The sequence below is a fragment of the Tamandua tetradactyla genome, chromosome 5 (genome assembly GCF_023851605.1).
Source record: "Tamandua tetradactyla isolate mTamTet1 chromosome 5, mTamTet1.pri, whole genome shotgun sequence".
NCBI lineage: Eukaryota > Metazoa > Chordata > Mammalia > Pilosa > Myrmecophagidae > Tamandua > Tamandua tetradactyla.
Window position 1 is genome coordinate 112,334,718 of NC_135331.1, and position 68,379 is coordinate 112,403,096.

The following is a 68,379-nucleotide window of genomic DNA, read 5'->3' on the forward strand; positions in this document are numbered from 1 at the left end:
ACCACTGGGCAACTGGACACCATGTATAGCTGGATTGAGAAGAATTAAGTGACAGATGTGTATTTTAAAATTACTATTGCTCTGGAAAATGCAAAATCAGAAGAGTTTAGAGAATTCTGAGGGTAGAGGGACAGGGACACCAGGGAGGGAGTGGTGAGGAGGACATTCTGAATATTAGGTGGGAGTTTACTGGGACCAGATTTATGCAAACACTTAAGATTTACAGAATACAGCATGCTCTTGACCTGTAAATACAATGAATTGAGAAAAGGCTGAGAGTGTTCTTTGAATTTGTTCTTCAGAAGCGAAAAACACAATAGGGTAGCTAAACACAAAGCTAACCACCCAAAAACAGGCAAGAAGAGAGCACTGTTGTGCTGTGAACATATCCCGTAGAGTCTGGTTGAAGGGCGGTAGTTGGACTGGAAATCTCCTTCTCCCATCAATAACCAGGTAGGAAGAGGAAAGCAGTGGTTTTTAGAACATAGTCATTGTGCAGAGACATTTTCTCTTTTGATTGTTCATGGTGGACATACCCCCAAGATGGAAGGAGACATAACTCCTATGTGTAGAGACAACAGGGAAATCCTAACTGTGAGCCCAAAGCAAAAGGAACTAGATAAAAAGACATAAATCCTCCAGTCATATTACCGGAAGCTTCCCTCCTTTGGGTACATGTCACAACTGTGGGGATAGGAACAAGGAGGAGAGAAGTGTTTGTTACTACATTCGAGGTCTTGCTTCTTCCTTTTTTGATATATCATCTCTTCTGGGTTAAATAATAATAACAGAAAAAGTCTTTCCATTTTGAAAATTGCAATCACTTCTGCAACTATGCTTGAAAAGGCAGAGTCTTTTGGTAGTTACTCCAGGATGAGTCAAACTGAATTTATAAGGTGCTTCCCTAAAAGGGATTAGGAAAAGAGCTGTCTGTATTAGAGCGGTAGGCTAATCAGAGGCTATTGTGTCAGTCTAAAGGTTCAGGTCAAGTGCCTTTCCTTCCTTGCAGTTCTCTAAGGAGCAAATCTAGACTGAAGTTGGGTGGGGGTTTGGTGTTGGTATAAGGAGGAATGTAGCTCATACCTAGGTTCATAAATCTGTGAATGTGGCTAGGAAATAAAACAAAGGGGCTGAGTTGGGTGTTTTTAGGTGCTACAGGTTGGATGTCTTCTCTCCTTCAAGGTCTGTTCCCTTTCCTGAAATGGACTTTCTAATGCACTGCCATACCACCCTGATGAGAGAAAAGCCTAGAATGGGGCTGAATATAGTCTCTAGTCTTTCAGTCGAATCTGCCAAATGTAGTATATGCGAAATGGTTACTCCACTGATACATATTTGTTTAACTTACATGAAGGTGACGTCATTAAATGATTTCATGTGTTATGAATTGGGAAAGTGGATTGATTGTGTGAATGTAGGAGGGAGTGCAAGCCTGTAGGGAAGCTAGGAGTTATGTGGGAATTCAAAGAAAACTCAAAGACTCCCTGGAGCACCTGGCTGGGATGCACAGGACTAAAAATGTGACCTAAGGTGGTTTCTGTTTTGGTGTTGGGCATCTTTACATGTTACTGGGCTTGGAGACGTTGAAGAAAAAAGCATTGCTGCCATTTAGAATGTTCTAGACATAACTAAGATGGCCTGATCTGAACGTTGATATTTGTCTATTAAATCATATCAAAGGTTACACATCTTATGTTGCTTAAATTTTTAATTTCATTTACTTATTTGGAATGATGAAGGGAAAGGCTATGACGATTTGTTTTTACAGCAAAACAATTTCATTTCCAACAAAGATGTTTCATTACAAAGGATGATGCACCTGAATCTTTGCCATGTTCTCTGTGATCAGTGATAACGAGACCAGGAAACCACCCTTAATCTGGACTTGTAAGTGGTTGGGGCTGAAATAGAGCAAAGCTGGGACTTTGCTGAAGTTACTAAGCAAGTTACTGTTGATACTTTATACCTTTAGCTTTCATTAGTCTTCTTCAAGCTATTGGAACAAGCTTCTCAATTATTTGTCATTTCTTTTTTTGTTGTTGCGATTGTTGCTTAGGTCAATCATCAGGGAAATTAAATAGAGAAAAAAAAGACAAACCCCAATCATCATAGAAAGGACACTTCAAAATTGCCCACATGTGATCATTGAGTAAGAGCGTGTTATGCAGCTTTATTGATAATGATAAGGATGCAAAATAACACTACTGTACTTTTTAGTTTGTTGTTCCTTACATAGTACCAGAATATTTTAAGCAAATAAAGAAATTTTTTTTGCCAAAATTTGCTAAATAAAAAAAAAAAATTCTTTAGGAGTATCCCAAAACAGTATTTTATTTCAAACTTATTAGGAGGGAAATTTAAATGGTCTTTACCTTCTGAATGTGTTGGAGGTTAAATCATTAATATTTTAGAGTTTTTAGTTTTTATAATTACCGTGGAAGAGTGTTTGGGAAAATATGCTATAGTTTTCATAGGTATGAAAAGAAATACTGAAAAGTAATTCCTTTTGATGCTGTTTTGTGCTAGAGAGGATATTTATCAGTGGCTGGAATGAGAATCTGGTTCATTCAAAGAGAAAATTACATAAATTCACCCACTTGTAACCAGGGGAATATAAATTAAATGAAGCAATTTGAATTTCTTCTACTTAGTAACTTGAATGAATTATGAAGATACGTGGCCAAGATAACCTTTTAACACAACATATTTCCAGGTAAACTTCTATTTACATGCATGTTTACAAAGTACACCTACTATAATTGCTGCTCTGTTTTAAATCTCAGAACCATTCAGTACATTCTCACTTTCTTATTACCTCAATTATACCTCCTCATTCTTAACACTCCATTGCCATCTAGACATTGTTTGAAATTATACCATGACTGACCTTCTACTCATAACCATTCTTATAACATAGGAAGTAAAAATAAGACTCATTCAATGTGATTGTTTATAGAAAAACAACTAATGCATCGGGAATGACAATCTGGCACCAAGAGCCTAACTAAAAATGGAGGGACTGCATTAAATCCTGGCTTCCTGGGGATTTTCTCATCAGGACTCTGGCCCATTCAGAAAATAGAGCTTGTGTTTTATTATTTCAGCTGCTGGGTAACATGCTAATGCTCTGACACATTGTACAAATGCTTTTATTTAATCATAGGACTCGTACATTCCAAAAATAAGTCCCTTTCTTTCAGAAAAATAAAAGAAAGTACATGGTTGGCTTTGAAAACTTGGGAGTGTAATTGAATGTAAGCTTAAAAAACAATCAAAATGACGTCAATTTCCCAGTTGGGAAACCTGGAGAATCTGCTAAACACTTTAGGAGCAGTTGCTTCAATAGTTAGGTTAAAGAGCATGTTTTACTGACCATCTGAAAGTGATGCACATTATTTTGATTTGTAGACTTTTGTATCTCTCAACTGGCAATGCAGGATGTTTCAGGATATAAAGATTTCAAGAACCCTTAGAATCCTTATGTTTTGTTCTTCCAACCAGTGTGTTGTGTCAGAGATTCCTGATTTCCAAATTCATATTTGTCTTTATTTGCCAACCTAATTGTTGAAGCAGAAGATAGAATAGGAGTGCATCCAGGAACTTGGTAAGTTCGGTTATATGTATTTTCTGAGTTTTCACATAACCAATGAGGGGAATTAGTTAAAGGTAATTTCAAATGATTTATTTGGCTCTAACATGTTTCCAGTTTCACTTCCAGAAAGCCACTTCCAAGTTTTTGCACAGCCCAGTAACTTACCATGCTCTGATAGATGAAAAATCCTCTAGTTTCAGCAGTTTTTCTCATTCTTCCATGATAAAATGTTACAACTGATGGATCCTTATTTCATTCCAAATCCTAAGTCCTCCTTTTTACATACTCCTTTCAGTATCTCAATGGGAGACTATCAATTAGTGTGTATCCAGGAATTGTGTCTATTTACCACTCATTTCAGTGATCCATAACCACTTTATTTCTCTCAAAATTGATAATGTATTTTAGGCTTCTCAATTGCATGAGAATATACATGTATTCACAACATATTTCTTTTCTTAGATTCACCAAAGGAAAAGGTATCCTAATCACCCTTATATATAGGCCTTACAAGTGGGGCCCAAATAATTGATTAAAAATGAAAAGTTTATTTTACCAATGCTGCTGCAAGAACAAAAGACTATATAAAGGCTGTATCTTTGATAAGTTTAGAGCTAAGTGATTTAACTTGCTCTAAAAACTAGTTTCTCACACAGCTTTCTTTGCCAGTCAGATCAGATGAGCCATCAAAGGAACCAGAGTCTTTAAAAGCTCTGTACCTGGTGAAGCGTCATACTCTGTGTGGGGTAAGGAAACCACCCAGTGTTTCTACGTTAATAATGTCCTGTTCTTAACTTACAATGTTTATAGCCTTCACCCAAGTGTTAACAATTAATACCCAGAGAATGAACTCTTCATACGGGGCACATAAAATTGTTCCACAAAATGTACTATATGAACCACTTTTCACAGTTCTAATAATGTTTTAGATGTAACTATCATAATCTAGCAATAACCTATCAATGTGGAAAAGGATGGGATAAATGAAAATCCAGGTATATTTCCATATACCCCATGTTTAATTCTTTAAATAATTTGTTTTATTCTTTAAAACCCAATTGCACATAATCCATAATTGATAGGCCACTCCTCTCCAAACCAAATAAATTATCAAAGAATAAAGTGATAAATTATAAGAAAGGAAAATATGTATCATTTACTACAATATTCCTGCCCTTCCCAAAGATGGCAAATATATTTGAAAAAATAATTTATATCAAGTAGATACACTTTAATTTGCAAAGTTAATTTGGAGCAGATGTGATTAATAAAAATATATCAGAATAGGCATGTATTACCTTACTATTACTATGTGAAATGAATGTGTTAGATTTTTTAATTGTGAAATCAGGAGGATAGATATGAAATGAGAAACAATGGCATTCACCAACAGGAGAACCCATTCATCCAGTTATTACAAACCTAGTAATTCCAACAGTTTCCTTCATTCTCTCATATAAGAGAGTGGAGAAAATTAAATTAGTGGTTGTATAAGTTTCAGGCTATATAAGCTTTAAGTTAACTCTCCTTAAGGACATAGTTTTATTTAGTGTTCTTTATATAAAGATCAAGGCTGCCTTTAACCATGTTGGTGCAGCTTCTAGGTGAGGTTCCCATGATATTTGAAATTCCTTTACTAGAGGACAAAGGTTAAAGTGCAAATACTTCTAGGAGAAACAACAAACTGATTTAAATTTCCCTACGAATTAAGGGATTGATATCAGTTCTTTTTGAGAGCAGGATTTTATGGTGGAAAATACGGTGGAGTCCGGAGCATGGAAGAAGAAAGGGGCAGACCTAAATCACACCTAACCACTCGACACCTCCTGGGGAATCTCTGTCCCTTCCAGTCAGACTTTAAGTTTATGGCTTTGTCATGGGATGCCTTTCAAAATCCTATACTCATTCACATGAGGAAAAGAAATTGCATTGAAATACAGAATTAAATCTTCCCAAGTTTATGGATATAGACAGACTTCCTATTTTAAAATAAATAAAACCTATAAATGAGTATTTTCAACTTTCTAAAGAATAAAAAAAGAGGCAGAGAGAAGATAAACTTTCGTACCTAAAATAGCTTGTTCACATAAACGTTATGCGTACTAAATTGTAGAAGAAAAATCTCAAATTTGATTGTAACCACTACACATTTAGGAAACATGGCACTTTGGAAGAGTGCCTACATCGAATTCCGTCTGCCACCCAGTGGCCGCTAAAATAAATTGTTTCTCTCTTTTGTTGGTTGTGGCTCAGTATTTTGCTAAAAAAAAAAAAAAAGTTGACCAAGAGGTAGATTATGCCATACCAGGAATTTAAAAACTGTCAGGACATATGCATCGATATATTTAAAAATAAGACCATTGTAGTAAGTGTTATATATTTTCCTTTTCGCTAACTTAAAACGTTTATCATGTGGCTATATGAATAAATACTTGTTCCTCCTGTGTCCTCGCATCTACCTGGGCTCAGATACTGACTGGAACGGAGGACACGGAGCTGGCCCGGGATTCCCGGGTCACGTTGTTGGGCATCGAGAGGGTACAGCAGGACACGCCCACAGTGGCCTCGGGCAGCTCGTCTTCCTCCGTCCACTCATTGAGCTCGGGGTTGAAGCACTGAATGCACTTCTTGTACTTCTTCTCGCCCTCGTTCCAGCCCCCCACGAGGTAGGCGCGGCCGTGCAGCGCAGAGGCACCCGCGGTGCTCACGCCCACCTGCAGCGGGGCCGCGTAGCTCCACTGGCCCGATGCCGGGCTGTAGCACTCTACGGTCAGCACGTCCACGCGCTCCCCGCGCGGCCCCACCTGGCTGCCCCCCATCACGTACACTCTGTCGCCCAGCGTGATGGCGCAATGCCAGCCCCGCGGTGTGCTCATGCCCGGCAGCTCCTGCCACGCGTCGCTGGCCGGGTCATAAGCGCACACAGAGCGCGAGTACGCGTTGCCGATGTAGCCGCCGGTCACCAACACGCGGCCATCGGTGACCGAGCTGGCGTGGCAGCAGCGCGCCACCTCCAGGGGCGCCTTCTGCTGCCACTGATTGGTGGAGGGCACGTAGCACTCCAGCGAGGCCAGACTACCTTCCGCGTTGCGGCCGCCCACGGCGTACAGAAGCCCGTTGAACACGCTCAGGCTGAAGTGTGTGCGCTTCTGATTCATGCTAGCCAGGTGTATCCAGGTGTTGAAGCGGGGGTCGTATCTGGAAATGGCAGAGGAAGTGTGACAACCTTGTCAGTGGTGACCATGTTACTGTGCAAACCATAATGTGGGAATCCTGACGTTAGAGATACCTGACAGGAGGCTATGGACTGAGCTGGAGGCTATGCTGACCTAGAGCCTGGCTGTTTCTCAGCGAGTAAAAATGCGTGACACTTGGAATGGGCAAGGGAGGCATTTGGTGAGCTCCACTTCCATCCCCCACTTTCCTGGAGACCACTTAGTTAATCCCGGCCACTTGGAGAAGAGCCCACAGAGTTTGGCTTTCCAATCTCCTTCTCTGCACATTCAAATATCCATTGCCCCATTATGTCCAAGAGTGTCAACAAAAAGCTTAACTTTTGATGGATTCTCTATTCTCCAGAGCTTAATAAGTAAGATTTTTCCTTTAGGAATTTATTTTTACTGCTCAGTATTCCAGTTATTATAAACACTGAAATCAGTACTACAAGAACAGTGATTTGAATACTAACAAGTGAGTTATCAGCAGGAGGAGCAAGTTACACTATATCCATGCTTTCCTGTTTTCATAGTTCAGAAGTATTGTAAAGACAGAACTCACTCCTTCAGTTTGTTGTTTATCTTTGTCCTGTTTAACCTCCAAATAAAAACCAAGAGTTAACTCCTGGGATTCTTTGAAATAACACAAATATATTATGAAATAAAACAAAATATTTTGTCATGATACATTGTATAAGTTCTCACATCTTGTTTAATTAGTTACGTTTGACTTTATGCTATACCATGATACAAGCATGACTTTTTGAGTGTTTCACTTATATGGAAGTTTAATTTTTATCACAAATATAGAAAAATGATATAGCTTTTGAGTTCCATTTTTTGAAGGATTCTTTCTATATGCATAAAAAAATCAACAGTTTCTAAGCTCTTCAGTCATCAAATAAAGTTAATTAGCTGCCACATTTTTTATTATCTCATCCTATATACCAATTATCAATCTGACCATAGTGAATGGCAGCCACATATAAGAAATTTGGCATTATTTTTATCTTTACCACTTAGCGTTAAAAATTAAATTTCAGAAAGGCAGTATTGCGAAGAGCCCCTGACTAGAAATGAGAAAACATGAATTGCCAGTTATTAGTGGTACAACTTCTCTGAGTGTCTGGTTTCTCATAAGTAAAATCAGAACAATCCGATCTTTCCAGCCTACCTCACAGGCTTGTCTCAGAAATCTAGAGTACATATGTCAATTCATTTTATTTATGGTAAAATGCTATACACATGTAAGATGGCATTATTATTTATTTAGAGTCCATTAGCTGAAATAATAGGACTCCTATGACAGATTATTTCCCCATAATATGGAACCATTTCAGTTCCTAATAAAGAATCAAGTACCTGCAGAAATTGCTGACTGCATGCTTAGCTTGATTTCGTGCATCATTCTGGTCTTCACCACCAGCTACATAAAGAAATCCATCCATCACAGCTACACACTGATTAAAACTTTTGGCTGGCATCTCTGTAAGCTTGCTCCATCCATTTTCAGGGTCTCTGTACAAGATATCCCTACTAAGGGACTTCTCAGTTAGTCCTGGGCGTCCCCCTACAGTGACTAGGACTCGGCAGCCCCCTCGGATTCTCGTGCGCCTAGACTGTAACGTGTTTTGATGATATGGAAGTAAGTGATAGTTCATAGCATCTACGAGAAGTTTGTGACACTCTGCATCCTGCATCATTCTTGGTACAGACTGAACATAATTAACCAGGTCTTGTGCAGAAATGGTACCAAAGCGAATATTGCTCAAAAGATCTGCAGCGTATTTCACTCTCTTTTGGTCAAATTCTAGCCATTTCATTGCAAACTGGAATGCTACTATTTCAGAAGGCAACTGTAAATCATCATCTATGAGAAGTTCATTGATCTGCTCAAATGTAAGTTTCATAAACTGATCTGATTCTGCAAATTCAAGGAAGTTGTCCCGGATAAATTTCTGAGTGGCTGCTTTCGCGTTTTTCAGGGAGTATGTTTCAGCAATGTTAGCAACATACATGCAGTTCTCAACACTCATCTCCCGAATCAGAAAGTCACTGCACATCTTTACAAGAGTATGGATCTGAAGATAAACAGCAGCAGAAATAATGCTTCCTATTGTATACAAGGAGAGAGTTAGCTTTCCAGTGTAGGCATATGCAATCACAGTGGCCAGGCCAGGTGGTGAGATATCATTGAGATCAACCCTTTGAATAGATGGGTCCTTTTTTAGGATGTTGTAAAAATACTCACTGCATGAAGCCATCACTGACTTGTGAACATCAAAGGATTTGGTTTTGGTGCCAATGACTAAATCACAAAGGAAGTTCTCTTGCCGCATTTTACTTAAACCTTCCAAGAGGTTAGGGCCATAAGAAGCATCTGTTAATTCAGAAGAAATGCAGCTAATGCCATTGCCTCCCTCTAGGAGTCCATTCAAAGCATTTAGTTTGTTTAGAGGGCTGTCTTCTACAATTATAGTCATCTCATTTATATCTCCTTTGTTCTTTTTGACAGTCTTCTTTTTGGGTGCCATGATGGCAAACTCACTGTCACAGGCAAGAGCTTGCTGGAAAAAGAAAAGGCATAGTTTTATTTTAGTTGTGCTTTGGGCTTTCAAATCCTACATTGAAAAACTTTCTTTTTTTTATAAGATAAAGTTTTTTTAGTGGCATAAAGTGGACTAGCCCTCAAAAATAGATTTAAAGACTTGTATTAAACTAAACACATTTTTCACAGTTTAGCATTCAGCATTGAAGACAATTCTAGAAAGATTTACATTGTTAAATAAGATTTCTCATTGGTTGTATTGCCAAGTAATTGTTATGCTGTGGAAATGCTCAAATTTTCTCTGATTCACCTGTGTCGTAATTAGAAAGTAGTACTTAAACATCGTTTGAAAGACTTGGTTTAATCTCGTGAAAAAGTGAATTACAACCACTCAATAAAATACTAAAATTCAGAAGTCCATGTAAAATGTAGAAAATATTAGAGAAGGTGACTTTATTCTCATTAGCAATAAAAGCTATTATATCTTAACTTATTTAACTAGAATTTAGACAGACTCATATGATTAGCACTATAGGGTTTTGCCAGAGGATTTAAAAGAAAAGATTCTATATTCTGTATGGAGAGACTGATATTAGTCCAGTGAAATTCTAGTTACTATCTTCATAAGAATTTTTTTCTATTTGGAACCTAAGATGATTTCACTGTTCAATTGAAGGAATAACTATGAAAAACTTCACAATTTTATTTAAAATAAAAGGACAGCAAAGAAAGGACTTGTCTTATCAAATTAAAACAAAGCACAGAAATAAAAAAAGTGTGATATTGGACCAAGAATAGAAAAAAAATCACTGTGTTAAAATAAATGATAGAAACCCATATAAGTATATATACAGGATAAATGTGACACTTAAAAATCAATGGGTGAGGATTTTTAAAGATCACATTGGTTCAATTGGTTTTCTACTTTGCATATTCACTAATATAACCTCCAAATGAACTAATTATCTTAAGGAGACACACACCACACACACAAACTCATAGAAAAATTAGAACGAACTAGAATTTTCTTTTTAATAATCTTCCTGTAGAAAAGGCAATCTTAAGGACCTCCAAAATGCAGGAGCTGTTAAGGAAAAAATTAAAAGATCTGAATATAGAAAATAATAAAAACCTGAACAAAATATCAATGATTTAAAAGATAGTTTAATAGTCTATTGTGAAATCAAATATTTCACATACACACATATACACATATAACAGGAAAAAGATTAATTGCCATGATCTTTAAAGAGCTCCTACAATTCAGTAAGAAAAAGACAATCCATTTAAGAAACAGAAAGATCAAATTCTTGCCTGCCATACAGGAGACCCGGGTTTGATTCCTGCAATCTGCCCATGCCAAAAACAACCCAAAAAACCCACAAAAAACCCAAACAAACAAACCTAGAAAGATCAGGTCACAAAAGATAAAATACTAAATAGCCACTAAATATATATATATATATTTAAAACCTAAGCTTAATAATCAGGAAACTGTCAACTGAAACCAGAGATCCTTTTTTTCTCTCAGTTTTGTTCATCAGATGGTTACAATTTTTTTTAAAATTCATATTAAATGTTGGTGAGGTACTTTCCAAACATTATTGGTGGATTATAATTGATACAGACTTTTAGATGATCATTTGGAAGAGCCTATCAAAAATAAAAATTATTGGGTGGTGCAATGGTGGCTCAGTGGCACAATTCTCGCCTGCCATGTCAGAAACCCAGGTTTAATTCCTGGAGCCTGCCCATGCCAAAAAAAAAATATTATTTACCCTTTGATGCTGAAATTCTAATCTAGAAATATGTCTTTTAGAAACACTCTTATGTCCATATTTTATATAAGGATGCCCTCATATTAAGGACAGTAACAACTTTCCCATTATCAATGCTGTAAATATTTGAAGATATTTGAAATCTATATGAAGTATGGGTTTCACTCCATAATGTAGCTTTGAGTGGCTCTAAAATGAAACATAGACTTGAAATATATTTACATTTACTAAATATACACATAGCCCTTAAATATCGTGTAGACTGGATTCTCTTATAGCCTCAAAAAAATTGAGCATAAGCATGAGAAGATGCTATATCATTAGATCTTTATTATGATTTGTGGTAGTAAGGTTCAGGCGTCACCTTGGCCAGGTGAAGGTGCCTAGTGTTGTTGCTGTGGACATGAGCCAATGGCATGTGAAGCTCATCTCTTGCTGATTACATCTGCAGTCAGCTAGGAGGTGTGCCTACTGCAATGAATGATGTTTGATTTAATTGGCTGGAAGTTTAAATGAGACAGCTCAACCTAGCACAGCCAGGCAGTTCAACTTACCTCATCTTAGTACTTGCAGCTCAGCCCAGGCCTTTGGAGATGCAAAAAGGAATTTTACCCCGGGGAAAGTTGTTGGAACTCAGAGGCCTGGAAGAAGGCCAGCAGAGATCGCCCTGTGCCTTCCATGTAAGAAAGAACCTCAGTTGTAAGTTAGCTGCCTTTCCTCTGAAGAACTGTACATTTTTAACTAAATAAATCCCCTTTTATTAAAAGCCAATCCATCTCTGGTGTGTTGCATTCTGGCAGCTAGCAAACTAGAACATTATTATTATTACTATTATGTGGGTTTACAGAGCAATCATATATAAAATGCAGGATTCTAACACACCACGCCACCACCAACATCCTACATTTCTAACAACTGATGATTATAACACATCTTTACAACTGTACTATTAATTAAAGTTCTTAGTTTAAATTAGCGCTCACTGTATAGTGTAGTTCCATGAATTTAAAATTTCTTTATGCTATTAGCATATATATAATCTAACATTTCCCCTTTTAATCATTTTCAGATATATATTTCAGTGCCGTTAATCGCATTCACAGTGTTGTGCTATCTTCACCATCATTCATGGGATAATATTTGTCTTTTTCTTTCTGGCATTTCATTCAACAGACTGTCATCAGGATTCATTCACCTAGTTGCAAACCTTACAACTGCATTCCTTCTTGCAGTCCATTGTATGTATATACCACAATTCAGCCTTCCATTCCTCAGTGGTTTCCTTAGGCCATCTCCGTCTGTTGCACTGCCACCATAAACAGCAGTGTGCAAATGTATATTCAAGTCCCCACTCTCAGTTCCTCCAGGTATATACCTAGCAACAGTGAATAGGTGGATCTCTTTCTCCACATTTTCTCCAGTACTTATTTGTCTCTGTTCATTTTTGAACAGTTTTATTCACACATCATACAATCTAAGTAAAAAATTAGTGGTTCCTGGTACAATTATATAGCCATGACTTTGCCACCAGTCTATGTGAAGACATTTCCTTTTCTTCTGCAAAGAATCCCATAGCCCTCCCTCATACCCACCACTTGTTGACATTTAGTTTTGCCATAATGCCTTTGTTACATTCAGTGCAAGCATATTACAATGTCACTGTTGACAATAGACCCTAGCTTATATTGATTGTGTTTTTTTCCTGTATACCATCCCATTTTCAACACCTTGCAATATTGACATTCATTTGTTCTCTCTCATGCAAAAAACATTCTTATAGTTGTACTTTTAATCACCATCATTGTCCACTCTAAGCATTCTAAGCTAAACCATCTCAGTCTTTATCCTCTGTCTTTACTTCTGGTGTCATATGGGCCCCCAGCCCTTCTCTCATAATCATATTCACATTCAGCTTTATTCAGTGTACTTATGTTATTGTGCTACCATCAGATTTTATTGTGCTATCCATTTCTGAATTTTTACAATCAGGTTTATTGCATATTTTGTAGTCCTTCAACACAAAATGCCCAACCTCTACTCTCTTTCTATCTCCTGATAACCTATGTTCTTAACTTTAACTCTCAAAGTTCACTCATTAATGTTAGTTCATACTAGTGAGACCATACAGTTTTTCCTTTTGTTTATGACTAATTTTATTCAGCATAATGTCCTGAAGGTTCATCCATTTTTTACATGCCTCGTGACTTTATTCTGTCTTACAGCTGCGTAATATTCCATTGTATGTATATACCACAGCTTGTTAAGTCACTCATCCATTGATATACATTTGTTTCCATCTTTTGGCAATGGTAAATAATGCTGCTATAAAGACCAGTGTGCAAATGTCCATTTGTGTCCTTGCCTTCAGTTCCTCTGAATACATGCCTCGTAATGGGATTGCTGGATCACATGGCAATTCTATACTTAGTTTCCTGAGAACTGCCAAACTGCCTTCATTTTATATTCCCATCAACAGCTGGTAATTGTGCCTCTTTCTCCACATCTTCTTCAACACTTGTTTTCTATTTTCTTTGATAATGGACATTTTAGTGTGTGAGGTGAAATATCTATTGTGGTTTTGATTTGGATTTCCCTAATAGCCTGTGAAATTGAGCATCTTTTCATATGCCTTTTAGCCATTTGTATTTTTCTCTTCTGTTCATGTCTTTTGCCCATTTTTAAATTGGGTCATTTGTCTTTTTGTTGAGTTGTAGAATCTCTTTATATATTCTTGATATTAAACCCTTATTTGATATGTGGTTTCCAAATATTGTCTCCAATTGCATTTAGGCTGCCTTTTTACTTTCTTGGCAAAGTTATTTGATGCACAAAGGTGTTTAATTTAGAGGAGATCACATTTATCTATTTCTTTTTTCACTAGAACACCACCTCTTATCACAAGATTTATGAGATGTTTCCCTACATTTTTTCTAAAATTTTCATGGTCTTAACTCTAATGTTTATGTCTTTGATCAATTTTGAGTTAATTTTGTATAGGGTGTGAGATATGGATCCTCTTTCACTCTTTTGCTATGGATATCCAGTTTTCCAAACATCTTTTATTGAAGAGGATGTTCTTTTCTATTTGGGTTGGCTTGACCATCTTATCAAAGATCAATTGTCCATAGATGAGGGGGTCTGCTTCAGAACACTTAATTATATTCCATTGGTCAATTTATCCCTTTTTATACTAGTACCATGCTGTTTTGACCACTGTAGTTTTGTATTTATGCTTTAAAGTCAGGTAGTGTGAGAACTCCAACTTTATTTTTCTTTCTCAAGATATTTTTAGCTTTGGGGGCACAGCACCCTTCCAAATAAATTTATTTGTTTTTATATTTCTGCAAAGTAAGGTGGTATTTTAATTGGTATTGCATTAAATCTATAAATCAATTTGGGTAGAACTAACATCTTAACTATATTTAGTCTTCTGATCCATGAACACAGTATGCCCTTCCATTTATTTAGGTCTTCATGATTTCTTTTAGTAATTTCTTATAGTTTTCTGTGTATAGGTCTTTTGTATCCTTAGTTAAATTTACTTCTAAATATTTTATTCTTTTGTTTGCTATTGTAAATGGAATTTTGTTCTTGATTTTCTCCTCAGATTTCTCATCACTAGTGTATAGAAACACTACAGTTTTTTGGTATTGATCTTGTACCCTGCCACTTTGCTATACTCATTTATTAGCTCTAGTAGCTTTGCTATAGATTTTTTTGGATTTTTGACATTTAGTATCACCTCATCTGCAAACAGTGAGATTTTTACTTCTTTCTTTCCAATTTGGATGCCTTTTATTTCTTTTTCTTGTCTAATTCCTCTGGCAGGAACTTCCAGCATAATGTTAAATAACAATAGTGACAGTGGGCATCCTGTCTTGTTCCTGATCTTAGAGGGAAAGCTTTCATTCTTTCCCCATTGAGGATGATGTGAGCTGTGGGTTTTCATATATTCCCTTTATTATGTTGAGGAAATTCCCTTCTATTCCTATCTTTTGAAGTGTTTTCATCAAGAAAGAACGTTGAATTTTGTCAAATGCCTTTTCTGCATCAATCAAGATGATCATATGGTTTTTCTGCTTTGACTTATTAATATGGTGAATTACATTAATTGATTTCCTTGTGTTGAACCAGTCCTGCATGCCTGGAATAAATCCCACTTAATCATGGTGTATAATTCCTTTAATGTACTGCTAGATTTGATTTGCAAGCATTTTGCTAAGAATTTTTGCATCTATATTCATTAAAGAGATTGGTTTGTAATTTTTTTCATCTAGTATCTTTGTCTGGCTTTGGTATTAGGGTAATATTGGCATCATAGAATGAGTTAGGTAGCTTTCCCTCCTCTTCAAATTTTTTGAAAAGTTTGAGCAGATTGTTACTAATTCTTTCTTGAATACTTTGTAGAATTCATATATGAAGCCACCTGGTCCTGGACTTTTCTCTTTGGGGAGCTTCTTTTTCTAAAATATTTTTATTGACAAGTCTTCACACACATACATTCTATACATTGTTTATAGCCAATGGCTTACAATATCATCACATAATTGTTCATTCATCACCATGATCATTTTTTAGAACATTTGCATCACTCCAGAAAAATAAACAGGAAGAAAAAAGAGAAAACCCATATATACCATACCCTTTACCCCTCCCTCTCTTTGACTACTTGTGTTTCCATCTAGCCAATTCATTTTTTTCATTATCTTCCTATTATTTGCTGTTTTTCTTTTTTTCCCTCGTGGGCAGGCACCAGAAACTGAACCTGGGTCTCTGACGTGGCAGGCGAGAATTCTGCCAGTGAGCCACCATCACACCTATCTATTTATTTTTTATCCATATTTTTTTACTCATCAGTCCATACACTGGATAAAAGGAGCATCAGACATAAAGTTTTCTCAATCCTACAGTCACATTGTAAAAACTATATCTTTATACACAATTGCATTCAAGAATCAAGGCTACTGGAACATAGCTCAATAGTGTAAGGTACTTCTTTTGGGAGCTTCTTGATGACTGATTCAATCTCTTTACTTGTGACTGGTTTGTCAAGGTCATCTATTTCCCCTTGAGTCAATGCTGATTATTCATGCCTTTCTTAAGAAATTGTTGATTTTATCTGTTTTGTCTAGTTTATTAGAATATAGTTGCTCATAGTATTTTCTCATTATCTCCTTTATTTCTGCAAGGTCAGTGGGTTTGTCCCCTCTTCCATTTCTGATTTTATTTATTTGCATCCTCTATCCCTTTTTTTTTTCTCAGTATAGCTAAGGATCCATCGATTTTACTGATTTTCTCAAAGAACCAACTTCTGGTTTTGTTAATTTTCTCTATTGTTTTCATACTCTCAAATTCATTATTTCTGCTCTAATCTTCATTTATTTCTTTCCTTTTGTTTGCTTTAGGGTTAGTTGCCTGTTCTTTCTCTAGTTCTCCCAGGTAAACAGTTAATTCCTCAAGTTTTTGCTCTTTCTGCTTTTTTTAGTATAGGCTTTTAGGGCAATAAATTTCCCTCTCAGCACCACCTGTGCTGCATCCCATAAATTTTGATATGTTGTGTTTTTATTTTCATTTCCCTTGAGATATTTATTGATTTATCTTGTACCTTCATCCTTGTCCTACTGGTTGTTTAAGACTGTGTTGCTGAGCTTCCATATATTTGTGAATTTGTTTGCCCTCTCCCTGGTATTGATTTCTAACATCACTCCATTATGAGTTGAGAAAGTGTTTTCTATAATTTCAATCTTTAAAAATTTATTGAGACTTGCTTTATGACCCAGCATATAGTCTAATCCTTGATAATCAGCCATGAGCACTTGAGAAAAATGTGTATCCTGCTGTTGTGGGGTGTAATGTTCTGTAAATGTCTTTTAAATCTAATTCATTTATTGTATTATTCAAATTCTCTGTTTCCTTATTGATCCTCTGTCTAGATGTTCTATCCATAGATGAGAGTGGGGAATTAAGGTTTCCAACTTCTATTGTAGATGTGTCTACTTCTCCCTTCAGTGTTTGCCTCATGTATGTTGGGGCGCTCTAGCTTGGTGTATAAAAAATATTTGTGATTGTTATGTCTTCTTGCAGCATTGTTCCTTTTAGTAATATATAGTGTCCTTCTTTGTTTCTTTTATTTGTTTTACATTTGAAGTCTAATTTGTTGGATATCATTATAGCTACCCCTGCTCTTTTCTGATTGTTGTTTGCATTAAATACCTTTTTCCAACCTTTCACTTTCAATCTCTTTTTGTCCTTGGATCTAATGTGAGTCTCCTGTAGACAGCATATAGATAGGTCCTGTTTTTTAATCCATCCTGACAGTCTATGTCTTTTGATTGGGGAGTTTAATCCATTAACATTTAATATTATTACTGTAATAGCAGTACTTTCTTCTACCATTTTGTATTTTGGATTTTATATGTCATATTTTTTTATTTTTTCATTTTGCCTTTACTGACATTCTTCATTTCTACACTGTTTTCCAGACCTCTATCTTCTGTCTTTTCCTATGTGCCTGTAGTGCTCCCTTTAGTATCTCTTGTAGAGCCAGTCTCTTAGTCACACACTCTCCCAGTGACTGTCTGAAAATATTTTAAGCTCCCTGTCATTTTTGAAGGACAGTTTTGCTGGGTGTAGAATTCTTGGTTGGCAGTTTTCTCTTTCAGCATTTTAAGTATATCATACCAGTGCCTTACCTCCATGGTTTCTGCCAAAAAAGCCACATATAGTCTTACTAAGCTTCCCTTATTTGTGATGTACTGTTTACTCTTTCTGCTTTCAAAATTCTCTTTGTCTTTGACATATGAAAGTCTAATTAGTAAATGTCTTAGAGTAATTCTATTTGGATCTATTCTGTTTTGGGTATGCTGGACTTCTTGGATCTGTAATTTTATGTCTTTCTTAAAAGGAGTGAAATTTTCAGTGATTGTTTCTTCCATTATTCTTTCTGCCCCTTTTCCATTCTCTACTCCTTATGAGACATCCACAACATGTATATTTGTGAGTTTCTTGTTGTCATTCAATTCCCTGAGACCCTGCTCATGTTCTTCCATTCTTTTCCCTAACTTTTCTTTTGTGTGTAGGATTTCAGATATCTTCTCGTTCACCAATCCTTTCTTCTGCATGTTCAAATCTTCTGTTGTAGGTCTCCATTGTGCTTTTCACCTCTTCTATTGTGCCTCTTATTCCCATAATTTCTGTGATTTGTTTTTTCAAATTTTCAAGTTCTTCTTTATGTTTCCTGACTGTCTTCTTTATATCCTTCATCTCTTTTGCCATATCTTCCCTCAACTTGTTGATCTGATTTTTGATGTGATTTTGCATATCTGTTCAAACATTCTGAATTTGCTGTTTCAACTCCAGTATCATTTGAAATGTTGGTTTGTTCCTTTGACTGGCCATATCTTTGATTTTCCTGGTATGACTTGTTATTTTTTGCTGGCATCTAGGCATTTGATTTCCTTATTTAGTTTATTCTGGAGGTCATTTCCACTCCTTTACCTAGTGTGCTAGTTTGAAAGGATTTATGAACCCTAGAAAAGCCATGATTTAATCCTAAACAATCTTATGGGAGCAACTGTTTCTCATAATCCCTATTCAGCACTGTAGGTTGGAAACTTGATTGGGTTATCTCCATGAAGATGTGACTTACTCAATGTGGGTATAAAACTTGATTAGACAGAGATGTGACTCCACTCATTTGGGTGGGTCTTGATTAGTGTACTGGAATCCTATAAAAGAGGAAATATTTTAGAGAAAGGTTCAGAAGCAGAGAACAATAAGAGAGAAAACAGGGAGATTCAGAGAGTGCAGAGAAGAATGACAGAGTCACAAGAAAGCTACAGCAGAGAATGCCACAAAACCATGAAGCAGAGCATCCACCAGCCAATGGCCTTTAGAGATGAGGAGGGAGAATGCCTCCCAGGGAGCTGGAGAGGAAGCTAGAAGATGATGCTGTGTTCGCCATGTGCTCTTCTAGCTGAGAGAGAAACCCTGACTGTGTTCGCCAATTGCCCTTCCATTTGAGAGAGAAATCTTGAACTTCACAGGCCTTCTTGAATCAACGTGTCTTTCCCTAGATGCCTTACATTGGACATTTCTATAGACTTGCTGTAATTGGGACATTTCCACAGCCTAAAAACTGTTAACTTGCAACTTATTAAATTCCCCTTTTTAAAAGCCATTCCATTTCTGGTATATTGCATTCCAGCAGCTAGCAAATTAGAACACCTAGGATTTTCATGTCAGTTGGTTTTCTTCTCTATCTGTTCTTTGACATTTAATCAACTTTTTCTAGACCTCTAGCATAGGTTCTGTTTAACTGATCAGAATTTTTCGACTCTTGTTTTTCTGGTTCTTGCCCTGCCTATATAGACCCTTTTTATGAGGAGGGTCTCCTCAGATATGATTAACCCTCAGTCAGATATTCCCAGACCAGATTATGTCAGGAAGAGATGGTAGTCAGTATCAATTTATATGGGGTTGAAACTCAGCAGGTTGTCATATTTTCCTATGAAGCCTCTAGTCTCTGTACTTTTCCTATCCTGCCCGGCATATGCTGCTTGTCTGCCCACAGTTTCCCACCAGTTTAAAGTGATTCTGTGCCTTTAATTTCAGCAACCCCTCCCTGCCAGTGATGTGGTTGAGAAAGAGGCTGAGGTAGAGGGTGGGCTTAGTTTGCTTCTGTTTTTCAGCCCCTGAGGCCTGAATTCCATGAAAGAATGTTGCCACCTGAGCTGGGACCCATCCTCCTTTTCTTGGGGAAGATATACCCTTTATGGAATTGTCTCCATTCATCTATTTACTTTGTCTCTCAGACATGCCTTAATTCTGCCCTTGCCTGGGGCAGTGCTGAAGCCTGAGAGTATTGGCAGTTAGTTCTGTCTAATGAGTTGTTAAGAAGTAAAAAAAAAAAAAAAAATCAGAATTAGATCCTAGCTTCCCAGGTTTGCCAATCAAGAGCCAGAGTTGATACATGGCTCCATTTGTCCCCAGGCTCTATGTTCCCCCTTTTCTTGGGATCCAGCCCTTTTCCAATATTTTATGCTGTCCAACTCTAAAGGCCTCTATTATACTTTTTCCCATCAGCCTCATCTCCTCTCTGCCAGGGTAAAAACTCCTGGTTCCTTTAGTTCTTATTCTAGGTTTATCTGTGCATAGGGTCTATTTTCAGCAGTCCAATTTTGTTAATTAATTCTGTAATTTCAGCTTGGTTGAGCTAGCTTCCTTACTACTAGTAGATGCTCTCCTTTCCCCTCAGGGAACCAGCCTGCTGTGCCTGTTGGGGAAGGACCCTTGCCTCCATGATTTGGGAGACTTACAGTTCTGTGTGGGACCTCAGCTGTTCCACCTGTTCCAGACTAGTATATGATGTATGTCTGGTCACTGATGTCCACGCAACAGTTGTTCCATACATTCCTGGCTATTTAATAGCTGCTCTGAAGGATAAACCAAATTTCACATCTCATTATGCCACCATCTTTCCCTGTCTCCTTATCTCTTGAGCAATTTTAAGATCTTTTTTTTTTAAAGGCTTCGTTCGGTATATCCACAGTCTCATCTACTTCATTGATTTTTCTGGATTTTTATCCTCTTCCTTTGGATGGACTGTCATTTCCTGTTTCTTTGTATGTTTTGTACTCTTTGATGGACACTGTACATTTTAATGTTTTAAAACATTATTCCTGGGAATTACTCCCTAAGATGTCTTTTTTGGGGTTTTGTAGTGAGCTGATGATGATAAGAGAGAGATTTTCTTGAGCTTTGGCTCTTCTATCAGGAAGGTCTGCCAGAGATAAAGGCAGTGTGCAGGCTTTTCCCTATCTTTCTGTGCCTGTGGCTTGTCCTGGCCTTTGGGTTGTTAGTTGTTTGGAGTTCCCTTGTTTATAGAATTTTATTGTTCACTCTGTCTTCCAGGATACAGCTCTCTCTCTCTCCCAGGTGTTTGAAGCCTTTGTCCCAGCCTGTCTGCCTCTATAGCTTTGTTTGTTTACATTCCTTGTATTGTCTCATGCTGTTTTTACCTGTAGTGCAAATTCTGGGAGAAGGGACCTTTAGGAGAGGACCTTCCCAAGTTAGTCTTTCCAGTCAGTACAAAGCTGGAGACTCATGTATTGACTTCAGAGACTGACTCCAAAGTGCTCCATGGAGGGGATCATGAAGGGTTCCATAAGCTGCTCCAACTGCTTCCTGAACCTGAGCTTTCCTGGCCTGCCAAGTATGTGCAACCCTGAAGAAATGCTGTGTCTTTGAATCTCTACCACCTCCATCCTGTCAGGGAATGTTTGAAACAAAGGTTGCTGCTTCCTTTGTCCAGGGCTCTAGCTGCCCTCAGAGTTGGGACCCAGTCACACAGATTTGCTAATCAAAAGCTATGATCAGGGTGGTGTGATGGTGGCTCAGTGGCAGAATTTTCACCTGCCATGCCAGAGACCCAGGTTCGATTCTGTCCATGCCAAAAAACAACCAACCAAACAAACAAAAACTGTGATCAGTGATCAGCCACACCCACCCCTGTTCTTGGGAAAAAGGTTTTTTATATCCCTGTCACCAGTAGCTAGCCAGGGACTAGACTCCATAATGGACCCCACAGTCTTCTTCTGGCCTCTGGGATTTCCAAATAGTTGTTTCTAACAGTTCCTGTCTTTTTAATAGCTGTTTTGGTAGAAGGACCAAGTCCCATAGCTTCCCACTCTGCCATCTTCCCTTGAAATCACTGGATCTTTAAATTGATTTGATTTACAGCATGGTAGCATTGACTTTTTTTGGTGAAATTACTGCTGTTGCTAGTCCTTTTTTTAAAATTATGCAATAAATATGTGTAATTTAACATTTTACAATTTTTATGCAACATTCCAGGTAATTGTATATACTTATATAAATTTATACCTGCATGTATTTGAACAGCTGGTAAAACAACACTCTGCAGCATGTGGCGGGGTGGGGTGGGGGGGTGGAAGCACTGATTTGTAATATGCCAGTACATATGGTGCTGATTTCAATCTATCAACTGTTTAACAACTAGCTTGCTACATTCCTGAGAATTTAATGGCTCTTGTGAGCCAATATAAGACATCTTCAGCTTACCACTATGTGACTGTTTATTTGAAAACAAGTTTAGAGTATGTTATTCATAAATCTGTTCTCTACATCTAGCAGTAACTCAGGTATAGCGTTCCATATCAGTAAATGCATAAATTTACTTCATTCTCTATGACCTGGTATTGGCATAACATATGACATGGTAAACCTTAGTAAGGATGTGTAATAATTTATTCAACTATTCCCCTACAGATAGACATCTGGGTATTTAGGTGTTTTACAGTTTGTGTGGCATGTATATGCTAAATCTTGCCATGTATTTCATCCTGAGGGGTAAAACTAGGCTTTAATTCTTCTTGAAAGATCCTTAATTTAAATACCGGAATATGTATTTTAAAAATTCCATAACTCTTCTATTGTTTGTGTCCCTATTTCCTTTAATGTAGAAGAAGAGCAGCATTTAGGTAGAAAACAGAGAAATTCTGATTCTTTGCCAGGGCTTTAAACTTCCTCATTAAGCTCAAATTGTCAAATTCACATTGACAAAACTGTAGCATATTTTCCCTCCTTTATTCTTTTTTGAAAACTATGCAAAAATCTTGTGAAGTAGACTTTAAGTTAACCATGATTTTAAATTTTAAATGCATTTTATTTGTGGACTTATGTGTTGTGTCCTCTTATTGGAATTTTTGGGGAAGTTTTAGAAATTTTGTCTAATAAGCACTTATCAGACACCTATTGCTGTGTGGCCAGCCCTGCATTGGGAATGATCAAGAAGGACAATATGTAATTTATGTTAAAGAGACAAGACATAAGTACAAACTGATAACAAGGAGCTAGGTAAGTACAACAGAGTAAATTTATTTTTAATAGCAGCAATTTCTGCCATCTAGGATTGAAGCACAAGTGTATCTTTGGAGGAAATCCTGCCTATGTTCTGGGAAGAATGCCTTTGACCAATTTTTAATTCATGTAGATATAGCATTTATAGCACTCACTGCTTTGAAGGAAATCCTGTTTCAGAATGAAATATTAAATATTCCATTTATCTTTCCTTAAAAGTCTATGATGATATTTAAAATATTCAACAACTGATGAAACACAACACCTACTCACAGAATGGGTTCAGGTCAGATGGCTGGAGCTAAATTTCAGAAACTCCCCCTGGGGTAACCTTTGTAGGTTTTCAGTTCCTTGATCACACTAGCTTTTTGCCTAAGAACAAGCAGCAATTGTTGCTGCACAGGGAAGCTACAACTCCAGTAGAAAACTCACAGTATTTCTGGGTTGAATAACCAGGAGACAAATTCATGGTAATCACAACCACTAGAAAATGAGTTGGGAATTCATTAAAAGAGAGAGAGCAAGAAAGGGGAAGCACACATGTCTGACTGTTTCCTATACCATGCATATTCAGGACAGACTGAATCAACCCAGCTAAAAATAAAAGACCTGAACTTAAGTTTGAGCTGAAGCCTAAGAGAACAAAATTTGTGGTTCAGGCCAACCAAATTAATTGTCCATTAAAACAATAACATAAATTATCACTCTTCAGAGGAATAGAAATTAACCCAGAACTTTCACAACAAAGAATATTTACTATGTTCAGAATTAATCTAAAAATAGTTGACATGTAAAAAAGCGGAAAAATGTCACTTGTTATCAAGAGAAAGGTGAAAATAGAGAAATTGAAGGAAAGCTCACCCAGATCTTGGAATAGGCAGAAAAGAAATCTAAAAGTTATAATTATACTCAATTATGTAAAGGAAAATAAATTCAAAATAAGGGAACATATAGAAAAGCTCAGCAAAGAAACAAAACTGTTAAAACAATAGAAATTCTAGGACTGAAAAATATAGTATTTGAAATAAAAGTTCATTTGATCATAAGCTTAACAAAGTCAAGGTGCTAGAGGCAGAGTAACTGAATTTGATAATAGATCAATAGAGCTATCCAATCTTCAGAACACAGAGAAAAGGAAAAGTTGGATAAAATGGATAGAGCCTCAAGGACCTATGACTTAATGTGTAAAGGTATAACATATATACAATTGGTGTTCCAGAAGCATAGCAGAAAAGAAAATAAGGCAGAAAAAAATTTGAAGAAATAATGGCTGAAATTTCCCCAAATCTGGAAAATGTGGCAAAAGCCATAAATTTACAGATTTAAGAAGCTCAACAAGTTTCAAGTAGGACAAAGGCAAAGAAACCTATACTTAGGTTTATTATGATCATATTGCTGAAAACCAAGGATAAAGAGAAAAGACAGCAGACCATAATCCATAAAGTGCTGAAAGAAAACAAAAACCAACCCAGAATTTATACATGAAATATGTTTTTTAAAAATGAAGGGTCCTCTCACTTCTCACCTGTTTCTTACAAGAGTGTCCACATGTTCTCTCATATTCATTCTCAATAAATTTTCTACCTGCATACTCTTTGCTATGCCATGCCCTTGAATTCTTTCTTGCGGCATGGCCAAGAACCTATGCAGCTGAATTTGGCAACATATTTTGGTGAGCCAGCTTCTCTCTGACTTCTGGATTTGTATACCAGTCATGGCTATTGGCTAGGAGTCTTGGCCATGTGCTTTTGCTTTTTCTTCTCTCCTACTTCATTGTTTTCCTCTTCTATGCATCTCTAATAATCTGGGGACTCTGATCTGGCTCCCCAGTACATAAACTCAGTCTACCCTGAGTCTCTGGCTCCCTCCCAGAGGTTGCAGGAGTCCACCTCCACATTGTTTAGAGCCAAGGAGACTCCTGGTTGTGGGTGTTACTGCCCTTGAGACTTGACTGTCTCCTCTCTCTCTTTCTCTCTTTCCCCTTGGCTTTCTGAAACTTTCCCACCTTCTCATTTCCTCCTCTCTGAAGACCCACACTCTTCCTCCTGCAGAATCTGTTCTTTTCACCTCTTCAACAGAAGTCCTTTCCCCTGCCTCTTTCTCCTTGTTTGGCATTCAAAGCTTTTGAGACATTCCATCTTTTGTAACACAAGATTCTGGTCTAAGGATTCTTGCACCAAACAAGGTGGTGCCTTTGACATTCTGTGAAGTCATCTCTGGTTTAGGTCCTTGGGAATTGGGTTCTTTCCAGTGGGAGAGTCTCCCCTTCAAGTCTTGATTGTTTAGTGTCTACTGATGCCCACTGCAACCAAGTATAAAACTCCCCTTCCTCTGCAGCATGCTCGCTTTTTCAGCCCTCAAGAAACTACAGGACAAAGGTATTCTTGGGAGTGTTGTCTTAGACTTCTTTCAGGTGGGGCAAGTGATCCCACCATAGGAGCATATATCTGGACATCTCCTGGTGAGGAATGTTCAAGGAATGCCCAGCAACATGTCCTGGGGATGCCTGGTGACTTTACCCACCATGTTCCTGAGATTGGACCAGCAGAGAAGAAGGACTCCTCAAGACTGTTGTCCTGGAATTCTCCCAGGCAAGGCCTGGGAAACCCCCAGAAGCATAGATCCAGACATCTCTCAAGAGAGGTGACCCAGGGTTACCCAATGATCTTACTCCCTATGTTCCCAAGAGATTGGGCTGACAGAGAGGGAAACACCCACTTCTGATGCATGTTGGACACCACATAGTTACTTACACTGGCACTAGTGTCCCCTCTATTTCCTTTTCCAGAGAAAATGGGAAATGCCAACAGTCAATATAAGCCAAAATATGGAGAAGCATAGCCCTCCAGTGCGACTCTCAATTACAATATAATCCTCCAGTCTCTGAAAGACAGGAAAAGTAGTCAGAAATTTCCTATGCCCAGATATTTATAGTTCTCTATCAAGACAAGGATATGATAGGGGCTGGTCATTTGTATTGTCCATGTCTCAACTCTATTAGAAAAGAAGATCTTATTGATTTCACCTTTTTTATTGTGAAAAATAACATATATACAAAAAAGGCAGTAAGTTTCAAAGTATACCACAACAATTACTTATAGTACAGATTTCAGAGTTTAGTATGGGTTACAGTTCCACAATTCTAATTTTTTCCTTCTAGCTGATCCAAGACACTGTAGACTAAAAGAAATATCAATAAAATGATTCAGCAGTCATACTCATTTGTTACATCCTATCTTCTCTGTTAACTGATCCCTTTTAAAAAACTTGTTCACTAAAAAGCATGAGAAAATGTACCACCAGACCAGTGAATTGTAATGAGCGAAAGGAGATCACGCAGGAGAAAGAAAAAAAACCTGGTCATATTCCAGGGGAGGTTAGTAGAGGCCCTAAAAACATTTACTAATGTAAGCCTGGACTCCTGGGAGAAGGTCAAATTTTGCTGGACAACTATTTCATCAGTCAATCTGCCTCTGAATTCAGAGAAAGCTGTAAAGGCTCTCCATGGGCCTACAAACTCCCACTAATGACCTCTTAGAAACTGCCATTTCTATTTTTAACAGTTGAGACAAAGCTGAGAAGGAGGAGAAGACAAAAAGGGGAAAGCAGAAGAACAGAGAACAGGATCAACTTTTTATAGTCTCTGTTAAAAGTGCTCTGACTCTTCAAGGTCACTCAAATTGTGGCACCAAGCCTCAAGGGCCTTGCTTAAACTGTGGGTCAGAGGGCCACTGGTAAAGAGAGGGTCAGAAATCTTGAGATAACCCTTGAACTCAGGACCCACTGAGATAATGCCTCAGACCCCAGGCATTGGGCCCTGGGCCACAAACTGCACCATCTCCTAAAAGGTATGGGTGGGACAGGACCTTGAGCTCTGCTCACAGCAAGTGAAGAAGACTGAGGGTGTCTTAGCCTGTTTATGGCTCCACTGACTTCACATCTGACCATCAACCTAGAGGAGTTTTGGACTGGCAGGCAAGATTATTAATTTCTTGAGCAACTTACTCTGTTTGGAACTGCTGCTCTGTACCTATCTCTACTCAGACTTGCTAGTTATGGGAGTTGACAGCTAAACTAAAACTAAAACCTTCACTACCTATCTCCTTCATAAGTTATTCTAGTGTCCCATCAATTTCTCATTATGCCTGAAAGTTCCATTTCCCATCTAGGTGGGATCTTCTTCATTCTCTGAGGGCAACCTTAAGACTAGTAAAGCTGGTTGGTGTTTACTCCCTTGTTTTCCCCGAGGGCCCTAGTAAATTGAGGCCTCTTGGCTTCCCAAAGGAGATCCTTAAGCAATTAAACCTGCCATATGGGATGAAGAAATCCTGGGGTAAGCCTACTGAATAGTCCCTGTTTGCGTTCAAATTCTCAGTTCTAGGTCTTAAAAATGCCCTTTTTTTTTTTTTTTTTTTTTTGGTATCCTTCCTTCACCCTGGCTCTCAGTACCTATTTGCTTTTGAATGGCAGGGACTTAAAGTTTCTCTTCCCTGCTCACTTAGACAGGGCTGCCATAAGGGTTTCAAAATAGTCCACATACCTTTAAAAATGCCTTAGCAGCTAATTTTGCTGACCTCCCATTGCCTCTGAGCAGTCTTGCAAGGTATCAACTTTGAGAACTAATATACTCCTAGTATGACAGTAAATTTTGTTTGTAGTTATTGCTGACTACAAGCCCTGAATGAATATAGAGAGTTGTAAAAGGTTTGGGAAAATGACTTTTGTTATACTGCTAGTATGACAGTAAATTTTCTTTGTAGTTATTGCTGACTACAAGCCCTGAATGAATACAGAAAGGTGTAAAAGGTTTGGGAAAGTGATTTTTGTTTGTTGTAGTCATTGCTGACTATAAGTCCTGGATGGATGTGGAAAGTTATAGAGAGTTTATAAAAGTGAATTCTGCCTGTCATAGTCAGTGCTGCTCTCTGTTAAACTGCTCTTAAGAAATGTTATAAAAAGTTTTTCTTAACCATCTGAGTACTCTGTCTAGAGACAAAGATTTTATATCACATCAGAATGATATCTTTACAGATGTTTGTTTCAGAAGACAAGACTGTTCAGTTTTAGAAGAGAATGAGTGCAAAAGATTTGTTCTTTTACCTTGTAAAAGTGAAGTGCTAAAATAGTTTAACATATTACATAGAAGGTGTTTAGGAAGTATTAAATAAGTAAAAAAATTTTTTCTATCCTTCTATTAGTTAAATTTGCATGCTTGAAATGTTACAAATAAGCTCACTACCTTACTCCTATGTGGGACATAACTTCCACGGGTATAAGTCTCCCTAGCAACTTGAAACATTACTTCCAAAGATGAGCCTGGCCCTTGAAATGGAAATTTCCATGGCTAGGAAATTTCAAATAGAGATAAGTCATTCTAGGAGTTTTTCTTATGCAAATCTTAGCCAGATATTGCAAACTGCTGCTGTATGCCAAGCCCCAACCAACAGTGTTCCTAAAAACTCCAGAAAATACCTTGAACTCTATCTTGCTCCTGTTTCTGTTCAGATCATGTCTACAATTTCTCACCCAGTTTGTTTCTATCAGATTAGGAGCCCTTTTCAACAAACGCCTCCTCACCAGAGGGTGCACTCTGGTTCTCCATGCTCTACCCCAACCACCCTCAATGGCATAGTGGGAAACCTCTATGCTCACACAAGCAGGGTCTGTGACCCCACTAACAGCTTGAAGCAGCTACAGAAGACAGACCATTGACCCTAATTCCTTAAAGTTAAGGGAACTGGAAGTCTCTGGGGTGGGGGGGGAAATGAGGTAGGGTTAGAATTAGGGTGGTAGCTGGATAAGCAAAGGACAAATTCTCAGAAGTGGCCAGGCCTCAAGGAGAAAGATATCTCTGAGAAGGACAGTAATAAATAGAACCTGGGGGCCAAATGCCCCAATTGAGTGAATCATTTACAGAGAAGGGTGAAGCCAAAAGACCCACCTAAATGCATTACCCACCAACAGGCACTTCCCTGGATAGAAGGGAGGGTAGGAGAAAGAGCCCTGAACAAGGAGAGCAGGCAGTAAGTAAAGCTAATCTATAAAAGCAGATTGCCCCTACATTGCCGGGGCCTCTTCCTTCTCCTTGCTTTCTTACAAGAGTGCTCACGTGTTCTCAATAAATTTTCTACCTGTTTACTATAAAAAAGAAGGAAAAAAATGAAGGTGAAATATTAAGACATGAAAGAAAACATAGGAATTTCATTGTCAACAGAGACACAGTCAAGAAATGCTACTGTAAGTTCTTCTGGCTAAAATGAAATGATACCAGATGGAAACTTGAATCTTCAGAAAAGAATGTCAGAGATGGTAGATATCTGGGAGAATATAAAAGACTTTTTCCCTAAAGTTATTTAAAATGCATATGACTCCTCAAGGCAAAAATGATAACATTGTCTTGGGGGAATTTTTTTTGGCATGGGCAGGCACCGGGAAATGAATCTTGTGGGGATTTTAACCTATGTACATGTAGTGCATTTGACAGTTGCAGCATAAAAGATGAGGTGATGGTGACAAATGAATCTATATATTTGCAAGGTTTTTGACCTTTATGTGATGTGGTACAATATTAACTTAGTTTGTGAAAATTTACCTTTGCATATTGAAATCCCTAGAGCTGTGTTGTCTTTTTTTTTTTTCACATGGGCAGACACCGGGAATCGAACCCGGGTCTCTGGCATGGCAGGCAAGAACTCAGTCTGCTGAGCCACTGTGGCCTGCCCTGTGTTGTCTTAATAGAAATAGAACATATGCAATTTAAAGTTTTCCAGTAACCACATTAAAAAAGTAGAAAGAAACATGGGAAATTAATTTTTTTTTTTTTTTTTTTTTTTTACATGGGCAGGCACTGAGAATTGAACCCGGGTCCTCTGGCATGGCAGGCAAGCATTCTTGCCTGCTAAGCCACCGTGGCCCGCCCTGGGAAGTTAATTTTAATAATAAATTTTATTCAACCTAATGTATCCAAAATATTATCTCTTCAGTATGTAATCACTGTAAAAAATATTAGCATAGTACTTTACCTTCTTGTTTTCATACTGTCTTTAAATTCAGTGTGTATTTTACAATTACAGTATATCTTATTTTTGACTAACTATATTTCAAGTGATCAGAACTATATGTGACAGGTGGTTATTGTCTTAGACAGCAGATCCCTAGCCCAACTACTTAAAAGAATGCAAAGAAGTATAAATTTAAAAAAAAACCAGTATATAAATTTCAATGGAATTCAAAAAGAAGACAAGAAAGTTGAAATAGAGGAACAGAAACCAGAGGGGACAAGAGAAAACAATTTAATGCTAAATCTAAATCCAACTATATTAAAAATAATATTAAATGTTAATGGTCTAAACACTTCTCTGAAAAGTCACAGATTGTTAGCATGGATAAGAAAAGCAAGACCCAAATATATGCTGCTTACAAGAGCCTCACTACAAATATACACAAATAATTAGGAAGTAAATGATGGAAAAGATTTACCATGGAAACAGTACAGCACATGAAGTTTTCAGTGGCTATATTAATATCAGATAAAACTATTACCAGTGATAAAGAGGGGATTTCATAACAATAAAAGTGTCAATTAGTCATGAAGATAAAATCCTAAAATGTACATGTGTCTAATAACTGAGCTTCAAAATATGTGAAGCAACAAGTGACAGAATTAAAGTGAGGCATAGGCAATTCTAGAATCAAATTTGAAATATGAATCCCTCTCTCAGCAAGTGCTAGAACAACTGGATAGAAAATCATTAAAGACATCAATTGCCTGAATCACACTATTATTCACCCTTGTCTCAATTGATATTTATAGGACATTACACTCAACAACTGCAGAATGCCAATTCCTCTCATGTGCATGCAATACAGTAACCAAGACAGAACCTATTCTGGGCCACAAAATGTGTCTCAGTAAATTTTAAATCATAGAAGTCAGAGTATGTTCTCTGATCACAATGGAATTAAATTACAATTTAATAATAAGATATTTAGGAAAGACTCTGATATTAGAAATCCAACAATATACTTCAAATAACCCATGAATCAAAGAAGAAATGACAATGAGAATTAAGAAAATATTTCAGACTGAATGATAATGAAAATACAAAATAAATGCTGTCTCTACTACATATGATGGTGTGACCTTCAGTAGGTTACCCAACCTCTCATAGCTTCCATTGATTTACTTCTAAAGTGAAGATAATAATAGTGCCTGCCTCATAGGATTTTCACAAAAACTTAAGGAAATATCTGTATAGCACTAGCAGAGGACCTGGCAAAAAGTGAGTCTTTTTTAATTCAAAGCAATAGACTTTACTGGTTCTAACTGTGTCTTCAAGAATAAAGAAAATACTTGTCTAAGTGTTGGGGTGAAGTGGATTAGAGAAAGCTGCCACATCATGGAGAAGCAGTCGTATGTAGTAGGGGTTGATGTGGGACAAGCACAGACAGTGACTGGAAATTAGACTTGGCAGATAGGAACCAGGGGAGTTTTCTGGAGCATGTAAGTATTTCTAAGGGATCTTTGGAAATACCAGGGAGAGAAATGGAATTTGTGCAATCATATAGACTGAGGAACAGATTTTATTAATTTGAATATGAATGGTAGAAGTAACCCTAGAAGTCAAGGAAACTGGGTCATTTTAGTTATATGTTATATAAGCAAAACAACAGATTACGTGGAACAGATCTATGTGTCTGGGATTAAATGTTCAAATTAAGGGGACTATTTTGATGGGTTGGTGTTAGGATAGGAACGTTCAAAAGTAATGTGATTTTGCTGGTTCCTGGTAACTGAAGTGTTTTTAAAAGGAGTAGGTAGAGGAGGTAGAAAAGCATTACAAGTAGAGGAAATACCTCAAACTGAAACAGGAAGGCGTTACTCAGTATGGTATGTGCATATTAAGATGGCTAGCATCATGAAGAAGACAGTTGAGCTGGTAGCGTTGGGCCATGACATAAAGGAGGTTGTTTGCCAGGACAGGTTTGAAGATGATTAGTATGTAATAGAGAAGGATTAAGAAATCTTCAGGAAGGAAGAGGTTTCACTGAAATGAGACAAAGTAGTGAAATCTGTAAAAGTTCCGCCTCGACCCTCCTCTTATTCCCTGTTGACACCCCCTCTTTCCTCCTTGTGGAGTCTTCATGCTGTCCGTGGAGTAGTACAGATGTCTTTTCTGTTGAGTTGACCCTGGACTGCTCCATTCATGGAAACTTTCATGGCTCTTTCCTCTTACTAAATTCTCTTGTCCTTGTCCTGTTTCTCCAGGGCTCTACTGGGTAGTACACTAGCTAGTCTAATAAATGAATACAAGCTAGTCAGTTAGTAGGCGAATCTACTCTTCTTCCCAGGTATGCATGAATATTTTATCAGTGTCCCTCTATGACATATACGTATTTTTAAGAGAGAAGCCACTGTGGCGCATATTTTGCTTTTATTTTTTTAAATAAGAGAGGACTTTTAAAGACCTAGAATCAACTCTGTAGAGGGAATTGGCTTCTCTAACTTTCTTTAGGACAGATAGAGAAAGAGAACAGGCAGGAGACCATTTAAGAGACCACTAAAATCAGAGTCTAAAGACAACTTCCTAGGAGGCCGTATTTTTCCTAGAGCTAGTCATAAATTTACGTTTTCTCCACTAGGGCTGCTATTACATCTTCCTGGGTCTGCACATCAGATGTGAGGTTTTTCATCTACCTGCACTGGTGTCCTCAATCTGAGCCATATTCCTCTGGAAAGGACATTGCAGACTCCTTAGGGCACTCTTTCCAAGCTTGGCACAGCTTTGGTAATGTCATGAAGGCTACAGAGTTGTTCATAGCTCTTATATCCTGAGACAAGCTCTTCCTCTGGCCCTGTTCTCACCACCTCCCATCAGCCCTGCCTAAGGCTTCAGCCACTGCTTTCCTCAATTTAAAGAGGACTGCAGGCCAGTAAGAATTGATAAGAGCAGCTGCATCCTGCACTCTGGGCCCTGTTACAGAGAAAACTATTTTCCTTATTATTGGGAATGAAAACCCAGAAGCTTTGTTCTCATAGGTCAGACAGGGAAGCCTTCAACAAACTCTCCAGGTCCCTCATGCTGGGGTCTTTCTGAGGAGTGCAGATTAAGGCAAGTCATACTGGGTACACAGACACACACATACACACTCACACATACTCACCATGTCAGTTGACCAACCAGCATTTTTTCAACAATCACAATTAAATGAAGAGCAAAGGTGACCTCAAAGGAAAAAGTTATAAATGGGCAACCTAAGGAGTACGTGTTTGTAGGAAAGGAAAGTAGAACAATTTCATTAATTTCCATTTATTTATTTGGTTATGGTGCTGGGCTTTCAGACTGATTTTGTGGGTTATTTGCAGGTGATTTTAAAAGTACTGAATATTTAAAAAATTTTCTTACTGGTAACTAGGTCATATGTGAGCATGTAGTCAAAAGTATTTGTACAGGAACTCTTGCAGATTTTTCGACAATCATGCAAATGTTCACTATGCATCACATGCCTTGAGTCACGTGGCACCCATCAATATCAGGAGTCTGATTTATCTTAGGCCCTTGTACTTGATCACCGCTGATGGACAACATGACAGCATGTTCATAGGGTGCAGAGGGTTGCAGAAGGGCCTGTATACTACTGGGAGGTGCTATACTTGCATCCCATAGAGGGCACCCAGATAAATTCCCCTTCCCTGGTTATGGACACCACTGCCTCTTTCCTGCTCTAGTCCATCCACTATCACTTAGGGCAGCCTGTTGGATACCCTGGAAGAGCTGCACATTAGAAACTAGTCAGAAGGGTAACTGCTGGATTGAATCTGTTATGTCTCTAAGAAAAGACTATGTTCTTTTGATCCATTCTTGTGGGGGCAGATCTATTATGGGTAGACCTTTTGATTGGGTTGTTTCCATGGAGATGTGACCCACCAAGTCAAGGTGGGTCTTAATCCTTTATTGGAATCCTTTAAGATGAGAGAGAGAGAGAGAGAGAGAGAGAGAGAGAGAGAGAGAGAGAGAGAGAGAGAGAGAGAGAGAGAAAGAGATTAGAAAGTAAACACCCCAGGAGAAGCTAAGTGAGAAAGAGAACTCCCCAGGAGAAGCCAGAAGGAACCACGGGAACTGAAAGAGCCATATTGAAACCAGAATCCAGGAGAGGAGGAACAGCAAACATTGCCAAGTACCTTCCCATGTGACAGGGAAACTCCAGATGTCAGCAGCCTTTCCTCAGAGAAGGTCTCTCCCTCTTGATGCCTTAATTTGGATATTTTCATGGCCTTAGAACTGTAAATTTATCACCTAATAAATCCCCATTGAAAAAGCTAACCCATTTCTGGTATGTTGCATTCCAGCAGCTTTAGCAAACTGAAACAATAACCAAGAGGCAATTCCATGCTCCCTTTCCTGCTGCTCACCTCAGATCCTGGCTCTTGGGCCGTTTCTATGACCATAGTGTCATGTTTTAGACATCTGATAAATAGCTAGGCAGAGTTATGTAAATAAAATTTTTTCATCATTTTTTGTATCTACCAAGTTTGAGTTTAGTCTGTTAATAATTAATTCCTATATATAAATCACCAATCATGACTCTGCATTAAATGTAAAGTCATACCTCTATTTCTACCTAAAATAATAATAGAATAGTTAGCCTTTATTAGTTGAGGGATTGCTTTGTGCTGAGCCTTGGGCTAAGTACTTTATTTTTAAACTTAAGAAAGACAATAACTCTAAGAGGTAGGTTATATTATGTTTATTTTACAAATGAAGAAATTATGGTTCAGAGAATATAAAAAAGTGTCATAGTTTACTCAAGTATAGTGTGTGGTGGAGCAATGATTCAAACCTGGGTTTAACCAGACCCCCTATAATGCCCCACTTAAATCTATGATAGTTTAGAAATCTGTAGTAGATTATTGCAGTTAGCACTTTGCAAAATGAGAAGGTAGAGACTGAGTGAGGAACTGAAGTTTATAATATCAAAATTTGCTCATAGAGAATGTGAAATGTTTCTTTATAACTCCAAATGCTAAAATAAAGGAATCTCTTCTTTGAATGTAAAATGAATTTTGGAGGGACAAATGGACCCTGCAGATTTCTTTGTTCTATTATGAATATGAAATTCCAATAAGTTGGGTAAACCCAGATTATAAATAGGGCCAGGAAGGGTTTGCATGAATTTTTTGATCAGAGAACTCAAGCATTTCCTCGTAAGCATTAATTTGAACAAAAATTTGACATTTTTTTGTTTAGACATAATTAAGAATTATCAATTTCATATGGTTCAACTTAGAGGGCCATGCCTGGACTTTATTTATAAAGTTTACAGACTCTCCACATAAACTTAACTTTGGTCCTATTCTCCAAACCTGAGTATAAGATTAGAGACCATGTGCTCAAATTTTTAGTTCTAGGTTTGTTGAAAACTAAAGCAATAGCTCTTTATCCTTTCTAGTCTTGTGTGTGTGTGTGTGTGTGTGTGTGTGTGTAGGTGTGTGTGTGTTCAGGGGTGGAAGTAGATATGGAGTTTGCAGGTTTTAAAACTGATCTCTCTTTGGTTGTCATGGACCCCAAGCTGGGTTTTAGTATTCATTCTGCTCTAGCCATCCCAGACCTTGGGAAAAACATTTGACCCTTCAGGGTTTCATTTTAATCATCTGTCAAATAAGGAGAATCTCAGTTCTAAAACTTTACAAAGTTAAGAATACACAGTTGGTTTTTGCTGTCAGGATTTTTAGTCTGATTTTGCATCATTTCTCTTCTCAATATGACCTTCCAGAATCCTAGAATTGATTCATCATTAGATATGGAGGAACCGGCTGAGATAGGGGTTCTTACCAGGGATCCTGTGTCTAGATCTGGGTTATCAGATTTAGCAAATAAAAATAAAAGGCATCTAGTTAAATTTGAATGATTCATTTTAGTATAAGTATATCCCATGCAATATTCGAGACATACTTATACTAAAATCAGATTTATCTGAAATTCAAATGTAAAATATCTGGCAGTTCTGCTCTGGGCTGGTTTTCAGGTGGGTGTTGACCCTCTGTGAATATTATGAAACATGTTGTGCAGATGATGTGTTCATATGTGTATTTCTTAGAGTGGACGGACAGCTTTCATGAGGTTCTCAAAAGCATCTATAACCCAAAAGAGATCTAGAACCACTGCACTGAGAATAATGTTGCCAAGAAATGAATGGTAACATAATTTTACTCTCTCCTATGAGAGTAGTGCAAAACCATGAGAAAGCATTTTTCTAAATAAGATTTCTCCTGGTCTAAGACATTCCCAGAAGAAATCCCAGAACTGATTATAGAAAAGAGTTGTTACTTCAAGAACACTCTTTTATGCTTCCGCCTAACCCTAGCCTCCCGAGAGGGACTCCGCAGGGCAAGCTGAAAAGCCATGTATGCTAAAGTATCACTGACATTCTCATGCCAGAATGAGTTGGGATCTCAAAATGTCTCCTTGCCAAGGAGGCAAATCAGCGGCTAGTGCTTTGGTCCCTGCCACATTCCAATCGCTGCATCTGTCGGGGCTCATCAGCACAGCCTCCAAGAATAGAAACACTCCTGGCTTCTCTTTCTTGCCTGTTTTAAATCCAACTTAAGGGGGGGTTCACTTTACTGTTTAATTTCCAATGTGATTTGTTATATGAAACATATCAATATACTCATAACTGCACATTTAAAACAAAACCTGTTTCTAGTCAAATGAAAGAATTTCTTGGAGAGGGTTCTATTTTAAGAGGTTGCATTTCTGGAAATTCAAAGAGTTGTCAGATTTTTGTCCTACCAATTTGATTAAATGAAGATGTTATGTTTTATTTAAATGTATCAGATATCAAACATTTAAATGAGTCCTGATAGATATAAAGGCGGAATTGTAAACTTTGTGAACAAAACCTAAGAATTTCATCTTTTTCCCCCCCATTCTCTATAAAATAGTGGAAGAAAAACATACTTTAAGCTTTCGATACTTAAAATTATTGCTAGGCATTACAAATATCTTCTCTACTTTGCATTTCTATTACTGTAACATTCTCCTAATACATCACATTTCTTAGATTTCAAGAAAATGTTTTCTGGCTCTCAACTTCAGAACAGGGACATGAGCAAACTGACCCAGTTGTAGGCTCCTTTCAGTAGAATAACTACAACCACAAACCTTCCGGTACCCCACTCCCACCCACCTCCATACCCCATCTACACCCCATCTGGAAGACAGCAATTAGTGAGTATGGCCTCAGCTCCTTACCCTCCTGTGTGCAGTAGTGTTACTGAGCTGTGATGATGAAGTTTCAGCAGCAGACTTCTCTTGGGAAGCAATCTATGGAGAGAGAGTGAGAGAGAAGAAGGAAGACCCTGTGGGGAGCCACCAGCAGCCACCTGACAATCCCCACAGCAGCAATTTTTAGAGTGACCCTTTGCCTTCCCACTGGATAAGGCAGGCTGAGCCTGCGCTCTCTGCACCAAGTGTCATCTGAAGCAGAGGTTAGAGCCGTCCTCTCCCTCTTTGGCCTTCAACTCTGGGCCACCCTGGGGTAGAGGCGGGGCTCTGCTTGGTAGAGAGGGGTTGGGTTTCTTGACCTGCCCAGTTATTAAAAAAAAAAAAAATTTCAAGAGCGCAAACAACTTGTAAGAAAGTTAGTTTGGTAGGAACTTGTTGGAAGGGACTATAGGGCCCTTGGTAAAAAGAAGGGAAGGCTATGGGTAAAAATTAGCTTCTTGAAAGGTAAATAGCCTGGTCACCTCAGGTCCTTTGAGAAGATTATGGTTATAAATAGACTGTTCTTTAGAAGAGGAACACGTATTTTCCAGGACGTGGTGCTTTCTATATCCCTCACATAGGGCATCAGTATGATTAGAGCCACATTATAGATCAGTAAATTGAGGTTAACTACCAGACTTTGATTATCCAGTTACCCACAGGAAGTCCTGAGATTAGTACACATGCAGATTGGGGAATATCTTTTTTGGCAACACTTCATGTGAAAAGAAACTCAGAGGATTATAGTGGACCACAGCTTTTACAGTTGATATTAGCTGAAAGGATGAGAAGTTATTGGACCACAAGCTTCTTTTTTTTAAGGATAATTTTTATTGGCATTCTTACAGACAATCAGTTATATATAAACTGATCCTTGAACTGTACAGCCCCAACCAAGCTGTAAGTGGATACACCAGTAGAATGAAATCTATATTGTATACAAGTGCAGAAATAGGATCATCCTCAACTTCGAACAGAGGACTGAAAACCACTTTACAAAAAGTAAATAAAAATAACACTGATTTTTATATTATAAAAGATGCCAGTTTTTAAGTAACAGAGCATCAAAAATACTAAAGATATGCCCGATTAATTCTGTAATGCTTGAATGACAAATGGTTCACTCTCTGTATGGGCCAGCCTGGCCTGGTTTTCAAAGTTTAATTTAAGTATTTCATAGTTTCATCTTCCGGAGTACTTTTACGTTTTTCTTTTTCTACATAACAATTAGCTAATTTTCATCAATCTAAGTGTTAAGACCAAAGATTTTTCCTTTGTAAGGCTTAAATCCGTAAAGAATGAAGAAACCAAATACTAGAATCTTAAAAAGTTAAATGATAGTGGAGCCAGCGCCAATTTAGAAAAGCACCCATAGCCTTAGCTTAGAGTTCTACTTTGGTAAATATTAGTACTTAACCAGTTAGCAAAGTGGTTAACCAAATTAGCAAGATCAATACCATCATTTCAATGTTACTTTTTTGTGCATAGTAAATGTTGTAAGATGAACTTCATATTTGATAAAGCAGACTTGAAAAACAGTTTGCAAGAACACAGGCCTCCTTTTCAATACCAATTTAAACTCAGGGAAAAGGAACATAGACCCCTTGCAGCTTCTGATGATCTACAGTGGTGTGGAGGAGAGCAAATAGGAATGCTAAGTTGTCTGATACACAGCAAGACTTCCCTTTCTGCCAGTGAGATAAGCAATCAGGACAAGGAGAACCAGTCCTACAACGCTGCCCTCAACAGCAGTGGGAATCAGCATGCTATCTTCATCAGTCGACATTCTTCCACATATCCAAACTTGTCACCTTCAAACTAGAAAGTCTGGACCCACGCTTTGAGTATGCTGACTGAAAATGTCTTTGCGACTTGAACGTTTTCTTCTGCATTACACTAAAAGAATTTCCAGTAGTGGCTTGTAGTGCTCTCAGTGACTCACTGGACCACAAGCTTTTAATAGGTATTCCAGGAGTATGAAATGTCTGCTAAAAAAAGTTAATGTGATATTAGGCTGCAAAAATAGAGAAGTAGATCATGGGAAATAAGTTTTCTAATTATTCTTCATTAGTCAGCTGATGTGTTGAACATTGGCTTTGCTGAATTAGTACAGGGGAATTATTCTCTATCCTGAGGAAGGTGGCTGGAATGAAGAGGGCTTCAGAAACTATATCATATAAGAAATAGATGAGACTTCTGAGTGCAAGTGTTTTGGGGGCTATTGTGCAGAAAGGGGATTCAATTACATTATTCATAGCCTCAGATGATAATGACTAGGCCCCATGGTGGAAATTCCAGGCAAATAAATTTAAAATAAGGAAGAAAAATTCTGATAATAACTGGGTTCTGATAATGAAAATAGCAGCCTTGTGAAGGAGCCAGTTCCTTAAGATTGAAAGAATCAAAGTAGAAGCTATAGGAATGATATGGCGTAGAGAGATTGCCACTCTTGTAGGGGGTGGGATTGAGTTGGATCATCTCTCTTACTCATTTTGAGAGTTCCAGGAAGATGGCCAAATAGGGTAGATCAAGTTCAGCCCTGCTCCATGGAAAGTTAGAGATGGGATGGGAGGGCGACTGAGACAGCGATTCAAGAGTGCAACTGACCTAGGAGAGTCTTCTGTACCATGTAGGGCAGCCTTGGTTGCAGGGCCTGGAGAGTTGAGAAGCAGAAAACTGGGGCCTAACATGGAAGCATGGAGCCCACAGGAATACATGGACAGGGAGATGGGGACTAGAAGTAAGCCAGGCTGTGTTCACGCTACTACCTCACCAGCACAGCCCCATGACCCATGACTCACCCCACACCCCATGCACCTGAACCCCATAACCCACCCCCACTCCCTGTGCTCCAAGTGCCTTTGCCTCACCAACCCCCAGCACGCAGACCTGCTCCCCACTCCCACCCCAAGTGCAACCCAACCCACCTCTCCTGTACCCCACCAGAACACTACCTCCCCCTCCCTGCTCCCTGCAGGCTGTTGCCACTGCATAAAGGCTGCAGGCACTTATCTCCACACCCAGGCTACACATGCATCCCATCCAAAGTGTCACACAGCCTCATCCCACCCCTCCTGAGCTCTGCACATCAGTTTACAGCACTCCTAGACCCATGCTCGCGCAGGGTCTCCAATCACGTCCTTCAGCTCTGGGAACATCAGTTTATAGCACTCCTAGACCCACTCATGTGCATGGCCCTTAGTCACACATCCCAGCTCTGAGAAAGTGCTGATCTGCACAGTCAGGTTACATCCACTTCCAGCCCATGAAGGCATAAGGCCGACCCACTGCCATAGTATCTGCACATGTGCACAAAGGACCCTATACCCTAGACCACTGCATACCAGCGTTACACTCCTCAGACCTGTGTACCCACACAGCTACATCCTCCTTGGCTGCTAGGCACCCACATTCACAAGCACCAGCATAACATCCCCAACCTGCACCTATACCTGTGCTGCATGCATCACTGCACTGTTGTGCTCCGTCCCATACCCTGCATCCTGCTACACACCCACCCTGCAAACACAAGGCTTCAGACTACTGAAGGAAATAAACCCCCAAAGTAAATCAATCATGATATTCACATGAGATGAAAACAACAGAAGATCACTAAGCTTATCACAATGCAGACAGATAAAGCCCAGCCTAATGCCCGAAATTTAATACCAGAGGAGACACAAATGCTGGAACAACTAATCAAAGATGTTCAGATAACTCTACTTAATAGAATAAGTAGGATGAGATGAGGAAGACAGTAAAAGAGCATAAAGAGGAATTTGAAAGAATAAGTAGAAAAATAGCAGCTATCATAGAGTTTAAAGACTCTGTTGACCAAATAAAAAACATACTAGAGGCAGACAGCAGCAGATTTGAAAAGGCAGAAGAAAGAATAAGCAATATAGTGGACAGGATAACTGATTTCAAACACTCAAAATAGCAAATGGCGAAAAAGATGGAAAAATTTGAGATCTCAGGGAAATCATGGACAAAACAAAGCACACAAATATAAGAATCATTGGTGTCCCAGAAGGAGAAGAGAGAAGTAAAGGGCTAGGAGGAGTAGTTGGGATATAATGGGGGAAAACTTCCCAACCCTTACAAAGGACCTAAATATATAAGTCAAAGAAGCCCAACCAGCTCCAAACAGAATACTCCCAAATAGGCCTTCCCCAAGACACATACTAATCAGTCTGTCAAATATTGAAGAGACGCAGAGAATTCTGAAAGCAGAAAGAGAAAAATAATTTACCTCATACAAGGGAAACCACATAAGACTGAGCTAGCACCCTGGAGGTGAGAAGGCAGTGCTATGAGATATTTAAGATCCTGAAAGAGAAAGAATTCCAGCCAAGAATGCTGTACCCAGCCAAATTGTCCTTCAAAACTGAGGGAGAGATTAAAATTCTCACAGACAGATTTTGAAAGAATTTGTCAACAAGAGACCAGCCCTTACAAGAAATATTAAAGGGAGTTCTGCCAGTTGAAACAAAAGATAGGAGAGGGAGGACTGGAGGAGGGCACAGAATTGAAGAGTGCCAGTAAGGGTAACTGTGGTAGTTAGATTCAGTTGTCAACTTGGCCAGGTGAAGGTGCCTAATTCTGTTGCTGTGGACATGAGCCAATGGTACGTGAACCTCATCTGTTGCTTATTACAACTGCGGTCGGCTAGGAGACATGCCTGCTGCAATGAATGACATTTGACTTAATTGGCTGGTGCTTAAATGAGAGAGCATGATGTAGCACAGCCCAAGCAGCTCAGCATTCCTCATCTTAGCACTTGCAGCTCAGCCCAGGCCTTTGGAGATGCAGAAAGAAGTCACCCCAGGAAAAGTTGTTAGTACCCAGGGGCCTGGAGAGAAGACCAGCAGAGACCATCCTGTGCCTTCCCATGTAAGAAAGAACCTCAGGGAGAAGTTGGCTGCCTTTCCTCTGAAGGACAAAATAAATCCCCTTTTATTAAAAGCCAATCCATCTATGGTGTGTTTCATTCTGGCAGCTAGAAAACTAGAAGAGTAACTTAAAGGATAAAAAGAGAAAGAGGGAAAATTACATATAGATTTGACAAATAAAATTAAAAAGATAAGATGGTGGACACAAGAAACACCTTTTCAGTAACAACTCTGAATGTTAATGGACTAAACATACCGATTAAAAGATACAAATTGCCAGAATAGATTAAGAAATATAATCCAGGTATATGCTGTTTACAAGAGTCTCCTATCCCTTTTGCTCTAAGACACTGTGCTTCTAGTTCTTCTGACACCTCTCAACTCATGGCATTTTTCTCAGTAACCACTTCTGTTTGAATTCCAGCCAGCTTTTTAACAAAAACTTAAAAAAAATTCTTTACTTCCTCCTACAGCTCTCCAGTTCAAGACTTGTCAGAAGAAAATAAAATCTCTTTATTCTGTGGTTCACATAAAGCCGATAGAAAACCACTCCCAAGTGATCCAGAGTAATTTGACTCAAGAAAGTAAATGCTAGTGCATTCAACCCTATTCTTACTATGAAAAAATCAATCTTAAACCAATATTTATGTTAATGGTGATATGGTGGTGGAAAGGTCGTTCAAGAACATCTCTTATCCCGATACTATAGTCTCCAGAGATTCAAGCCTATTAATTCCAGTTCTATTAGAACAACACTGAAACATATCTTTCAATATAATATGAATTGAGGTAGAAGTATGAACACAAATAGAAGAATAAGTGGAAAATCTAAGAGCCCTTAAATTAAAAGCATTTGCAGAGTAGCTACCACATGCAAGCATTCAATTGTTGCTATGACTGATATGCTGGAAGCATAAAGGTATGGAACATAGGTGGAAAGGGAGCCTAGACAACAGGCTTTAATGTATGTTAAGAATTTGGTCTTTATCTTTAAGGCACTGGGGACCTACCCATTGAAATTTATTTAAAAAGGAGAACCATGGTGAGATTGGCATTTTAGAAAGAACATGCTGACATTTGAAGATAAAACCTTATCAGACTTTAGAGTTTTAGAAGGAGATTGGAGATAGCAGGTAAGTTATCAACAGTGGCTAGGGTGGAGTACGTGGTATTGTTGCCAGCGTTGAATAGAAAAGGGGCACATGGAGCTGGGTACAAACTCCAGCTTCTGATTGACACACTTGGGAGTCTGGGGATTGGCTCTGAAAGGGATTTTGTTTTCTTTTTTCCTTTTTAAAAACCTTTCTGGCAGCCCATTAAAGAAAGCCCTATGCATTTTCAGTTGTCAGCACTGCCCTGGCAAAGGTGGAGTTAGGACATGTCTGAGAGACAAAGTAACTACTCAGGTGAAGGAGATAATTCTATAAAGGAGATATCATCACCAAGTAAAGGGGAGAAGCAGGGCCCAGCATAAGAAGCAGCTCTCACCCAAAGAATTCAGACCCTAGGGCTGTAAAACAGAAACAGTTTAAGCCCACCTTCTACCTCAGCCTCTATCTCAACTATGCCCCTAACCTGGACAAGATCTGTTGAGAATTAAAGGCTCTGCACTACTTTACACCAGTGGGGAGCTGTGGACTGGCAAGTGCTACCTGCTGGGAAGGAAAGGAAAAGCACAGAATCAAGAGGCTTCACAGGAAAGACTGGCACCCTGCTAGGTCTCATCTTTAGGGAACCCTAATACTGATTACACCCTCCTCCTGAGACCTGGTCCTGTCCTGCCTGGGAAAATCTAATTGGGGCCAATCATATGTGGGAAGATGCTCCTCAAAAAAAGTTCCATATAAGTAGGGCAAGAACCAGGAAAATAGGAGCTGAAAAATCCTGATCAGTTAAATGGGAGCTATACTAGGGGTCTAGAATAAGTTGAACTGAATTTCAAGAACAGTTAGAGAACAAAGCCACCCAACAAGAAATCCCTAGTCAAAAGAGAGAAAACATCTCTAGAATAAACTAATCAAGAAAATCAGATGCCTAGACTTCAGAAAAACATCATGAGCCATACTAGGAAGCACAAAGATATGGCCCAATCAAAGGAACAAATGAACACTTAAAATGAGATACAAGAGTTGAAGCAACTAATTAAAGATGTTCAAACAAATATTTGAAATCAAATCAGTAAGTAGACAGAAAATAAGGCAAAAGAGATAAAGAATATAAAGAGGACACTGGGTGTCCTCTAAAGGATTAATGAACTACAGGGCAAGACATCTGAAATCCTACACACAAAAACAGAAGGGGACAAGAATGGAAGAACATTAGTAGGATCTCAGGAAATTGAATGACAGCATGAAGGACTTGAATATATGTGTTATGAGGGTCCCAGAAGGAGAATAGAAGGGAAAAAGGACAGAAAGAATAATGGAGGAAATAATCACTGAAAATTTCCCAACTCTTATGAAAGACATGAAATTACAGATCCAAGCAGCACAGCATAACCAAAACAGAATAGCTCCAAATAGACCTGTTCAAAGACACTTACTAATCAGATTGTCAATTGTCAAAGACAAAGAGAGAATTAGAAAGCAGCAAGACAAAAGCAAACCATCACCTATAAGGGAAGTTTGATAAGACTAAGTGTGAATTTCTCAGCAGAAACCATGGAGGCAAAAAATCAGCCGTATGAGATACTTAAGATAATGAAGGAGAAAAACTACCAGCCAAGAATTCTATATCCAGCAAAACTGGCCTTCAAAGATGGAGAAGAGTTTAAAATATTTTCAAACACACTGAAAGAGTTCATGAACAAGAGACTTGCTATACAGGAAATACCAATCTGTAGGCAGATAGGAAAAGAAAGGTGAGAAATGTTTTGAGAAAAGTGTTAATATGGTTAAAAAAAAGGAAGACTAGGGGCATATAATATAACAGAAGGAAAGATAGAAGATAAAAACTGGGACTGTATAACTAACGAAATCTAGAGTGGCAATGATAATGATTAAATATACAAATACAAGAAAGTTTTTACATGAGGAAGAACAAATGAATGTCACCATTGCAAAATATTGAAAATGGGATGGCATATGGAAATATCTAATCAATGCAAACCAGGGTCTTTAGTTAACAGTAACATCGTGATATTCTTCCATAAATTGTAACAAAGGCAATATATCTGAGCTAAATGTCAATAAGAGATGGATGTAAAGGAGGGGTATGGTATTCTTGTTCTTCCTGTTGTTTCTCCTTTTGATTTTTAAATCTTTATTTAGAAATATTTTCCCTCTTCTTCTTTCTTTGTAGAAGAAATAGAAATAGATTGTGGTGGTGAATGCATGACTATGTGATTATACTGGGAACCATTGATTTTTACTTAGGATTGTTGTATGATGTGTTAATAAAACTGTTAGAAAAAGGAACATAAAAGTACATGTACTGGAGAAGAAGTGGAGAGAGATATACCTGTTCACTGTTGGTAGGGAAGTAGATCAGTGCACCTCTCTGAAGGACAGTGAGGTGGTTTCACAGGAAACTTAAGTATAATGTTGCCATTTAATCCTATAACCCTGTTATTAACTATAATCTTGGAAGAATTGAAAGCAGGGACATGAATGTACATTTGCACACTGGTATTTATGGTGGCATTATTCATGATTTGCAATGGAAGGTGGTGGCCTAAGGGTACATTGACTAATGAACAGAAGGGTAAAACATACAATGGAATATTGAGTGGCTGCAAGAAGGAATTATTTGAGGCATGCAATTATTTGAGGACATTAAGTTGAGTGAAATTTGTCAGAAACAAAAGGACAAATATTGTAAGTCCTCACTAATATGGACTACCTATGATGAGCCAGCTCTGAGAACTGAATTTGAGAGCATAGGTTATCAGGGGGGAGAACGTGGGCAATTGATGATTAAAGAGTACAGAATGTTCAATAAATCTCATTGTAAAGGTTCCTAGATTATAAACTTTTACAGAAGACACACCTATTCCTGAGCTTTAACTGTTATTTATAAATTCTGAGATGCTGAGCTCTTTGTTTATGACCAGGTAGTTCCTTGGAGTCACTCCCAGAGAACCTCTTTTGTTGTTCAGATGTGGCCTCTCTTTCTAAGCCAATTCTGTAAATAAACTCACTACCCTCACCCCTACATGGGACATGACTCCTGGGATGAGCCTGGCACTGGCATCATGGGACTGAGAAAGCCTTCTTGACTGAAAGGGAGAAAAGAAATGAAACATAATAAAGTTTCAGTGGCTCAGAGATTTCAAATGGAGTCAAGAGGTCATTCTAAAGGTAATTCTTATGCATCATATAGATATTCCTTTTTAGTTTCTAGAGGATTAGAATAGCCAAAAGCTATAGCTATAGTTATAGCACTTGAAACTGTTGAACTGTAATACAGTAGCCTTGATTCTTGATGATGATTGTACAACTGTATAGCTTGTATGGTGTGACCATGTGATTGTGAAAACCTTCCTTTATCCAGTGTATGGCAGATGAGTAATAAAGACATCATAAATAAATAAATAAATAAGAAGTAAGTAAGTAAATAATGGTGGGGATAGTGATGTGGATGTTTTGGGTAAATGTAGAAGCCTATTATTCAGAGTACTTTCTTTCCTGGCAGAATATTTTACTTAATACAAATTAGAAATGGCTTATCTGGCCATTTGAGTTAAAAGTAATCTAACTTTCTTTATTAACAAGCACTTAATGATATTTCTTCTCCATCAGTTACCTTCTTCTTGTGAAACTCCTTCCTTGCCAGCCCTCCCCTCTCCCCACCCACCTCCCAGAGAGTGTTCCGTATCCTCTTCTGTGTTCCCATAATGCCATGGGTATATCTGTGTCATGTGGCACCTACCACATTATAAGCATGTGTTTTTCTTTCTACTTGGCATGCGAGATCCTTGAGGATAAAGCCCTTGTGGTATACAGTTTTGTATCTCTACACCCAGAATGGTGACTGGTACATAGTGTTCAAAAAAGTTTGTCACTATAGTGATGACCCCTTCGCTTGCATTAACGACCCTCTAATTCTGGAATTAAGATAAAAGTATACCTTGTATTAGACTCCAAAGATTACCCTCTCATTAGTCCCTAGTTGCTCTCGTCAAATCACATAAAAATGTTAATTAAAGGACTAAAAAGCCCCTTTTACTAATTGCCCCCAAATAACTGATGGTCCATTGTATTTTCCTCTGCCACACTCTCGTTTTTCACCTGCTCAGCTATAATCTGAGCGTTGATTACATTAAAATATTTCTCCTTTGCTTCATCATGATCAGAGGTTATATCATTATGGAAGATTTGTGGAAGTTGGAAAGAGAGATGTGATCCTTTATTTTGGTAAGGTTTTAGCAGTTATTTTTCATTATTGCTCTTTTTGTTTAAAAGAAGGCCAGCAATCATAAAATATTGAAACCATTGTGGCTTGTGTTTAGGCAAGTTGGGATCAATTATATGTTGTCTTTGGGGTGCACAGGTGGTTCAGTGGTAGAATGCTCGCCTTTCATGCAGCAGACCGGGTTCGATATCCGGATCATGCACCCCTCCCCCCCCCCCCAATAGCTTTAAATTGCAAAGATTTCTAAACAGAAGAATTTATTAAAATTATGTTCCATAAGCTTGACAGTGTTTCAGTTCTTTCATAACACACAGTGGTGACTCCTTAACTATCTGGAAAATAGCTGCTGGAGAGGATGCGGAGAAAGAGGCACACTTATCCACTGTTGGTGGGAATGTCAAAGGGTGCAACCACTGTGGAAGGCAGTTTGGCGGTTCCTCAAAAAGCTGAATATAGAATTGCCATACGACCCAGCAATACCATTGCTAGGTATCTACTCAAAGGACTTAAGGGCAAAGACACAAACGGACATTTGCACACCAATGTTTATAGCAGCGTTGTTTGCAATTGCAAAGAGATGGAAACAGCCAAAATCTCCATCAACAGAAGAGTGGCTAAACAAACTGTGGTATATACATACGATGGAATATTATGCAGCTTTAAGACAAGATAAACTTATGAACCATGTAATAACATGGATGGACCTAGAGAATATTATGCTGAGTGAATCCAGCCAAAAACTAAAGGACAAATACTGTATGGTCCCACTGATGTGAACGGACATTCGAGAATAAACTTGAAATATGTCATTGGTAACAGAGTTCAGCAGGAGTTAGAAACAGGGTAAGACAATGGGTAATTGAAGCTGAAGGGATACAGACTGTGCAACAGGACTAGATACAAAAACTCAAAAATGGACAGCACAATAATACCTAATTGTAAAGTAATCATGTTAAAATACTGAATGAAGCTGCATCTGAGCTATAGGGTTTTTTTTGTTTTTGTTTGCTTGTTGGTTTGTTTGTTGTTGTTGTTTTTTACTATTACTACTACTTTTATTTCTTTTCTTTATATAACATTTTATATCTTTTTCTGTTGTGTTGCTAGTTCCTCTAAACCGATGCAAATGTACTAAGAAACAATGATCATGCATCTATGTGATGATGTTAAGAATTACTGAGTGCATATGTAGAATGGTATGATTTCTAAATGTTGTGTTAATTTCTTTTTTTTTTTCCGTTAATAAAAATAAAAATAAAATAAAAAAAAAAAGAATATGATGATCAGAAAAATGCCTCTCAGTTGCTAACATAGATATTTTAATTTCCTTATTCTGAAATCCCTACTCTTTTTACATAGGTGGTTTCTTCACATCCTCACTCTTTGTTTGCACACTTCAATCCAAGCTAGTTCTTAAGTTGGTGAAATGACAGGCACAGCAATAGATGATTAGTGCCCCAGGATGGAGAAAAATGAATGAAAATGAGGCACAGGAATTCCAAATGCTCCTCAGTCATTTAGGGTAGGAGTACCCACTTCTGAACACCAGAGGACCCCAATTATTGCCCTGTGGGCCAAATTTAGCCTGCTTGAGTGTTTTATTGGCTTTTACATTGTTTTTATTTTATTGAGCTAGTGTTTAAAAATAAGGGGTTTTTCCATGGGAGTGTATCGCTTTGGCTTTTTACAATTATAAAATCTAACAATACTGGGCTTATGTAGCTATGTGGGAATAATGGGTGAACCTGAATGGTGGCTGCTCATTTTGATGGGTCAATGGTCCATGTGAGGGAGCTGGCAAGATCCCCCACCCCAGACACACACAAACTAAAAAGGTCTGTTAGAGGGACAAACTGGTAGAAGCCTGAGGGTTGAGTGTTGGCCCTGGAAGTAGGCAAGCAGAGGAGTCTTCGCATTCCCCGTGGAGATTGCAGTGGAGAGTCCCCCGATGGGAATCACCTACTGGGAATCTCCACAAACCCAGAAAAGTACCCCAGAGAGAATCAATCCTGAATACCACCATGTCCAATGAGCAGAAACGCCAGATCACAAAGATACTCTTTTTCCTAACCCCACTTGCCCTGGGCCCAACCCTGAAGGGGTTGGAGAGGCAGCTAGGGAGGTGAGGCATTGGGAAAGGAAAGAGAAGCCAACCATGCCCTCACTCACCCTGGGCTCCTGAGTCCCAAGACCCCAAACCAGGATTCTTGATTTGAAGCAGGCCTGAGGTTGCAAAGGGGAAAAATTGGGAATTTGAGTATTACACTAAATGGAGCAACTTAATTACTAAAACAAGACTTTTGTTAAGATCAAAAATGACTACAGAATATTTGACAGCTAAGAGTGATTGGAAGAGTTGCTTGAGACTTCATACAGGGACAAGGAAAGAGTCAGCCCACAAAGCAGATACAAACAAGGAGAGGTTGAGAGGAGACAGCAAAGTTTTTCTTTGCACCCTTTTGAGCTCTGTGCCTTAGGCAACCAGAGGACATAGGGAATCTTTAGAAGAGATGCCTATCCACACCAGAAATTTTTTATTTTAACTTGAAACTATAAAGGTACAGTCATTGCCAATCTTCTGAGGTTGAGTCAAGGCCTTTTGTTTGAGCACAGGTGAACTGGTGATTATAAACTCATGCATAAGACATCAACTATAGGTTCCAGTTTTGGCTTCCTTATGTCAGAGTGAAAACTTTAGGACACTTACAAAGCAATCTGAATGTAGATTCTAAATGCTTTTGATTTATTTTCTCTTGTCTTTTATGACACACCTGCTTTTAGAAACTTGATTTAACAAGTCTTTCGAAAGAATACAACTTAGTGTCTCAAAGAAACAGCTCTCTTTTTTGTACTCATATTTCATTGGTTTATATAATATTTAAGTTAGGTAATTCCATAACAAGTACTACAGGCATAAACATGTTTGGAAACACACCCAGTTGATTCTCGGTAAATAAACAGTTGAACTTGTGGGAGCAGAAAGCCATGGTGTACTGTTGGCATTCTGTGCTACATGAACATCTACCTGTGTATCTTATGAGAAAATGGAGAGGAAAGTACTAGATTATCTGATGAGTCGGAGGTAAATCAATAGCGCCTCCATTTTGTGGGGTGCAAAGTTTGAGGTAGCCAGCATAATAAAAGCTACCATTTACTTAGAACCTACCATGTGCCAGGCAGGGCACTGGACACTTTACACAAAAAAATATCCCATTTAGCTTCCACAGACATCACCCTCCTCCATTTCACAGATGAAGAAACTGGAGTTTACAGAAATAAGCTAATTTACTCTAGATCAGATAGACAATAAATGGAATAGTCAATGCTTCTCAAACTCCAATGTGCAAATGCATCACCTGGGGGTTATTATTTAAAATGCTTATTTTGATGTAGTAGGTCTGGGGTAGGGCCTGAAATTCTGCATTTCACTTCCATATAATGCTGATGCTTCTGTTTTGTAAGCTGTCTTTAAGATGCCTTAGTTCTACCCCAGGAGACTCTGGCTCACTTGTTCATAGGTTGGATCAAGGAACTGCAATTTTTAAAAAGCTCCACAGGATCTTTCATAAACAGAGTAGAGATGATGGTAGCTTGGACCCCTGTGAAGGTAGGAAAGTTGGAGCAGTGGACTGACCCCTGTGAAGGTAGGAAAGTTGGAGCAGTGGACTGACATATAGAGATACTTAGCGCTGACTACTCTATCTGAGAAAAAAGTGTCAAAAATGCAATAGTAATACCATTTGAAACAATGTACAAGTTTATAAAATAAAAGGTAGATAACTCCTAACTTTGCTTAGCATGTAAGATTGTCTATAAAAAACAAATGAAATCAAACTATACCTTGTATGCACTATGAAACAATTTTCTAATTTAATAATGTACTGTGGACTTCTTTCTTAGCTCGTACGAAACTACTTCATTCTTATGAACACTGCATTGTGTTCCATGGCATGTTTAAATCATAATTCTTCTCACCATTCCCTCATAGGTATTAAGTTGACTCTGATTTTTCAGTTTTATAGGCAATGTTTAGTATGCATTATGTGTATAAATCTTTATGCAGAATGGACTTACTTAAAAAAAAAAAGAATAACCTAACACATGGAATTGCTAGGTTAAGTAACTATTCTTAAAATGCCTTCCTAAAGGTTCACCAAATTTCACTCCCACTATCACATATAAAGATTCCTCTTTTCCCCCACTACCTTTCAACTACTGAGTATTATCAATCTTTTAAATATCAACCAATCAGATATGTAAAAAATGGTTCTCATTTATATTTTAATTTGCATGCCTCTGATCGCTAGTGAGGACAAATATCTTTTCATGTATCTATTAGACATAGTATTTCTTCTTTGAAGAGTTGCCTATTTATATCGTTTGCCCTTTAGCTATTGAGTTGATTTTAATTCTTTGTCTATTATATATGCTGCAAATATTTTTCTGCCACTCTATTATTCATTTTTCAAATTGATTTACGATGTTTACAGAAGTATTCCATTTTTATGTAGTAAAGTCTGTCAATTTTTTTTCATGGCTTCTGAGTTTTATTTCTTGCCTAAGAAAGACTTCTTCAGTCCAAGATTATAAAATATATTCTTGGTATTTCCTTCTACTATCTGCATTGATTGATCTTTCATTAATCAGTCAGATCATTAATCCATACACAAAAGATATACTTTACACATATCTTGAAGTGGGGGGTCCTTACCTGTTATTTCTACTTCCAGATAGCATTCTTAGCATTACTTACTGAATACCCTGTTTTACCAACAATTTACATTTTGCCACATTTGTTATATCATTCTTTCTCTCTCTATCTATCTATCTACCTATCTCTATCTATCTATCTATCTATCTATCTATCTATCTATCTATCTATCTATCTATCTATCTATCTACCTTTCTCTCTACATATCTATCATCTCTGTCATCTTTTATCATCTAGAATAACTCTCTCTCTCTATCATCATCTATCTATATCTATTCAATTTTCTAAACATTTAAGAGGAGGTGGTATAGATCATGCTCCTTTAACACTTAATACTTCCATGCACATTTCTGAAGAACAAAGACACTTACTTATGTAACCACCTTAAGTATTGTTGTTAAGTTCAAGAAATTTAATGTTGATTTGAAGCATACAGCCAATATTCCATTTTTTTCAATTTTACCAAGTGTCCCTTCAGGATTTCCTCCACTATTTTTTTAGATCCAGTCCAGAATCATGTATAGCATTTAATTGTCATTTTCTCTTAGTCTCTTTTTTTCCCTCAAATTATAGAAACGTGCCTAGCATATATAATTTCTCATTTCAATCACTTCCAAGCATACAGTTCAGTGATATCAATCACGTTCATGTAAATGCCTCACCTACATCCATTGCTACCATTCATTAACAGAACCTTCCCAGAAGTTCCTATACCTATTGCCCATTAACTCCTAATTACCCCTGTCCTTTGCCCTGGTAACCTGTACTCTACTTTCTGTTTTTATGAATTTGTATATTCTAAATATTTCATATGAGTGGAATCATCCAATATCTGCCTTATTGTGTCTGGCTTACTTCACTCAACATGATATCTTTAAGGTTCATCCATGTTGTTGCATGAACCAGAATTTCATTTGTTTTCAGCTGAATAGTATTTCATTCTATGTATAAACTCCATTTTGTTTCTCCTTTGATCTGCTGATGGACTCGGGTTGCTCCCATCTTTTGGCACTTGCGAGCAATACTACTCTGAATTATGGTTTACGGATATCTGTTTGAGTCCCTGCTTTCAATTCTTTTGGGTCTATACCTAGAAATGGGATTGACAAGTCATATAGTAGTTCTATGTTTGTCTTTGACACACTGTTTTCCACAGCAGTTGCACCATTTTACATTCCCAACTACAATGTACAAGAGTTCCTATTTCTCTGTAAACATCACTAATAATTTTTCTTTTTTTTTTTCATAATAACCATTCTTTTGGGTGCAGGATGGTATCTCATCGTGTGTCTGTATTTTTTTTTAATCCAAGGTTATAACAAAGTCTAAGCCCCAATTTTAATTTGTAAGTTTAGCGTGTATCTCATGCAAGTTGGGGAGCATCAAATTAAATCTACAGTTGCCAGATGTATTATTATAGTTTAATGTACACAAACTAAAATGTGTACACTTATTCAATTCTATTTTTTTGTTGTGAAAATAGCATATACAAAAAGCAATAAATTTCAAAGCACACTACAATAATTAGTTGTAGAACAGATTTCAGAGTTTGGTATGGGTTACAATTCCACAATTTCAGGTTTTTACTTCTAGCCACTCCAAGATACTTGAGACTAAAAGAAATATCAATATAATGATTCAGCAATCATACTTATTTGTTAAATCCTATCTTCTCTGTTCTAACTTTAGCTTCGCCTTTGATCTTTCTCCCACTCTTTAAGGTATTTGAGCTATGCCCATTCTAACTTTTTCGTGTTGGAAAGGGCTGTCAATAACATGGGACAAGAGGATGGAAATATTTGATGTTCTGGAGAGGCTGGGCCCTCAGGGTTTCAGGACTTATCTGGCTTAGAAACCCATCTGGAGTTGTAGGCTTCTAGAAAGTAATCACAGTGCGTGGAATCTTTGTAGAACGTCAGATAAAGCCCTAGACGTTCTTTAGTTTCAGCAGGAATGGTGTTGGTTGGCAGTTGGCAAACCATGATAAGTAGCAATGTCTATCTGAAACTTGCATTAGAGTAGCCTCCAGAGTAGCCTCTCAACTTTATTCGAACTCTCTCAGCCACTGATACTGTATTTGTTATAATTCTCTGCTCTCTCTTGGTCAGAAAGGCATTATCGATCCCACTGTGCCAGGGCCAGGCTCGTCTCTGGGAGTCAGATCCCTCATTGCCAGAGAGACTTTCACACTTGGATGTCATGTCCCATCCAGGGAGGAGGGTAATGATTTCACTTGCAGAGTTGGGCTTAGAGAGAGAGTCCACATCTGAGCAACAAAAGAGATCCTCTGGAAGTAACTCTTAGGCATAACTATAGGTAGGCTTATCTTCTCCACTACCTAAGTAAGCTTAACAAGAGCAAACCTCAAGATCAAGGGCTTGGCCTACTGACTTGGAAGTCCCCAATGTTTGACACATTAGCAGGAGTTTCCCCAGTGGTAAAGTTTGATAGTTCCATATTTTTTCTCCTGTCCCTCATGGGACATTGCCAATGCTTTTTAATTATCTGCTCAACATACTCTGAGGTGTATCCAGGCATTATATTAGGCTATACAGAATTACAAGCCCTCCTTCCCATTCTGGGCTTCCTGTGTTTGGGTTGTTTAAATGATCTACCCAGACAGGTTGAGTTAGATCATGTGCTATAGAAAATTTATGTTCTGGAAAAAATAAATACATTTTTAATATTCATGGTAAGTGCTGTTATGACCTCGTAACACTTTTGGCATTGTTTAAGAAATGTTTTAAATTTTAATGTAGAAATATTTAGGTTACACTTAACTTGTGCTCAAGTAATAATAAAACATTTGCTCTTTTTTGATATCATATATTCTCTCCTCAGGTATGGCTCATCTCCTGTATGCTTGGAGTGAACTTTGGCTATGTGGCTGGTTTGTTATTTCACCACTCTGGATATAGTGGAATAGAAAGTGACTTATAAACAAGAACAAAAAGTTAGACCAAAGAGAGAAGATATTTATTTGTGCAGATTCATAAAGACTGTTCAGAAATGTGTTTGGCTAAAGCCAAGCAGTTCCATTTACAGTCTGTTTTTTTTTTTTTTAATGTAGTCACAACATGATGTGATTGTAAGCTTTTAAAACATGAACCCCCTGAAAGATTGTAACTTCTAGTTGAAATAAAGTATTTATAATAGATTGTGGCTTCAGATGGTGTTTGTTGCTTCCTGGAACTTTGAGAGACATTCTTAACTATATAGAATTCTGAGGCTAGTTTTTTGTGTCCTCGTGTGCCCCGACGCCAAGTTTTAAGCTGTTTCATCATCTAGAAGAGGTCTAAGAATAACTATAACATTCATATGCTTTCTGAGAGAAATAGACAGCTCTTGACCACTGAAGATGTTTCTCACATAATCAAATAGCAATTTATACAGCTTGATCTTATTTTTTTACTGTGTTGAAGTTAAAATGGCTATGACAGGCTCATCCAAAACCATCTTCAATCCCTTCTTGGTTAAAGCTGAGCATTCCACATAGCAGCATACTCCTATTTCTTTTGCTAGTTTCTATCCTTGTTCCACACATATAGGTTTTTCTTTCATGTCATTCAGTCTTGCTTAAGCGTTGGGGTCATCTCAGAGTTCAATATGATTCTTATTAATCAAAAGGGTACATCTGGGTGCAGAGGTGGTTCAATGGCAGAATGCTCACCTTCCACCTGGGAGGCCAGGTTTGATTCCCCTACCATGCACCTAAAAAAAAGGGGGGGGTGCATTTGGTACATAATCCTTAAGTTTTGGTACCCACTCTTCTTTCACATTTTGAAATGAGGCTGGATTTACCATAGAGAACCATATAAGGAAGACATCAGTCTCGGATAAGATAAAGACTTCAGAGGGTCATAGTCTTCCTCACTGTCTGTGTCATAGAGTCCCAGACAGTACTGCTTGTCCCCCCTCCCCATCCCCCGCAGTGATGCTAACAACATAGTGGTACAAGACAGTGTGCCTTTACTTCTTCTGGAAGGTGTCATTGGTAAGCCAATGAGTAGGCATGTATTGCCCACCGCCTGGTTGCTGACCACCGTGCACTTGAACATCAACCTGCAGGGCCCATGAGCTACACTAAGGCCCACTTGCCTCTGGGCATGGTCCCCCCAGAGCCCCCGCCTGGCTGTGGCCTCAGCGCCAGCCCTCCTGTGTGGCTGCCTTAGTTCCTGTCCCACCTTGGTTGCCCCACTGGCCAGCTGCCCTGCTTGGCGCCTATGCCTTCTGCCCTGCCTGGTCTCCCTAGGAGGATCTGCGGGATAATACAATTTTCTCATTGTGGTTTTGATTTGTATTTCCCTAATGGCTACAAATGTTAAGCATCTTTTCATACTCTTATAGGCCTTGTGGGTATCTTTGAAGAAATGTATGTACAAATACTTAAACCATTTTTTAATTGGATTGTTTGTCTCTTTGTTGTTGAATTGTAGGAGTTCTTTATTTAATCTGGATATTAAATCTTTATCAGATGTATTTCTCTAAATTCTGTAGGTCATTGCACTTTTTGATAATGTCCTTTGGTGCAAAACATTTTGATTTTGATGAAGTCTAAGATACCATTTTCTTTCGTTGCTTGTGCTTTTGGTGTTGAGTCTAAGAATCCTTTGTCTAATAAAATTCCTTAAGACATTTCCCTATGCTTTCTCTTAAGAGTTTTCTAGTTTTATCTTTTATATTTAGGTCATTGATCCATTTTGAATTTATTTTTGTATATGGTGTGAAGGGTCCACTTTCATGCTGGCCTGTAGATATCCAATTTCACAGCACCATTTCTTGAAGAGACTATTTGTTCTCAATTGAGTGGACTTGGTACACTTGTCAAAAATCAAGTGGCCATAAATATAAGAACTAGGACTATAAAAATCTTAGAAGAAAATGTATGGAAGCATCTTCAGGATCTTGTGTAGGCAATGATTTCTTATACTTTATGCCCAAAGCAGAAGCAATGACAGAAAAAAACAGATAAATGGACCTCATTAAAATTAAAAACTTTTGTGCATCAAAGGACTTTACCACCAAAGTGAAAAGCCAGCCTACTTAATGGGAGAAAATATTTGGTAGCCACATATATGATAAAGATGTAATACCCAGAAACCCTGTAACTCAACAAAAAATAGTAAAAAAAAAAAATATATTAAAACAACCCAATTAAAAATATTACAAAAAACTTGAGTAGACATTTCTCCAAAGAGAACATACAAATGGCTAAAAAACACATGAAAAGGTGCTCAATGTAACTAGTTATTAGGAAAATGTAAATCAAAACCACAACGAGGGGGGGCCATGGGGGCTTAGCAGGCAGAATTCTCACCTGCCATGCCAGAGACCCAGATTTGATTCCCGGTGCCTGCCCATGCAAAACCAAACCAAACCAAACCAAACCAAACAAAAAACCCGACAATGATGTACCCTTTCATTCTCATTAGAATGGATAATATTTAAAAAACTGAAAATTAGAAGTTTGGGAGAGATTTGGATAAATAGGAATGCCCCTTCATTGTTGGTAGGATTATAAAATGATGCAGCTGCTATGGAAATAGTTTGGCAGTTCCTAAGAAAGCTAAGTATAGAATTACCATATGATGCAGCAATCCTCTACTAGGTACATACCTAAAAGAATTGAAAGCTGGGACTCAAACAGATGTTCACATATCAATGTTAATAGTAGTATTATTTACCACTGCCAAATGATGGAAGCAATCCAAGTGTCCATCACCTGGTGATGAATAAACAAAATGTGGTATATACATACAGTGGAATATTATGCAGTCTGGCAAAGGAATGAAATTCTGGTTCATGCAACAACATGGATGAACCTTAAAGACATTATGTTCAGTGCAACAAGCAAGACACAAAAGGAAAAATATTGTATGATCTCACTGATATGAACTAAATATAATAAGCAAATTTCATAGAGCTAGATTCTAGATTATAGGTGACCAGGGGATTTATTTGATTTAGATAATGGGGAGCTAATGCTTAATTTGTACAGAAATTCTATTTAGGTTGATTGTAAAGTTTTGGAAATGGATGGTGGTGATCGTAACACATCATCCTGAGTATAATTAACAGGACTGAATTATATAGATGAACGTGGCTAAAAGGGGGCCTTATATATGTTACCAGAATAAAAACTAAAAGATAAAACATAGGACGGTACAACACAGCCCTTTTGTGACTGATGGACTATAGTTAATAACACAAGTGTAAGAATGCTCTTTCATGAATTGTAACAAATGTACCACACTAATGCAAAGAGTTAATTATAGGTTGGTTTGTGGGATAAAAATACATCCTAATGTAAACTGTGGAGTATAGTTAATAGTACAATTTATTATTCTTTCATCAATTGTAACAAATGTACCAAACTAATGTAAAGTGTTAATAATGGGGGAGCAAATGGAGGTACTGTATTTTTACATGGTTTCTCTGTAAACCTACAACTTTTAAATTAAAAAATGTTTTTAACTATATGTAAAAGCAATCAATTGGTCATAGATGGGTAGTTTATTTCTGAACTCTCAATTCAATTCCATTGGTTTATGTGTCTGTCCTTGTGTCAATGTTACACTGTTTTGATTACTGTAGTTTTGTAAATGGTTTTGAAATTGTGATGTGTGAATCCTCCAACTTTGTTGGTTTTCAAGGTAGTTTTGGCTACCCAACATCTCTTGTTCCATATGAATTTGATGACTAGCTTTTCTATTTGTGCAAAGAAGACTTAAAATTTTGAATAAGATTGTGCTGAATCTGTAATAAATCACCTTAGGTATTATTAGCATCTTAATGACAGTAAATAATTCAACCCATGAACATGAGATATCTTTCCATCTATTTAGGTCTTCTTTAATTTATTTCAGTAATGATTTGTAGTTGTCCATGTATAAGTTCATTACATCTTTGGTCAAATTTATTCCTATTCTTTTAGTTTTTTATTGTAAATAGAATTGTTTTCTTAATTTTCTTTTCATATTTTCATTGTTAGTGTATAGAAGCACCACTAATTTTTGCATCTTGATTTTATACCCCACCACTTTGCTGAATTTATTATAGGTTCTTCAGGATTTTCTATATTCAGGATCATGTTTGTCATCTGTGAAGAGGGATGGTTTTACTTCTTCCTCTCCAATTTGGATATCTTTTATGTATTACTATTATTAGTAGTATTATTATTTGCCTAATTGCTCTGGAAAGAACTTTCAGTACAATGCTTAATAAAAGTAGTGAAAGTGGGCATCCTAGTTTTGTTCCCAATCTTGGGGAGAAGGTTATCAGTATTTCATCACTGAATATGATGTTAGATGTTGGTTTTCAATATGTGCCCTTTATCATGCTGAAGAAACTCCCTTATATGAATTTTCTGAGTGTTTTCAATCAAGAAATGGTGCTGTATTTAGTCAAATGACTTTCCTGCGTCAATTGAGATGATTATGTTGGGTATTACATTTGTAGGCGTTAAAAGGTTAATGCTTAACTTGAAATTGCAGACTTGGTTCATAAACTATGAGAAAGTGAAGGCATACGTTTTGACAGCATGAAACTTCAATAGAAACTTAGATGTGCAGATAAAGCACAATGACGTGCAGAAGAGACTTGCTTAAAGGAAAAGAACATGCTAACCTTAGAAGTATTCATTTCAACTTATTTTTGCACTATATGCTTCTAAGCTTTTGTATGCAAACAACATTTATCATAGTTCTTACCAGTATATAAATTGTGCACCTGCCTGAAATAAACTTGCCTGAAGACTGCTGTCTCCAGATCCCCTGATCCCTTTCTCTCTCATTTTACTTTAACATTCCTTAGGGTCATAACAATGACCAACAACATTGATAGATTGTTTCATGTTGAAACATTCTTGCATTTTTATGATAAATCCTTTTAATGTGCTATTGTTAATAAGTTCAATTCTTTTAATTTGTTGTTGCTAGTGTTTTGTTGAGGATTTTTCATCTATATGCATAAAGGATTTTAGTCTATAATTTTCTTTTGTGATGTTTTTAATCTGGTTTTGATATTAGGGTGATGCTGGCCTCATAGATGAGTTAGGAAGCATTCCCTCCTCCTCAATTTTTCGGAAGATTTTGAGCAAGCTTGGTGCTAACCCTTCTTGGAATGTTTTGTAAAATCACCATGAAGCCATTTGGTCTTTGACTTTTCTTCGTTGGGAGGTTTTTCATGACTGATTCATGAAAAATCATGAATGTGTAATTGGTCTATTGAGAACTTCTATTTGTTCTTGATTCAGTTTAGGTAATTTGTGTGTTTCTTGGAATTTGTCCATCTCATCCAGGTTATCTAATTTATTGATATATGATCAGTCATAGAATACTCATAATCTTTTGGATTTTATAAAGTTGGTAGGAATGCCCCTCCTTTTCATTTCTGATTTTTGTTATTGTGTCCTCTTTTATTTTCTATATTAGTCTAGCTAAAGGTTATCAAATTGATTGATCTATTAAAAAAACTAACTTTTCGGTTGATTCTAATTTTTTTAATTCTCTATTTCACTTATCTGTGCCCTAATCTTGATTATTTCCTTCTTATACTGCTTTGATTTGAGTAAAGTTATTTCTTCTTTATTTATTTCCTACAGCTGTGAAGTTAGTTTATGGATTTGAGATTTCCTTCTTTTTCAGTGTGAGCATTTAGAGCTGTATATTTCCTTCTGAGCACTGTCTTTGTTGCATCCCAGAAATTTTAGTTTGTTGTGTTTTTGTTTGTATTCATCATAAATTATTTCTTAATTTCTCTTGTGATTTCTTCTTTGACCCATTGGTTGTTTTAGAGCATATATTGCTTAATTTCCACGTATTTGTGAAATTTTCAGTTCTTTCTCTGCTATTGATCTCTAACTTCAGTCTATTTTATTCAGAGAAGTTACATTGTATGATATCAGTGTACTTAAACTTACTGAAACTTGTTTTATGATTTAAGAGATGGTCCACCCTAGAGAATGATCCATGTACACTTGAGAAGAATGTGTATTAGCTGTTGTTGGATGATGTGTTCTACATATGTTACTATGTCTAGTTGGTATATAGTATTATTTATATTTATATTTATATTTCCTTATTGATGTTCTGTCCATTATTGAAAGTGGCATATTAAAGGCTCCTACTATAAATGTAAGACCACATATTTCTCCTTTCAAATCTGTCAGTGTTTGGTTCATATAGTGTGGGACCCTGTAGGTAGGGTGCATTTTTTTTATAACCATTGTATCTTCTGATGAATTGACTCTTTTATCAATATATGCAGTGTCCTTTGTCATTTTTAACTTTTTAAATTTAGTCTCTTTTGTTTTGTGTTCTTGAATATGCTGATTTTATTGATACGTTCACATACTATATATCCCATCCAAAGTAACCAATGTCTCACAGTATCATCACTTAGTTGTGCAATCATCAGCACATTCAATTTTAGACAATTTTTATTGCTCCATAGAGAAGAATAACAGATATATGCAAAGAAAGGAAAACCCAAAATGCCCATATCCCTTGTCCCCCCCCCCCCCATTATTGAACCCTGGTATTGGTGTGATACGCCTGTTACTACTGATGAAAGAATATTAAGGTATTACTGTTAAATAGAGTCCACAGCTTGCAATAAGTAATTTTTTCCATATACCACTCTAAAATTAACTCTTTAAACAGTGTCTACATTTGTAGTAAGTAGTTCATACAAGAACTTATTTATATTTGTAATGTTAATAGGTGACATACATGACTTTAAACAACCCCTTTCAATCAACTTCACTTACAACATGTCACTATTATTTATAATTCCAATAATGAACTGCCATCACCTCTATCCATTCCCAAGCATTTAAGTTCAACCTCATTAACTATTTTGTATATATTAGTTAACTGCCTCTCTTTCTCTAGCTTCTGTCTATCTCTAGGAATCTCATATTCTACATTTTAAGACTCTGAGTTTACATATTCTAGTTAGTTCATATTATAGAAATCAAACAATATCTGTCCTTTGTGCCTGACTTATTTCACTCAATATCATGTCCTCAAGTTTCATCCATGTTGTTGCTCAAAACTTCATTCCTTCTTACTGTTGCATAATATTCCATCATATGTATATACCACATTTTTAATTTATTTATCTGTTGATAGATACTTGGGTTGTTTCCATTTTTTTTTGGCCATTGTGAATAGTGCTGTTATGAATATTGGTGTGCAAATGTCTGTTCGTGTCCCTGCTTTCATATCTTCTGGGTATATACTGAATAGTGGAATTTTTAGTTTGTAGGGGCAACATAATATTTCGTTTTCTAAGGAGCCACCTGTGGGGCCTGGAAACATTGCTCATTATAAACAGCCTGTTAAGATGACCTCCATAGGTCCTGGGGGAGCATGATACAGCATAGCTTATGTAACCAATGATGCAATATACACGTATCTAATCATGCATCACATGAGTGAAGTCACTTGTTGGAAAAATGCCACTTTTCTGTAATTTAGCATATAAGGGACTGCTGCTCTGTAAGCTTCAGAGTGGAGGGGAATATTAAAGATGACCACTCTACCAATGCCTCCTTGTGCGTTCTTTCAATTTGCTACCAGACCAAAGTGGCCAGACCTTGAGCTGAGATCTGAGACAGTTGCTGTACCATTACGCATTCTCATGAGCAGTGAATAAATATTCCAGTTTCTCCACATCGTCTTCAACATTTGTAGCTTCCTATTTATTTAATAATGGCCATTCTTTTAGGTGTGAGATGATATCTTATGGTTTTGATTTGCATTTCCCTCATAGCTAATGAAGACGAACATCTCTTCATGTGGTTTTTAGCCGTTGGTATTTCTGTTTTAGAAAAATGTCTATTCATATATTTCGCCCATTTTATAATTGGGTCTTTTGTTCTTTTGTTTGAGGTGTAGGATTTCTTCATATATACTGGATATCAAACCCTTAACAAATATATGGTTACCAAATATTATTTCCCACTGAGTTGGCTGCGTCTTCACCTTTATATAAGACAAAGTACTTGAAGCACAGAAGTGTTTAATCTTGAGGAGTTCCCATTCATCTATTTTTTTCTTTCATTGCTTATGCTTTAGATGCAAGGTCTAAGAAGCTATCTCCTATCACTAGGTCTTGAAGATGTTTCCTTATTTTTTTTCTAAGAGTTTTATGGTACTGGCTTTTATATTTACGTTTTTTATCCATTTTGAGTTAACATTTATAGAATGTAAGGTAGGGGTAATCTTTCATTCCTTTGGTATGGATATCCAGTTCTCACAGCCCAATTAATTGAAGAAATTATTCCATCCCATGAATTTGGGGACCTCGTCAAAAATCAATTGACCATACATCTGAGAATCTATTTCCAAACTCTCAATTTTATTCCATTGAGCAATATGTCTACTTTTGTGCTAAAACCATGCTGTTTTGACCACTGTGGCTTTATAATAAACTTTAAAATTGGGAAGTATAAATTCTTCCTTTTTATTATTTACTTCATTCTTTTTAAAGATGTTTTTGGTTAATCAAGGCCCCTAACCCTTCCAAACAAATGTGATAACTAACTTTTCTAAGTCTTCAAAGTATTTTGTTGGAATTTTAATTGGTATTGCATTGAATCTATAGATCAATTTGGGTATAATTGACAATTTTACTAACTTTAGCCTCCCTATCCATGAACACAGAATATCTTTCTACCTCTTCAGGTATTCTTTGATTTCTTTTAGTAATATTTTGTAGCTTTCTGTGTAGAGGCCCTTTGCATCTTTGGTTAAGTTTATTCCTAAATACTTGATTTTTTTAGTTGCTATTATGAATGGAATTTTTTTTTTATTGCCTTCTTGTTTAAGACATTACTAGTGTATACAAACACTATTGGTTTTGAGTCATTATTCTTGTGTCCTGCCACTTTGCTGAATTTATTCGCTCAAGTAGCTTTGTCATAGATTTCTTAGGGATTTCCAGATATAGGATAATTTCATCTGCAAATAATGAGAGTTTTACTTTCTTTCCAATTTGCATGCTTTTTAATTCTTTTTCTTGCCTGATTGTTCTAGCTGGAACTTCTAGCACAATGTTGAAGAACAGTGGTGACAATGGACATCCTTTTCTCATTCCTGATATTGGCAGGAAGGCTTTCATTCTCTCACCATCGAGTACAGTGCTGGCTGTGGTGCTTCATATATGCTCATTATCATATTGAGGAAGTCTTCTTTGCTTCCCACCTTTTGAAGTGCTTTTATAAAGGATGCTAAATTTTGTCGAATGCCTTTTCCACATCAATCAAGATGATCATGTGATTTTCCCTTTTTGATTTGTTAATGTGTTGCATTACATTGATTTTCTTGTGTTGAAACACCCTTACATGCCTGTAAAAAAAACCCCACTTAGTTATGCTGGATAATTCTTTTAATGTGTGATTGGATTCAGTTTGTAAGTATTTTGTTGAGAATTTTTGCGTCTATATTCATTAGAGACACTGATTTGTAGTTTTCCTTTCCTGTAGTATCTTTATCAGGTTTTGGTATTAGAGTATTGTTAGCTGAATAGAAAGAATTAGGTAGTATTCCCTTTTCTCCAGTTTTCTGGAGGAGTTTGAGGAGGAATTATGTTAGTTCTTCCTGGAATGTTTGGAAGAATTCCTCTGTGAAGCCGTCTAGCCCTTGACTTTTCTTTGTAGAGAGGTTTTTGATGAATGATGGCATCTCTTTCCTTGTAATTGGTTTGTTGAGGTCTTCCATTTCTTCTTGAGTCAGTAAAGGTTGTTTGTGTAGGTCTAGGAAATTGCCCTTTCATCTAAGTTATCTAGTTTGCTCTCATACAGTTGTTCATAGTATCCTAATATTATTTTTCATTTCTTTGGGGGACCATGGTAGTAATTCCCTTCTCATTTCTGATTTTATTTTCATCTTCTCACTTTTTGACTTTTTTCTGTCTAGTTATGGGCTTGTCAATATTGCTGCTCTCTTCAAAAACCAACTCTTGGTTTTAACAATTCTATTTTTTTGGTCTCCAATTCATTTATTTCTGCTTTAATCTTTGTTATTTATCTTCTTCTACATGCTTTAGGGTTAGTTTGCTGCTCTTTAGTTTCTTCCATTGTTCAGTCAAATCTGGTTTTAGCTCTTCCTTTTTAATGAAACCATTTAGAGCTATAAATTTCCCTCTTAGTACTGCCTTTACTGCATCCCATACATTTTTTTGCCTCCCATACATTTTGATATGTTATATTCTCATTTTCATTTATCTCCAGATGTTTACTGAGTTCTCTTGCAATTTTTTCTTTGACCCACTGGTTGTTTAAGAGTGTATTGTTTATCTCCATTTAATTGTGAAAATTTCAGTTCATCAGTGGTTATTGATTTCTAGCTTCATTCCATTATGGTCAAAGAAAGCGCCTTGAATAATTTCAATATTTAAAAAATTATTAAGACCTGTTTTGTGCCCCAGCACATGATCTATCTTGGAGAATGTTCCAAAAGTCCTGAGTAGAATGTCTATGCTGGTGTTTTGGGTGCAACAATCTATACATGTCTGTTAGGTCTAATTCATTTATCATATTGTTTCAATTCTCTTTTTTCTTATTGATCCTCATTCTGGTTGTTCTATTTATGGAAGAGCATATTCTTGTGTTGATGTCTCCCACTTTTATTGTAGGAATGTCTATTGCTCCCTTCAGTTTTGTCAGTGTTTGCCCCACGTACTTTGGAGTTCCTTGATTCAGTGCACAAACATTTATGATTGTTATTTCTTCTTGGTGAATTGTCCCTTTCATTAGTATATTATGTATAACATCTTTGTAACTAAAGTCTATTTTGTCTAATATTAGTATAGCTACCCCAGTTCTCTTTTGGTTACTACTTGAGTAGAATATATTTTTCTTTGTTAGATCTATTTTTACCTCTCAGTCTCTCTTTTTTATCCTTTCAGTTACCCTTACTAACCTTCATCAATTCTTCACCCTCCTCCAGGTCAGAGAGCATGCCTGTATTTTTTTTTTTCCAGCCAATATAACTCCCTTTATATTTCTTGCAGAGCTGGTCTCTTGTTAACAAATTACCACAGTATGTTTGTCCTTGAAAATTTTAAACCCTCCCTCACTTTTGAAGGAGAGTGCTACTGGATAAAGAATTCTTGCCTCTCAATTGTTCTCTTGTAGAATCTTAAATATATCTTACCACTGCCTTCGTGCCTCCATGGTGCCCAATAACTAGTTAGAACTTAGTTTCATGTGGCTTCCCTCATATATGTTGAATGTCTTTTCTCTTGCTGCTTTCAAGACTCTTTTCCTCTCCTCAGCATTTGGTAGTCTAATTAGTATGTGTTTTCGAGGGGCCCTATTTGGATTCTTTATATTTGGAGTTAATTGGGCTTCTTTGATTTGCATATTTATGTCTTTTATAAAGTTTGGAAAGTTTTCCCTGATTATCTCCTCAGATAATCTTTCCAGCCCTTTACTCTAGTCTTCTCCTTCTAAGACACCAATGATTCTTATATTTGTGTGCTTCTTGTTGTCAATCAATTTACTGAGATGAAATTCAAATTTTCCATCTTTTTCACCATTTATTCTTTCAGTGTATTCAAATTCAGTTGCTCTGTCCTGTGGTTCACTTATTTTTTCTTCTGCTCTTCAGATCTGCTGATGTGTGTCTCTGCTATACTTTTATGTGATCTACAATATCTTTCATTTATGTAAGATCTGCTATTTTTCTATCTATTCTTTCAAATTCTTCTTTATGCTCTTTTAATGTCTTCTTGATATTCTTTATCACTTTAGCCAATTCATTGAAGTTATTTAGGAGATTTGTTTGAATATATTTTATTAGTTGTTCCAAAGTCTATGTTTCCTCTGGCTTTTCAGTTTGGTCATAAAGCTTGGCCATATCTTCTTGCTTCTTCGTGCACTTTGTGATTTTTTGCTGATTTCTTGGCATTTGATAATCGTGATAAGGTTATTTTGAAAGTTGATTTCCTTTGCTTATCTAAAATTTTGTAGTTGCTTGAATGTGCTGGCTTGAAACTGTTGTGTAGTCCAGAAAATCCATATTCTTTAATCTGATTCAATAATGCTGCATGGGATCTTTTTTATTAAGTTGTTTCTATGAAGATGTGACTCACCCAATTGTGCCTGTTGATTAGGTGGCTTCCATGGAGATTTGTCTCCACCCATTCAATGTGGAGTTGTTTACTGGAGTCGTCTAAGAGGGGACCACTTTGAAGGAGCAGACAGAGCCCACACAGTCAGAGACCTGTGGCGATGCAAAAGGAAAATGCCTCCAGGAAAGTCCTTTGAAATAAGAAGCCTGGAAAGAAAGCTAGCAGGTGTTGCCATGTGCCTTCCTCACTGACAGATGGTCTAGACCCATTGGCTTTCCTTGGACCAAGGTATCTTTTCCTGGATGCCTTAGTTTGGACATTTTAATGGCTCTTTAGAACTGTAAGCTTGCAATGTAACAAATTCCCTTGTTAAAAGCTGTTCCATTTTTAGTATGTTGCTTTCTAGCAGCTGTAGCAAACTAAAACAGATTTTGGTATTTAGAAGTGGCGTGCTACAGTTTTTAAATACCAAACATCTGTTGGAACAGCTTTTTTAAATGGAAAGAGCAGACAGAACTCACACAGCCGGAGACCTTTGCAGATGCAGAAAGAAAATGCCTCTGGGGAAGCCATTTGAAGAAACCAGTAGAGAAACCTAGCAGATGTCCCCATGTGCCTTCCCAGCTGAGAAGGAAACCCTAAATGTCATTAGCCATTTCTTTGGAGTTAATATATCTTTTTTCTGGATGCCATAGTTTGGACATTTTCACAGCCTTAGAACTGTAAACTTGCAACTTAATAGATTTCCTTTTTAAAAGCCATTCCATTTCTGGTATATTGCATTCTGGCAGATTTAGCAGACTAAAACACTTGGGTTTGCATTGAAGGTCTCCTTTGGCACTTGGTTTGCCAGTAATTCCCAGCCTAACCAGGGCTGGGGCCTTTCACAGGAGGGACAACCCTTTTTGGAGGTCTTAGAAGCTGGGAGAAAAGCAGTTTGCCAGACTGCACCTTTCCTGTATTCCCAGCAAATGGCACTCTTGGTTCAATTCTTCTCCATGGCCCCACCTCTTCCCAACTGTGGCAGCCTACTGGGCAGGGACCTGAACAAGCAACAATCCAG

The 68,379-nt window shown here is 37.5% G+C and overlaps 1 protein-coding gene and 1 pseudogene across 1 annotated transcript; both read right to left on the reverse strand.

Annotated features, from left to right (window-relative positions):
• Nucleotides 1–2,150: 2,150 nt before the first annotated feature.
• Nucleotides 2,151–37,532, reverse strand: KLHL31 (kelch like family member 31). Its single transcript, XM_077162087.1, has 3 exons — nt 37,269–37,532; nt 8,170–9,374; nt 2,151–6,790 (listed from the first exon to the last, which is right to left on the reverse strand). Exons 2-3 carry the CDS (start codon nt 9,339–9,341, stop codon nt 6,058–6,060), a joined length of 1,905 nt encoding a protein of 634 aa, XP_077018202.1. The 5' UTR covers nt 9,342–9,374; nt 37,269–37,532; the 3' UTR covers nt 2,151–6,057.
• Nucleotides 37,533–55,600: 18,068 nt separating this feature from the next.
• Nucleotides 55,601–56,518, reverse strand: LOC143683291 (rho-related GTP-binding protein RhoQ-like; annotated as a pseudogene).
• Between the last annotated feature and the right edge of the window lie 11,861 nt (nt 56,519–68,379).

Bases quoted from the DNA above. Each gene is read 5' to 3' on its own strand.
- KLHL31 (XM_077162087.1), bottom strand. From the start codon at position 9,341: ATGGCACCCAAAAAGAAGACTGTCAAAAAGAACAAAGGAGATATAAAT. The intron at 6,791-8,169 runs GTACTTGATTCT...TGCCATTTCCAG, and splicing joins GCAGTCAGCAATTTCTGCAG to ATACGACCCCCGCTTCAACA.